This window comes from Pseudonaja textilis, chromosome 4 (assembly GCF_049901715.1).
Source record: "Pseudonaja textilis isolate UNSWEBS1 chromosome 4, rPseTex1.2, whole genome shotgun sequence".
In the NCBI taxonomy this organism is placed as follows: domain Eukaryota; kingdom Metazoa; phylum Chordata; class Lepidosauria; order Squamata; family Elapidae; genus Pseudonaja; species Pseudonaja textilis.
Window position 1 is genome coordinate 87,874,825 of NC_141993.1, and position 58,407 is coordinate 87,933,231.

At 41.9% G+C, this 58,407-nt stretch overlaps 2 protein-coding genes across 7 annotated transcripts in view; both read left to right on the forward strand.

Annotated features, from left to right (window-relative positions):
- LOC113452020 (cytochrome P450 2J5-like) overlaps positions 1–17,214 on the forward strand; it is a 47,458-nt gene extending 30,244 nt beyond the window's left edge. Inside the window, exons 5-9 of the mRNA XM_087933645.1 lie at positions 4,107–4,283; positions 14,856–14,997; positions 15,529–15,716; positions 16,582–16,723; positions 16,815–17,214. Of these exons, the coding sequence (XP_087789771.1) occupies positions 4,107–4,283; positions 14,856–14,997; positions 15,529–15,716; positions 16,582–16,723; positions 16,815–16,999 (834 nt within the window). The 3' untranslated portion in view covers positions 17,000–17,214. The remainder of the gene's footprint in view (positions 1–4,106; positions 4,284–14,855; positions 14,998–15,528; positions 15,717–16,581; positions 16,724–16,814) is intronic.
- Positions 17,215–33,057: 15,843 nt separating this feature from the next.
- LOC113453644 (cytochrome P450 2J5-like) lies at positions 33,058–52,863 on the forward strand. Of its 6 annotated transcripts, none has more exons than XM_087933639.1 (10): positions 33,058–33,767; positions 37,125–37,396; positions 38,050–38,212; positions 40,321–40,470; positions 42,838–42,998; positions 46,704–46,880; positions 49,051–49,192; positions 50,227–50,414; positions 51,258–51,399; positions 52,453–52,863. In XM_087933639.1, exons 2-10 carry the CDS (start codon positions 37,226–37,228, stop codon positions 52,629–52,631), a joined length of 1,473 nt encoding a protein of 490 aa, XP_087789765.1. In that variant the 5' UTR covers positions 33,058–33,767; positions 37,125–37,225; the 3' UTR covers positions 52,632–52,863. The 6 variants fall into 6 exon arrangements, with proteins under 6 accessions (XP_087789765.1, XP_087789767.1, XP_087789768.1 ...); XM_087933644.1 differs by having other exon boundaries at positions 33,067–33,139; XM_087933640.1 differs by having other exon boundaries at positions 33,721–33,860.
- Positions 52,864–58,407: the final 5,544 nt, after the last annotated feature.

Consider the following 58,407-nt stretch of genomic DNA (forward strand, 5'->3'; position numbering starts at 1 on the left):
GTGGGCAGATCATAATCCAATGACAATTAAATGGAAAGGACAAAGAAGAAGATCTAGATGGATGTTAAACAATACTATATTAAAAGAAAATGACTTCATACAGAGGATGGAGAAAGAACTGCTTTTTCTTTAAAGAAAATAAAAAAGAAGACACATCAATGCAGAATGTATGGGATACAACGAGGCATATGCCAGAGGCTTGATAACAGACTATACAAGGAAAAAAATATCACGAAAAGACTAGCCTCTAAGACATTAGGTGGATGAGTATAAAGAATTTGAAAAAGAGTTACAGAAAATGCCACAGAAAAAGGACATTAAGTTAAAAATGGATATAATTCAACATAAAATGGGATTAATGGAAAAAGAAGAATTAGCACAGAAAATCAGAGGCACGAAACAGAACTACTTTGAAGATGCAAATAAACCAGGTAGATGGTTAGCATATAAATTGAGAAAGGAGAAAGAATCAAGGAAAATATTGCAATTAATAGATGATTAAGGCCAAGTTTGCTATGGTAGTAAAGAGAAGAAGGAAATTATATGAGACTATTATGGGAAACTATATACACAAGAGAATATTGATGATGAAAAGGAGTTAAACAGTACTTACAGAATGCTAACCTACCCAGATACCTAAAGAGATTGAAATAATGTTAGAAAGTAATATAATGATGAGGGAGTTAACTGAAAGCACTTATGAAGCAAAACAATGGAAAGGCACCAGGCCCAGATGGACTGCCGGCAGAATTTTATAAAACACTACAAGAATCGCTGAATCTTCCATTGCTAGAAGTTATGAATGAAGATATGTCAAAGAAGAAGATACCTAAATCATGGTCAGAAGCTTATACTTATCCCAAAAGAGATAAACATACTTACCCCCAAAGAGGAGGCTGACCCATTACAAATCAACAATTACAGACCTATTTCCCTACTAAATGCAGATTATAAAATTTTGGCTTCAATATTGGCAGAAAGACTTAAAAAATACCTAAATAATTTTATTCACTCTGACCAAAGTGGATTTCTGCCAAAGAGACAAATTAATCTTGGACACTTTGGAATACTATGAGGCGCACCCTGAAAAATAAATGGCTTTGGTATTCTTAGATGCACAGAAGGCATTTGACAATGTGAATTGGCAATTCATGTTATTACAGCTGGAACAGATGGGTTTTGGTAAAAAATTCATCCAAGTAATAGAAGCTATATATCATAAGCAAACAGCAAAAGTAATAATAGAGGGAGAATTAACGGACTCTATTGATATAAGAAAAGGAACAAGACATGGGTGCCCACTGTCACCTTTGTTGTTTGTGTTAACTTTGGAAGTGCTAAACAGAAATATTAGAGAAGAAAAGGACACAAAAGGGATGGAAATTAAAAATGAAGAATTTAAACTGCAAGCCTTTGCAGATGATCTGGTTTTCATCTTAGAAGACCCACTAGAAACAGCATTAAAATTGATAGAAAAGATAGAGGTATATGGGAATGTGGCTGGTTTGAAAATAAACAAAGACAAAACAAAGATTTTGACAAGGAATATGTTTTCAAGACAAAAGGAAGAACTGGCGGATGTATTAAAAATCTAGGTCACGAATAAGATCAAGCATTTGGGTATACATTTGACAGCAAGATGTAGTACACTAAAAGAGAATAACTATATTAAACTTAAGCAGCAGATAGTGCTAGATTTGGCAAAATGGGAAAATTTACAACTGTCATTAATAAGGAGAATATCAACAATCAAGATGAATATATTACCCAGAATTTTATATTTGTTTCAAACAATTCCAGTTAGGCTTGGAAAAGATTATTTTGAAGATTTAAATAAAATTGTGTTGAAATATATACGGTAAGAAAAGAAAGCGAGAATAAAGTTAAAACTTTTGCAAGATGTGAGAATAAGAGGAGGAGGATTTGGTTTGCCTAATTGGAGTTGTATTATCAAGCTACAAATCTGATGTGGGTTAAGGAATGGATAACATTAAGAAATGCTAGATTTTTGACATTAGAAGGATATGATCTGTTGTTGGGGTGGCATGCTTTTTATGGTATAAAGGAACTAAAAGACAGGGGTACTTTGAAGACAATATAAACAGGAGTCTCTGTGGTTAAACTGGGAGAAGACTAAAAGGCAATGTTATTTGAAAATTCCAGTCTGGCTATCGATTATTGAAGCTTTTTCTTATCCTATAAATATACAGTGCCTGAAGAAATATGGACAGAGGTTCACAACATTGCACAAGTGGTAACAACTAAAACCATCCCAAAGAAAAGAAAATGCAAGAAAGCAAAATGGCTGTCTGAGGAAGCTTTGCAAATAGCTGAGGAAAGAAGGGAAGCGAAAGGCAAGGGAGAAAGATACACCCAATTGAATGCAGAATTTCAGAGAATAGCTAGAAGAGATAAGCATGCCTTCTTAAATGAACAGTGCAAAGAAATAGAAGAAAATAATAGTGTAGGGAGGACCAGAGATCTCTTCAAGAAAATTGGAGATATGAAGGGAACGTTTCATGCAAAGATGGGCACAATAAACGACCAAGATGGGAGGGACCTAACAGAGGCAGAAGAAATTAAGGTGGCAAAATCACACAGAAGAACCATACAAGAATGAGCTTAACGTCTCTGATAATCATGGTGGGGTGGTCACTGACCTCGAGCCAGACATCCTAGAATGTGAAATGAAATGGGCCTTAGGAAATCTGAGCAAAAACAAAGCTAGTGTGTCAACTCATAAAACAGCTCTATGGTCTTTTTAGAGTTTTATTTATTTTTTATTTGATTTATTTGATTTGTCAATTGCTTACAAGATAATAGGTATAAGTATATACATAGTTATGAATACATGAAATGGATGCTGTCTCTAAGGTTAAAGTTTTTGGGGTTTGCGGAAGAAACCACAGAGTCAGGTAGAGTATTCCAGACATTGACCACTCTGTTGCTGAAGTCGTATTTCCTGCAATCAAGTTTGGTGCGGTTAACCTTGAGTTTGTATCTATTGTGTGCTCTTGTGTTGTTATGGTTGAAGCTGAAGTATTCATTGACTGGTAAGTCATTGCAATGTATGGTTTTATATACCATACTTAGATCAGATCGAAGACAGCGTAATTCAAGGTTTTCTAGGTCTAGAATTTCAGGTCTGGTGGCCAACAGCGTTGCCAACAGAAAGAGAGGGGGGAGCAGTGGGCAGCTTGCATTCCATAAATGTTTTCAAAGGTAGATGGAATTCATGGAGAGAAAGACAGTCTGACATGGCAGAAGGGAGATTATCAGAGGAGAGCTTGCTGGAAGCAACCCAAATGCAAACAGAAGCTGACAATATAATTACAGCCAAAGTGGAGAAACCTGATCTAGTGAAGGGAAGAAAAACAGATGAGTACTTGTGGGAAACAAAACTCCCCATAACTTAGGAAGTTAAGCTACCCTTTTCCCCTGAGCAAGCTGAGAAGAGTGGAATGGATGTGGGACTGGGAACAAGCCAGAGCCCCAAAGCTCCTGATGGGATCCCTGGGGAGATCGATAGAGCAGCTGAGAAAGGAATTTGACCGGGCTACCATTAGAGATGATGGTGCATTATGCCACCCAAAGTGGAGAGGAATTTCCACAGAGCCTTCTGAAGTGAGGAGAGGCAGGTGAGATCACAGCTCCCCTCCTCTACCCAGCAGAAGAAGAAAGAGCCCACAGCGGCAACCAGTGCCTCCCCCACGCAGCAGTCAGCCCCATCCTCCTGTGCAACGTAGAGCCGGGGAAGAAGATCAGCCATTGTATTTTATATCCCTTTGATTTTTCCTACTCATATGTAAGATTTTCCATGTGTTCCTTTCAAGATTTTGTCCTGTTCTCTGAGGTGTTTTCTTATCCTTATGGCCACCCATAATTTTTTGTCATTTCAGAAAGAGTGAGAAAATAATGCAAGGCCCAGAATGTAGCCATGTGATATGCTTGTCAACATTTCATTATAACCTGAAGCAGAGCACATAATAATTTCTCATTGGATACTATTGTGGACAAACAGGGACTCATGACTTATGATGTATTTGACTCTTCCCTGCTTTACCTGGATGGGAAATAAATAACTTTTCCTCTTCTTTTTCTGTTAGGTGTATGATTTGTTCCCACAGTTAATGAGGTACCTCCCAGGCCCTCACAAGAAAGTCATGGCTTCTCTGGATATTATCCTAGCGTTTGCAAAGCAGGAAATCGAGAAACACAAGGAATCTCACTCTCTGCATGAGCCACAAGATTTTATTGATTACTATCTTCTTCAGATGGAGAAGGTTTGGATTTATTGTAGTTCTATACATGGGCAAGGAATTATTAGTTTTTTTAAAAGTAACTTATCAATTTGAAATGCCTAAGCACCGTGCTCACCATTTCACATGGTCTTAATTTCTCTGTCTACACTGCTGCATTCTCCTCCAGTTATCGCTTGGAAATACACTTCAAGGGTAGCCCCATGTAGAGCATGTTGCAATAATCCAACCAAGAGATAAACAGGACATGAGTGACTGCATGGGCCTCATGATCCAGGAAAAGGCACCATGAGAAATTGCTTAAAGATTATCTTAGTCATGGCTGCCACCTGCTTTTGAGCAGGAGTTGTGATTCTAGGAGAACCCCAGAAACTCAGAAACAAAAGCAACCATAAGAAAGCTATATAGAATTCATTGTAATTTTCATTTTCCTTTTTAAAAACAATTATTAAATTTTATTTAGTTTTCAAATTTTAAAAACATAAAATAAAACTTTATACATCATTGTATCAACATCATGACATCTTTTACATTTCCTTATCATCTTTCTATATACACATTTCTTTCATTATACAATTTCAACTTAATATATAAATAAATATAGATAGATATGAATATAGATGTAAGTATTTGCAGTTTCTTACTCTTTACCTAATTGCCATTTTGATTTCTTTTTATTCTTAAACCATTCATACCGGTGTTAGAAATGTAAGTCACCTAACAGTTATTTGGGTTAGAAATATATAAACTAGGATAGACATTTTAACAGTATGTGTTCCGGACTAGCAGGCTCGAAAGCCTGCAACTCGGATTGGCCCGCTGATAGCAGATCGTGATTGGTCACCTCAGACTGATCCGATTGGCTAGTAAACGGGCTGCCACGATTGGTCCAGCCAAGCACGGAAAACTCAAATCACCGTCATTGGCTGCCTAGCCACAGCCAGCCCTATATAAGGGGCTGCTGCGGCTGGGATATTTCGCTCAGATCTGAAGTCACTAATAAAGAGCTGTTGTTGTTATCTGAGTCTTGTCTCCGTCCTTGGACCCATCCTCCCAGATCTAACACTGGAGACGAGGATAGGATGCGGAGACAATGAAGCCTACTGAACACTCGCTGAAGCTGAAGGAGCATGTGACTGACAGAGCGCAACATCGGCGACATGGCCAGCAGCGCTATTCCACCCGCTCCATTCGATCCAGCCAGCGAGGACTGGGACTCATATATGGAACAGATTTCAAATGTTCCTGGAGTCCAACAACCTTAAAGATGCCATGCCCAGCAAGAAACGAGCAGTCTTTCTGACGCATTGCAGACCCCGTTTCTAAAATGGCTAAAGCACTTGCGGAACCAGCTGAAGTCAAAACAATGGACTGGGATACCCTTGCTCCCATCCTTTGCAACCATTACGCCCCAGCAGTACCAACTCTCATTCACAGGCACGAGTTTTACCAGAGGGATCAGCGTGAAGGTGAGAGCATCGGGATTTTGTGGCTGACCGGAGAAACCTGGGTGGATTATGTGGCTTCGTCAATCTAGAAGAAGCCATGAGAGACCAAATTGTCCTTGGCCTGAGAGATCCAACTGTCCAAAGCAAGATCATGGCCAAAGGAGACATTTCCCTTGCAGATTCCATAGCAGAAGCCACTGCCGCTGAAGCCACTCGTAAATCAGCAGCACGAATGCGCCAAACCAGTGGGGCCAACCGCCAACCCACCAACGATACTGGGAAGCCTTCAGACAAATACACATCAGCTACCTATCACGAAGATGTCGAATTCTCCTCAGACAGTGAGGAGGAAGAAGTCCACAGACTCCAGTCAGAACATGAGCAACGGGACCAGCGAGGTCCTAAATCAAACTACCAATGTGCTGGATGTGGTGGGAACCACCCACAATCCGAGTGCAGATTCCTAGATGCCATCTGTCATTTTGGTGAAAAACGAGGACATATTGCTATGACATATGCAGGAATAAAAGAGGCTCCATCCCCAGATGGAGAGGGAACAGCCCAAAAAGAACCGATGGCAACCCCACCACACAGAGGGACTGCCCAAGCAACCAGTGGAACCAGTACAACAGACCCCGAAGGTTTACTGGCGTACCCAGACGAGAAGAGGCACATCAGACCATCACCATCAGCCACGCTTCATCACTAGATACAAAAAAAATCCGTGTAGAAGTCACCATTGAAAATCAACCATGCATCATGGAAGTAGACTCCGGGTCTAGTCATAGTCTCCTGGAAAACCCTTAAACAACTGATTCCCAACATCTGCCGCCGAGATCTCAGCAGTCAGAGACTCATTTTAAAAGATTACCAAGGCAACCGGATTCCAGTTGTGGGTACCAGCCATTTCCAGGTCTCTTTCAAGGGACATACTGCAATACTACCACTCACCATTGTTGATAGAGACCGACCAAGCCTACTGGGCCTTCAGTGGTTTGCGCCATTAGGAATCGGAATGGCTGGCATCCACCATACTGAAGACGATGACTGGGAAGCGGCCCTCGTCCAGGATTTCCAGGAAGTTTTCAGCAAAAATTTAGACAAGTACAAAGGGTCCCCTATTTCATTTAATCTCTGCCCTGACATTGTGCCCATTCGCCTAAAACCACGCCGAGTTCCCTTTGCTCTCAAACCCAAAATTGATGAGCAACTGGACAAATTAATTGCACAAGGCATGTTAGAACCCATTGATCACACCCGATGGGAGACACCAATTGTCACCTCCATAAAACCTGACGGGTCTTTGAGAATCTGTGGAGACTACAAGGCCACCCTCAACCACGCACTGCAGCAGAGCGCCTATCCGGTACCAATCGTCCAACATCTCCTACATTCACTTGGGGGTAGCAGAATATTCGTAAAGCTTGATCTGGCCCAAGCTTATCAACAGCTGCCAGTCGATGCCGAAACCGCCGAAGCCCAAATTATAGTTACACATCGAGGCACGTTCAAATGTAACAGGCTCCAGTTTGGAGTCAGCGTAGCACCAGGCATTTTTCAAAGCCTGATGGAGAGACTATTGCAAGGCATAAAAGGGGTCGTGCCCTATTTTGATGACGTGTTAATAGCTGCCCCAACGAAGAGTCATTTAGAGAAACGCCGCAGAACAGTCCTACAAAGGTTCAAAGATGCTGGCCTCAAGGTTAAAAAGTTAAAGTGCCAGTTATGCACAGAAAGGGTTGAATTTCTTGGTTACCTCCTTGACAAACAAAGAATTCACCCTACAGAAAAGAAATTGGCAGCCATCAAAAATGCCCTAAGACCCAAAAACAAAACAGACCTTCAAGCCTTCCTGGGACTCATTAACTTTTATAACATTTTCCTACCCCAGAAGGCGACCGTTGCTGAACCCCTTCATAGACTCCTTGATAAAAGGGCCTCCTGGATTTGGGGACGACGGGAGGAACATACTTTCCAACAAGTAAAGGACCTTCTCACTTCAGATGCAGTGCTCATACAATATAACGAAACACTCCCATTGACTGTGACTTGGGATGCCTCACCTTTTGGGGTGGGGGCCATCCTGAGCCACGTCCTACCAAACGGTACTGAGGCACCTATTGCATTTTTTTGAGAACCTTGTCAAAAACAGAAAGAAACTATAGCCACCTAGACAAGGAAGCCCTTGCAATTGTATCTGCAATCAAAAGGTTCCATGAATATGTATATGGGAGATCATTTTCCATCATCACAGATCATAAACCATTACTTGGCATCCTGGCAGGTGACAAACCTACTCCACACATTCTATCCCCCAGAATGACACGATGGTCGGAGTTCCTAGCCACCTACGACTATCAACTGAGACATCGCCCTGGAAAAACTATTCCCCATGCAGACGCCTTAAGCCGCTCTCCACTACCCGAACTGCAAGATGACCCAGCTCCCATGCTACCAATACTACAAATTGAGACAATCCCTTCACCACCACTAACAGCTCAGGACATCGCCTTTGAAACCAAAAAAGACCCATGTTTGGCATGAGTTCTTGGCTGGGTGGAGAGGGGATGGCCAGAAAACAAGCCCAACAAAACCTTTAAACCCTTCAAGAACAGACAAACAGAACTTTTCTCACAAAGAGGGTGCGTATTATGGGGAGACCGAGTGGTCAAACCAGCAAGACTACAAAAAAAAGTCCTACAATTGCTACACAATGGACACCTGAGCATCGTGCGTATGAAAGCGCTGGCGCAGAGTTACTCCTGGTGACCAAGTATGGACAAACAAATTGAAACCTGGGTCGCCTCCTGTAACAGATGCCAAGAAACCCGCTCAGCCCCATCAAAAGCTCCACCAGCAGAATGGGAAACACCCAGAGGTCCCTGTTCGCATATTCATATCGACTTTGCGGGACTTACAAAAGGGCATACTTTTCTAATAACAGTAGACGCATATTCTAACTGGCTCGAGGTTAATAAAATGAAAACAACCACCACAGATGCAGTCATCAAGAAATTGAACAGACTTTTTGCAACACACGGCCTACCCGATGTTCTGGTATGCGACAATGGGCCCCAATTTACTGCCTTAGCCTTCGAACAATACCTAGCAGACCGTGGCATTCGACATGCACTGACATCGCCGGTGAATCCAGCGGCGAATGGTAGAGCTGAACAAATGGTTCAGTTCACAGAAAAAACTCTACAAAAAATGGAACAAGGAAACATCCACAACAAGGTCACTAGGATGCTCCTTCTCCAGCACATCACACCTAACAGCATGACTAACAAGAGCCCAGCTGAACTCCTGATGGCCAGGAAACTCAGATCGCCTCTAGACCGGTTACACCCTGCTTACACCCCGGAAAAACCCCGGGCTCCAGTAGCAAGCACTGTGCCTTTAAGGTAGGAGACCTTGTATTTGCAAAAAAATTTTCAGAGGATCCCCTGTGGATTACTGCTCAAATAAAAGTCACAGCCCCCCGCTCCTACCACCTACTAACCACTAATGGCAGAGCGTGGAAACGTTACATTGACCAGCTACGTTCCAGGCTGACCACCACTTCCATCAGTGACCCCAACTTCGACACCGGGGGGGAGGGGAAACCGTGAGTCCTGGAATAGAACCAACATCTGGCCCACCAGAACTAACCCCAAGATCACCACATCATAGCTTACAATACTTACCAACTGAAGTAGAGCCTGGGCAAATGAACACTTCACCTAGAAGCAGCAGCCAAGCAGGCTCAGCGAGCCTGGGTAGCCATAGCAGTAGCAACGAAGCTGGCGACTCAACCATCCCGAGGTCACCAGAAGAGAGTCGCAACTATGGCACTGCTTCATCGTTCCAGATGGATCCAGCAAGCAGCCCGTCAGAACCCGAAATTGAACACGGGCAATTGGAATTATGCAAGTCAGGTAGACAGGTGCAAAGACCCACCTACCTGCGAGACTACATAACCCCGCCCCTTAAACAGAACTGAGAGGGGAGGGGTGTTCTGGACTAGCAGGCTCAAAAGCCTGGAACTCGGATTGGCCCGCTGATAGCGGATCGTGATTGGTCACCTCAGACTGATCCAATTGGCTAGTAAACGGGCTGCTGTGATTGGTCCAGCCAAGTGCGGCAAACTCAAATCATAGTCATTGGCTGCCTAGCCGCAGCCAGCCCTATATAAGGGGCTGCTGCGGCTGGGATATTTCGCTCAGATCTGAAGTCACTAATAAAGAGCTGTTGTTGCTATCTGAGTCTTGTCTCTGTCCTTGGACCCATCCTCCCAGAGCTAACACTATGTCTTTAAGAAAATGCAAAAACTGTAATTGGGTATGGTTTCTCAAACGGCCATAAGATGGAGCTAGAAACTTGGATTGTTTAGTCTCAGTCTCTTTATTCCTTCTGTTGGAGAGTATTGCCATTCTTCCTAATGACTGTTACTGATCATTGATGTAAGTCTGTTACTGAACTGTTTTTGATACTGGACTTTGATATTTGGATTATCCCTGAACTGAACACTGACTGCCTTACCTGTGAATGACTTGGACTGCTTATCTTGGAATTTGCTTAAACATTTATCGGCAGTAAAACCTACATTTACTGTACAGTGTATCTGTGTGCTGTGTGTGTGTTATTCTTCCCTACTCTCACTACGTCTCCCTGTATGCGCTAATTCTCCTAACAGGGAATTAACCCAACACCCGGCATCCCAGACATTATAATATATCAATTCTTCTTTGTCTCTTAATTTCATTGTTAGCCTGTCCATCTCTGAACAGTCTAATTTTTTTTTATAACAACACCCTCTGAAGGTACATTTTCCTGCTTCCAAAATTGTGCGTAGGAAATCCTAGCAGCTGTTAAGATATGTAGCATAATGTATTTATCTTTTTTATTATATTTTTCTGTTATTATGCCTAATAGATATAGTTCTGGTTTGGGTTCAATTTTCTTTTTTTTATTTCTTCTAGCCACAATTAAATTATATTCTAACATTTCTTGACCTCTGGGCAGGTCCACCACATATCAAAATCTGTACCATTTTCTTTTTTACATTTCCAACAGTTTGGGCTTAGGTTGAACATTTTTGCTAGTCTAGCAGGAGGAAGATTGCACCTATAAAACATTTTATATAGATTTTCCCTGTGTGCTATGAACATAGCTAATTTGTAATTTAGTCCCCACATTTTTTTCCATTGCATTTGGGGTAGATTTGTGCTTCCATAGCTGACAGGCAGCATGGTACTTTATGATAATGATTCTTTTTAATTTTATTCCATATTTGAATTAATGAGTCTCTGATAAGGTGTCTCTGAATATATGAATGTTGCTTATTTTTCCCTTCCCATAGAAAGCTATGCCACCCTTTTTGCAAGTTGTGGCCTTCTATCAAGAGTATTCTTTTATTTTCCAGATTGATTCATTTCTTGAGCCATACCATGGCTGCTACCTGATAGTACATTTCCCAGTCAGGGAGTCCAAAGCCACCCCTTTCTCTTTTGTCCTGTAATAGTTTCATTTTTATCTTAGCTTTTTTTTCCCAAATAAACTTAATTACTATTTTGTTCAATTCTCCAAAAAAAAAATATTTTACTTTACATCTAAAAAACATCCAAGTTACCCAAGAACTTGCTCTTCCTGAGACCATAGTCTGTGAACTGTCCTTAAATATTACATTTCGATTCTTACTATGTTACAGAGCCCCTGATTATGACATTGAACATGTAAACAAGCTAAATTCACTACTAACATGGGCAACATCCTGTCCACACACTTTTATCTTTCTTGGTGACTTCAATCTACCTCATATTAACTGGACCCTAAATGAATGTAAAACTAAACCCATACATGCAACCTTCTACAATGCTGTAACAAACCTGGGACTGGAACAACTAGTAACCAACAATACTAGACTTAACAACTGCCTCGATCTCAACTTCTGCAGTAGTTTGAATTCAATTTATGGAATACAAATTAAAGAACCCTTTTCCAACAGTAACCACAGCATGATTGACTTTTGTCTCAACATACGTCCACACAAAAAAACACAACGATGTGATCCCCAATTATAACTTCAAAAAAGGCAACTATGATCTTATAAACAATGATCTCTCATACCTTGATTGGCAATTTCTATTCACTGGATGCAATACTGTTGAAGACCATGACAACCTATTTTTACTTGAAGTCAAAAGAGTTATCAAACTATATGTACCAATAACAACTCCCCAAACCAGAAAAAAACAAATTACCCATAAGAATAAGGAAGCTTCAACAGAAAAAGAAATCACTTTGGCGGAAAACCAAATCTGGTCATGTTGCCAACTTCAAAAGCCAATACAAAAATGTATGTCACCAGATAAAGACTGAATGCACCAATTATGACATTAAACAAGAGGAAAACCTTCTATGCACCAATTCCACCCATGCTTTCTCCAGTTTTGTAAACAACAAACCAAAAGACTCAAGGTCCATCCCACCCCTGAAAAGACCTAATGGAAAAGATTGCAACGATGACACTATTAAAACCAACTTCTTTAACACATTCTTTGGCTCAGTATTTGTAAACAGCAATGGATCATGTCTAGTATTTCTTAGTCGAACCACAGACAACTACGATTATCAAATACATATTGATTTTACAGTAGACAATGTTGAAAAAGCACTATGCAATCTAAAATCATCTCTATCTATTGGACTGGATGGAATATGTGCCTACTTTTTTAAAAAGCTATCTACTGCCATAGCTGAATCTCTAAGCATAATCTTTGAAAAATCTTTCAGGACCCGCTCCTTGCCAAAACTATGGTCACAAGCCACAGTCATCCCCATCTTCAAAAAGGAAGACCCCAGCCTAGTTGAAAATTACAGACCAATCTCATTATGCTGCATCACCTGTAAAGTCATGGAATCAATTATTAACCAATCCATTATCTTCCACTTAGAGACAAACAACTGACTCTCTAATAAACAATTTGGTTTCAGAAAAAAACTACCCTGCAATCAGCAACCCTTAAAGTGCAAAAAGATATGGACTACACAACTTGATCAGGGCAAAGCAATTTCCATAGACTTCTGTAAAGCCTTTGATTGAGTGGTACACGACAAACTACTCCTAAAACTAAAATCTTACAGTATCTCTGGCCACCTGCATAACTGTATAGAAGCATTCCTCTCAAACAGACAACAAATGGTCAAAATTGGGAGCGTCCTATCAAATTCTGTACCTGTCAACAGTGGTGTCCCCCAAGGCAGTGTTCTAGGACCAATTCTCTTCATACTTTACATAAATGACCTCTGTGATCATATTAAGAGCAACTGCGTTCTCTTTGCTGATGATGTAAAGCTATTCAACACCACAGACAATACTGTTACCCTTCAAAAAGACATCAACTATGTATCAGAATGGTCAAATGGCAACTTCAAATCTCAGCAAATAAATGCTCTGTCTTACATATTGTCAAAAAAAAATCAGAAAATAAAATACAGGCTGAATAATCAAAACCTTGTTGATGATCCAAACTCTGTCAAGGATCTTGGAGTACTCATCTCAAATGCTAAAGCCCACTGTAACTACATAGCCAAAAATGCATTAAGAGTTGTTAAGCTAATCTTACGTAGGTTTTTCTCTGGTAATATTACACTACTAACTAGAGCATACAAACATTTGCTAGACCAATACTCGAATACAGCTCATCAGTCTGGAACTCACATTACGTATCTGATATTTACACAGTTGAGAAAATCTAGAAATATTTCACAAGAAGAGTTCTCCACTCCTCTACTTGTTGCAGAATACCTTATGCCACCAGACTTGAAATTCTAGACCTAGAAAACCTAGAACTACGCCGCCTTCAGTCCAATCTAAGTATAGTATATAAAATCATACCTTGCAATGTCCTACCTGTCAAGGTAGGACATTGCAAGGTATGATTTTATATACTATACTGTATTGTCAACTATAACAATACAAGAGCAAACAATAGATACAAACTCAAGGTTAATCGCACCAAAGTTGATTGCACGAAAGGCGACTTCAGCAACAGAATGGTCAATGTCTGGAATATTCTACCTGACTCTGTGGTTTCTTCCCCAAACCCCAAAAACTTTAACCTTAGACTTTCTACTGTTGACCTCACCCTTTTCCTAAGAGGTCTTTAGGGGGTGTGCATAAGCGCACCAATGTGTCCACCGTCCCTGTCCTATTGTTTCTTTTATTTTTCTTACATGTATCCATGTATTCATAACCATGTTTTTACTTATTATCTTGTAAGCAATTGACAAACCAAATAAAATAAATAAATAATTTCATTGGTATAGTTTGAAAAAGATATAGTACTTTTGGTAATGTGGATATTTTAATTGCCGCGATTTTCTCCATTAATGGTAACTGTAATTTCTCCCATATTTCCAATTCTTTTTTAATTTGTGTCATTAATTTATCATGATTATCATTTTTTAATTGATGAGCATCTTGATGATAACCAGATGCCTAAATATTTTATCTTTTTGACAATTTGCATTCCCAATTTTTCTTTGAGTTATTTTTTTTTTCATCTTTTCGATTCTTAGTCAATATCTTTGTTTAATTTTTATTTATTCTGAGCCCCACAACACTGCCAAATTCTTCCATTTCTTTTATTAATTCTACTCTGGTATCCTCCGGATCTTCCAAGAAAAATACTATATCATCAGCAAAGGTATGTACTTCATAATAATCCCATCTCATTAAGGCCCCTTTAATTTCTTTATTTTTCCGAATATTCTCTAATAAGTTCTCTAGCATAAGTATAAAGAGTAGGGGTGACAATCGGCATCCCTGTCTTACTCGTTTGTTGATCTTAAATGTTTCTGTCCTACCACAATTTATACTGGCCATTTGCATTGAGTAAATTGCTGAAATTGTTTTAATAAACTTGTCACCAAAATCCATACTTTTTAGTTGTATGGTTGTGATTAGTTGTGATTGCATGGGCCTCATGATCCAGGAAAAGACACCACGAGAAGTTGCTCAAAGATTCTCTTAGCCATGGCTGCCACCTGCTTTTGAGCAGAGGTTGTGAGTCTAGGAGAACCTCCAGAAACTCAGAAACAAAAGCAACCATAGGAAAGCTATATAGAATTCATTGTACTTTTTATTTTCTACTTTAAACCTCAGAGCAAGAATGATCCCAACTCTACCTACAATGAAGAGAACCTGGCTCAGTGTATTTTTGATTTTTTTTCTGCTGGAACAGACACAACCCTTGCTACTCTGATGTGGGCACTGCTCCTCTTGACAAATCATCCCAACATCCAAGGTGAGCGAAACCTGGGCTGTGGGAACAAGGCCAGTGCCAGGTTCTGGAACACAGAAGAATTATTTAAAGGTATTTAAAATATTAAGGGTTGTTTAATGATGAACTGAATCTACATAGTAATTTTCCTACATGACCATGGAAATGTCTTCAGAGAACGTTGGGTCCCTTGACTAAGAAACGGAGAGGAGCAGAGCCCCCTAGAGTCAGACACCACTGGACAGGAGAAACCTTGGTCTTTACACTTTATGAGCCACCATTGTGCCCCAGTGCACAATGGGCCACTGAAACTACAGTTCAGGTCCTGTTATATTATTCTCTCTATAAAGATTCTGCCCTCATTTTATAACTCCTTATCAGGTAATATATTCTGGGAAATTCTCATCTCTGTTATGTACAGGTGTTACTATTGCATCAGTATGACACAAGTTTCTCTGAAAGTAGCTAAACTCTTCTATAAAAAGGTAAAATTAACCAGAATTGCCCACAATATTAAACATGAAGCTTCTGTTTTCATTATTATTATTTTTCCAGAGAAAGTCCAGAAAGAGATTGAAGATGTGTTTGGTTCCTCGGGGTCGATTTCCTACCAGGATCGGAAGAAGCTACCCTACACCAATGCTGTGATTCATGAAATGCAGCGTGTAAAATATGCCTTGCTCTATGGGATTCCCAGGCAAAGCACAAAGGATGTGACAATGAGGGGATATCACATTCCAAAGGTGAGAAATGTGTTCAGGATATATTGCAATAGCCCAACATGGAAGGAAGAAGAGAACAGGGCACTTGGAAGGTCTCTCATCAGGAAGTCGCAATTAGTCATGCCAAACGGAATAAGCAAGAGCGGCAAAACCTTTTGAGGGATTGTTGTGGTTAGCCGGAAGCAGGAGCTGACGGCTGAGGAGAGCAAGGACTCAGATGAAGGGCCAGGACCATTAGGGAGTGGACTGCTGCCTTCAGAAATTGTGGGGGCTGGCAGTAGTAATGAGGAGGTTCCTGAGGAGCCTGTGCCAAGTGCACATGTGTTCAGGGTTGCTCGTGGGAAAGAGCAGCTGCAGCAGCACGGGTGACTCGGGAGTAAGGCTGCAAGGTCATGGCCCCTCCTTCATGAAGATAAAAGCCAGCTGGGAATCAGACATGTAGGAAGCGAAGACGTTTTGAAACTTCAGCCTCGTGGACATTGCTGCCTTTGTCTTGTGTTTGCTCTCTTGGAACCAGGTTTGAGTCAGAACAGGGATGAATTATGGGTTTGAATGCAAACACCTCTCAGCTTTTAGAATTACAACCTTAAACATTTTATTTTTATCCTAGGAAGATGATAAGAGTTATGGGGCTGAACTTGAGATCAGAACTGCAGTCATGTATAGCTATGTTTCTTTGTCCACTTTGTCAAGAGACAAGGTGACTTTAGTTAAGAGAAAGGAAGCTAAGCCATTGAGCAATCACTGCTCTCAGAAACTGAGAAAGGAACAAGCATGGATCTGTAAAGTCAAGCTACGAGCAAGGGTTTCATCAATATTGTTTGAACTTCTTTGCTTCTCTGCTTTATGAAGCTGTTCTGTTTGATTCATCTTTTTTTTAAAACAGGGGACCTTTATTTTTCCAGACCTGCGTTCTGTTCTTTTTGATCCTGAACAATGGGAGACACCTGAAAAATTCAATCCAAATAATTTTTTAGATAAGGATGGAAAATTCATTGACCGAGAAGAGTTTCTGCCCTTCGGATTAGGTAAATCCTTAAGCCAAAAGCAGCTTATTCATTTCTTATTTCATTTATACTCTGTAGAATAGATTATGACCCCCTTTAGTCTTCTCCACAGGTAAACGTGCATGCGTGGGAGAGCAGCTGGCAAGAATTGAGATCTTCATCTTTCTGACCAGCCTGTTGAGGGCCTTCAACTTCCGGTTGCCTGAAGGAGTAAAAGAACTCAACGAAGCCCCTGTTGTAAAATTGATAATGCACCCACACCCTTACAAACTGTGTGCTATTCCCACACAGGCTTAAACTTTAAAAAAACAGCATGAAAAGCATAAAACTGTTTCCTATAGGCCTGTTCTCTTAATTGAACTTTTGCTTTCATTTATTGTACTTTAAAACTTTTTCAGCCTAGTTCACAAACATACTTCACCAGTTCAACCAGTGGTGTGTGAACAATATGCTAAGTAAATTTGCTTTGTTTTACCTTAGTTTTCTTTTGCCAATAAACCTATTACTCTCCATTTAGTCCCAGACATTTCTTTTCACACAGCCTTATTAAGGCTGTTATGGCATTTCAAAGCAGCAGTCTAAACCCAGGCCAGGTCTACTTATCAGGTAAATGAGGTAACCGAATGATGTGATAGCAGTGTTTCAATCGTGGTGGGATTCAAATAATTTAACAACCGGTTCTCTGCCCTAATGACCAGTTGGGTAGGCATGATCATATGACTGGGTGGATGTGGCCAACTCGATGTCACTTACGTCAAGGGGTGCTTTTCCTCGCCTTGCCTCTCATGATTGTAGGGATGCTGCAACAGTTGTAAGTGCCAAAAATTGCAGGGGTGGGATTCTACCAGTTCGCACTTATTTGCTAGAACCGGTTGTTACCATTCTAAGCAGTTCAGAGAACTGGTTATTAGAAGAAATTACTGGCCTATTCCTGTAAGGAAGGCAGGAAGGAAACATCCTGGTGTTGCTTACAGAAACTGCCTCTCCGTTAACCCTTATTACATTCTTGACAGGACTAGACTTCCTGTCTCAGGAACGTCTCTGGAGTTTTTTCCCCCTCCTTTGCTGGTACTTTGCTTGTGTGGAGTGACCATTCAAAGTTACAGTGGCACTGAAAAAAGTGACTTATGACTGTTTTTCACACAACTGTTGCATCATTCCCACAGTCATGACAGGCCAGGCAAGGAGATGCGTGCCTCGATGTGAGTGATATCGAGTTGGCCACACCCAGTCACATGACCACCAAGCCATGTCCACCACCTAAGCCATGCCCACATAACCTGTTGTTAAAAAATTTGAATCCCACCCCTGAAAAATTGTCATAAGTCAATTTTTTCAGTACCATTGTAACTTTGAATGGTCACTAAATGAACTGTTGTAAGTCAAGGATTACCTGCAGAAAAATACAAAAAGTTTCTTTGCTTGCAAAAAGCTGCCTTAATTACCAGTCATTAGATTAAAAATACCTGCAAGCCGGAGTTACAAATCAGGCAGGGTGCCAGAGCACCTTGAGGAATTAAAATATTAAAATGCAATGATAACTTTCAGCAGTCAACTCTTGCTCAAAAATTGAAATCCTTTAGTGGAAAAGTCATTTAAGCTCTCCAGAAAGAGTACACCCAGGAGAAGCAATCAATAAATCCATTTGCACTTTTTAAAGATACCAGCTGGTCTCACCTAACAAAATATCCTAAGGAAATCATCCAGATTTAAGCAAAGATTACATGCCCCCCAGTAAGGCAGTAATATAATCAGTGCCAAGCTTGCATCCTGCCTCTTGGAAGTACACCCCAAAAGGACACTGCCAGGAACAACTAAAGCAGTGAAGGGAGACCCCTGCCTCCTCAGATAGAAAAAGAAACCATGAGGCAGGAAAAAATTCAAACACAATACAAATAATTAAATCACAACAGTAGCTGTTGCTTGTTAAACCAATCAACAGACCAACAGACACAGGAACTAGACAGATTTTTCAACCCAGTTTCTTTTCAGGAACACAGATTAACCTTTTTCCTTCCAAACAAAGCTGAATACCAATAGATACAGGATTAAACCAAACCTCAGAAAGGGTATGTAAACTCACGTTTGAATGTCAATCTTTCTAGCCAGCCAAGAAACCTTGCTGAATTCACTCATCGTGCTTCCTTGCCATTAAAAGCTTCTTTCTGGCAGCTCTGCTTCATTACTCAATTATTTCTTCAAAGTGTTGATCATTGCATCCCGGCTGGATGAATTCCAACAGGGGAGTATTTCCTTCCAACAGCAGTATAGCTTTTATTTGTGCACTGCCCAGAGTCACTTAGATGAAATGGGCAATGTATACATTTGATAAACAATCAAAATAAAAATAATAAATTATAAGAATAGAAATGATGAGAATAGACCTAAGATTAGCATTACCAGGTAGACCAGACGGGGAAAGCTTTTGGGAGCCACTGAAGGAATTCTTTTCCGTTGCCTCTTTACCAATGCCTCCCCCTTTTCATCATAAAAATTACATGCACCCATCAAGTCTTCCTGATCTGATCACCGTTTAATCTTTTGTCAGGTTTTTTTAAAAAAACAAAAAGGATTCTAGGAAGTTAGCGCTCACCCCTCTCCTAGAAATATGAAACATCCTTCGAAATATTAAAAAGGCAGAATATTTCCCCTAAAAGGGAAGCAGAAACTCAGAGGGGCAGAAGCTCACCCCCACCTTGTTAAAGGGTGGGCCATTAAGTGCCTGGGGCAGAGTATTCTACATAACAAAGCCCTCTACCCGTCTCATCACATGGCCTGGGAAGATTGCATCAGCCAGCACTCAGGTGAAGCCATGTGATCCAGAAAAAGCCTACAAAGTTAGCTAAGACCCCCCTTCCCCCTGGAAGACTAACAGCCATTGGGATGCATTTCATACACTGGAACAGCAAACACTAAGGTGGGGCCCAACAGAGGGTATAAAACTAATGGTCTCTCAGCCTCTTGCTCCTTCTGTTCCTTCAGCCAACATCTTGAAGCATGTGATCATGCTTTGCCCTTTGGAGCTCCAAGCCATGTGGTCCTGTGCACCATTAAGCATCTTTCCAAGCAGTCACCACGTTTCCAGTGTCTATCTTCCCCACTTGGAACTGAACCCAGAAGGATAATTCTTCCAGCAATTGATTGGAAACTAATAGCAAAGTACCTTTTGATGGTCTGTGTAATTAGCGCCAGTATTTTGTCAGGAAGAGAGTGCCACGTTCATTCACATACTTCTGACCAAGGGCCACTTAAGTAGCAGAGGAAGAGATTTTTCTTAAAAAACCTGGGACATGGGGTAGGGTAGGGTGGGAGCAAAAGCAGTTAGGGAAAGAAAGCCATGTGTTGTGTACCACCTTTGGTGAATGAGACAATTTATACATAAAGTAAATAATTAAATGAATAACAAGCAAGAATAACAAGCAAGAATTAGGTGATTCAAGGGGAGAATTGGGGCAATTCTTGTCTTTCAGGCATGGGCCTGGCACTCAATTACCATAAAGAAGTCCTATAAATGGATAATTGTGGAATGACCCTGGGAACCAAGTGAAACCCGAGTCATCCTTAGAGTTCTGATGTGCATCTAAGGAGAAAATGAAAACATCTGGAGCCTAGGAACAAGAACAGATGTGAGCTTAAAAATGTAGTTAAAGATACAGCTTTCAGGCTATGCTCAGAATGTGACACAGCAAGGCAATCTGTAAGTTTGGTGGCAAGGAATAAAAAGAATAATAAAAGTATGGGGTCATAAGGCAAAGCACAATATCACAAAGGGTGGCTAGGTGTGACTCAAGCCACCCGACCTCTGTTGGGTTTAATGTTGCTTCTGAATTGGGCAATTGTTCCTGGTAGAGCTTTAGCAAGGATCATTTCTGTTCTGTTGCAGGGAAAAATCTGACTCGAGACCAGTGTGAATTCAACTCTTTATTAGCTCTCAGTAACTTCAACTAAACCAGAGCCGCGGCAGCCTCTTTTATAGTGGCGGCTCGCAGCTCGCAGCCAATGACAGCTTCTTAAACTTCCTGCCATCAGGCAGACCAATTATAAACAGTATCCAAGTATTCAATCTGGACCAATCAATAGGTGGCATTTGCGGACCAATTAGAATGTAGTATTACGAGTATGCAAATATATACAACACCCCTCCCCACTTGGTTTGGTCCAATCTAATTACGTAGTCATGTAAGTAGGTGGGGCTTTTATGGTTCCTACTTGACCTGCGCAATTCAGTTGCGATGTTGTCTTCAGCTGGTTCGGATGGGATCTCTGTCTCTCCTGTCCTTCTCCGTGGAACCTCCTGGAAGGGTGAGACAGCTATGCTGCTCCCACCCAGTCTACCTGGGCTGGTTGAGTTGGCTCTGCTGCTCCTGCCTGGTCTCCCCAGGCTGGTTGAGTCGGCTTGGCTGCTTCTTCCAGGAGTGGCTTCATGTTGGTTTTCCGCTGTCAGCTCCCTTCTTCCGAAGTCGCCTGCAAGTAAGTGGTTTAGGTTTCTTGATGGGCCTACTGGTGGTGTTGGTTGGTGATTTGTTTTTTGTTATGTTAGAGGAGGGTCTCCCCCTCCCCTTTTATTATGGTTTGAGAGATCTCCCCCCTCTCTGGTTTTATTATAGTCTGTTTGGTGTGGTACTTGTGTGTGTGGATGTTCTAAGTTCCTAGTGTTGTCGGTGTTTCTCTCTATTGTCCGAGACCTTAGTTGGTCTATGTGTCTCTTCAAGTTTCTTCCATCCTCCATTTGTAGTCAGTATGTCCGGGGTCCCGTTATTTGGGTTATTCTAGCCAGTATCCAAAGTAGGTCCCCCATAAGGTTTTTGGCGTATACCAGATCCCCTGTTGTAAATGTGCGGTACTTAATGGAGGAGTCTGGTGGCTTTTCGGGGTTGGATGTGGGGTGTAATCTATCCAGGTGCGACCGTAGTTTCCTGCGCAGGAAGTTCTGCTGGGCTCTTGTTAGTCGAGGTGTTTGGTGTTATGTGTTGGATGGTTAGCATTTTATCGATTTTTTTCTTGGATGTCACCTGTGTCTAGTTTATCTAATGCCTCTTTGGTATACTGAATCATGCGTTCTGCCCGTCTGTTTGTAGCCAGGTGAGCGGGCACTGTTAGGACATGCCGTATGCCCAGTTCGGCGAGGAATTTTTCAAATGACTTTTGGCATTTAGTGCATGTTCCCACCCATGTCTCAATGTCCTTGTCCATCCCTGGCCACCAGATGTCACTCCTGGCCAGGGATTTCATTTTTACGATACCCGGGTGTCCTTTGTGTAACATACACAGTACTTTTTCCTGTAGTCTTTCCGGAATGATAACCCTATCCCCCCACAGTATACATCCCTTCAAAATCGAGAGTTCAGTTTGTCGGTAATGGGTCTAAAAGTTTCATCATTATCGGTTTCTGGCCAACCCTTACCTACCCAGTTTAATATCCGCACCATCTGTGCGTCTTTTGCAGTTTCTTTCGTGGTGTGTGATGCGGTGATAGGAAGGTTCGGTAATGTCTCAATTTGTAGAGTGGACATGGTAGGTGCCGGGTCGTCTTCCAGTTCTGGTAGGGGTGAATGGCTCAGGGCGTCTGCATGGGGTATGTCCTTTCCTGGCCTGTGGATTAACTTGTAACTATATGCGGCAAGGAACTCTGACCACCGTGTCATCCGTGGTGACAGGATGTTGGGAGTGGCCCTGTCCCTCACGAATATTCCCAATAGTGGCTTGTGGTCTGTAATTAGAGAGAATGTCCTACCGTAAAGATATTCGTGGAATTGTTTGACCCCTGTAATGGCAGCTAGGGCTTCTCTGTCCAGTTGGCTGTAGTTTCTTTCAGCTTTTGACAGTGTTTTTGAGTAGAAGGCGATCGGTGCTTCTCTGCCATTGGGTAAAGTGTGGCTGAATATGGTGCCGACACCGAAAGGCGATGCATCGCAGGTAACAGTTAGTGGCAGGGTGTTGCTGTATTGAATTAACACAGATTCGGATGTCAATAAGTCTTTAACTGCCTGGAATGAGGCTTCTTCTCATCGGCCCCAAGTCCAGGTAGCTTTGTTATCCAGTAATCTGTGCAATGGTTCCGCTATCGTTGCCTTCTGCGGGCAAAAAGACATTGTAAAAGTTAATGAGTCCCAAAAATGCCTGTAAGTCTGCTTTATTTTTGGGTCTGGGCACTTCTTTGATAGCTCTTATGTTTTTTTCAGTGGGGTGGATTTCTTCTTCATCTATGAGGTATCCCAGGAACTCAACCTGATTGGTGGCTAGCTGGCATTTTTCTCTTTTGACTTTGAGTCCCGCTTTTCTAAATCTTCGCAAGACTTCCCTCAGCCAGTCTTTCAGTTGCTTTTTGTCCCTGGCAGATACCAATACATCATCAAAATAAGGGATCACCCCGTTAAGTCCTTTCAAAAGGTGCTCCATCAGGCTTTGGAAAACACCTGGGGCCATGCTGATGCCGAATTGTAGTCTGTTGCATTTGAATGCCCCCCTATGCATCACAATTGTCTGTGCCTCTGCTGTCTTGGGTTTGACTGGCAATTGTTGATACTCTTGCGCAAGGTCGAGCTTCGCGAAAACTTTTCCTGTCCCTAATGAATGTAAAAGGTGCTGGACTACCGGAATGGGGTATGCGCTTTGTTGTAGCGCGTGGTTGAGGGTGGCCTTATAGTCTTCGCAGATGCGCACGGACCCATCTGCCTTAACGGGAGTCAAAATTGGAGTTTCCCATCTTGTGTGATCGATGGGTTCCAACACCCCCTGTGCGATGAGTTTACTCAATTGCTCATCGGTTTTAATGCGAAGAGGACTCGTCTGGCCTTTAGCCTGATTGGTGCTATGTTAGGATTTAAATTAAATGATATAGGGGTCCCTCGGTACTTGCCTAGCTTCCTGTTGAATACGTCCTGGAACTCCTTCATCAGGCTCTCCTCCCAGTCCATCTCGGTGACGCTGTTAATTCCGGTCACTCCAATTCCTAGGGGTGCGAACCATTCGAGTCCAAGCAGGCTAGGGTGATCCTGGTCGATGATCATTAATGGGAGGATTTTAGTATGTCTCTTGAACTTGACTTTGAAATTTCTGAGTCCAACTACAGGGATCCTGTTTCCCTGGTAATCTTTCAGGGTCAGGTTTTGCTTTTCTAGTTCTTTTCTTTGTATGTCTGGTATCAAGTTCTTTATGGTGTTCCATGATACCATGGATAAATATGATCTTGGATGGGTGTTCTTCTATGTTAACGTTGATGCATACCTTTCTTGCATTGGTTGCACTTGAATGGCCAATGATGATTGTTTGGTGTGTTTCCTCCTTCTCATTGAGCCACTCACTTCTGTTTTCTCAGCTCCAATGACTCCCGGTCTGTCTCTCTCTGGTTCTAGGGGGGGTGTTGCCTCGTCTTTTAGGGCTGTAGTTCTTTCTGTTCCGGCAGACTCTAGCAATGTGCCCCCGTCTCTCGCAGTGTCTGCAAATGGCATCGAGGAAACAGCACTTGGAACGTGGGTGGTCCTCTCTGCATCTGGCACAATGGAAGTCCGATTTCCTCTCCTTCTTTCCTTGCTGATTCCGTTCCAACTGGAGCTTTTGTATTTCTTCTTCCTCGTCGTCCGTGTCAGGTGAGGAATCGATGTCCTCATGGTGGGTGGATGTGGTGGTGGTGGGCTTCTGAGTGCCCTCTGGTTTCTTGTCTTGGGCTTGGTTCGGGCCGCCCTGAGTTTCTTGGGTAGCTGTATTCATTTGTCGCATAGTGGCTGCTGACTTTTTCGCTGCTTCAGCGGCGGTAGCTTCAGCGATGGCCTCGATCACGGTGATATTGGGTCGGGTCAGCAGTCGGCTTTGTAGGGTAAGGTCTCTCAGTCCAAGGACCACGCGATCTCTCATGGCTTCGTCCATGTTGAGAAAGTCGCACGCCCCTCCAATGTCTCTTAGGGCTGCCACGAAATCCCTGATGCTCTCACCTTCTCTTTGATCTCACTTATAGAATTCATGTCTCCGGATAAGGTTGGAGACAGTCGGCGCATAATGGGCTCTCAGTAGCCGGTTCAAATCTGGCCACGCCATCTGTTTAATATCCTGGGGTTTGGCCAGTGCCTTGGCCATTTTGAAGACTGTGGGCCCACAGTGCGTCAGGAACACAGCCCTCTTCCTTTGATCAGTTATCCCCTGTAGCTCGTTGCTCTCGAGGAACATGAGGAACATGAGGAATCTGTCAATGTACGATTCCCAGTCCTCTTCTGTTGGGTTGAACGGTGCGGGTGGCGAGTTGTTACCGGCTATCTCGTTGGTTGTTGGTTCTCATTGCCACATGCTCAACTGGTCTCCTTGTCTCAGCATCCCATCCTCGTCGCCAGTGTTCCGTCACGGGAAAAGATCTGACTCGAGACCAGTGTGAATTCAACTCTTTATTAGCTCTCAGTAACTTCAACTAAACCGGAGCCGCGGCAGCCTCTTTTATAGTGGTGGCTCGCGGCCAATGACAGCTTCTTAAACTTCCCACCATCAGGTGGACCAATTATAAACAGTATTTAAGTATTCAGTCTGGACCAATCAATAGGCAGCATTTGCGGACCAATCAGAATGTAGCATTACGAGTATGCAAATATATACAACACCTACAACCAAAAATATATACATATGGACAATTGATTTAGATATATATAAATCACTGTCCATTTTGAATACATAGGTGGAAAGAGAAAAGATTTCACAAGGTGTTGATACTATTTGGTATAAAACTGTGACTGAATCAAAATGTTCTGCTTTAGATATTACAAGGCCTCCTTTCTCCTAGAAGGTAACAAGGAAAAAAGAGGTTGTGAAGAGGATGTGTAGCATCCCAGACAATCTTGTGCACCTTGCTCAAGCATCGATTATGTACTATGTCCTGGATAGAAGGAAGTGAATCACCAATAATCTTTTTCTGCTCATCCTCACCATTTTCTGCACTGCCTTCCTGTCCAAAGCAGTAATGCTTTCAAACTAGACGATGCTAGTCTAGATGATGCTCTCGATTGTTCCTCTATAGAAAGTGGTAAGGACAGGAGAAGGAACATGTACTTTTCTCATACAAGACAGAAAATGCAGCTGCATCTGTACCTGCTTCATCAGTGTCTCACTGTTGAGCGACCAAGCTAGACTCCCTTGTTAGTTGCACAACCAGAAACCTGATGCAGCTAACCATCTCCACAGGTGAATTATTAATACACAGTAACAAGTACCTTATTTTTCGGACTATAAGACACTCCACAGTATAAGATGCACCGAGGTTTTGGGGAGGAAAACAAGAAAAAAAATCTGCCTCTGCCTCCCAACAATTTGCCTCCTTGCAGCAAACAGCAAACAGCCTGTTTCAGCTTCAGCACAGTCTGATTTAGCACAAGCAGCTGATTGTTGGCTAGATCGGCCTCCTGACAATCAGCTGTTTCAGGCTGCAGGGATCACCATCACCTATTGCCACCTCTGTGCATCCCATTTTTGGCCTTCACATCCTGTTTTTGGCCCCATTTTCAGCCTCCGCGCACCCCATTTTTGGCCTCCACGTGTCCCATTTTTGGCCCGTTCCAGGCAGTGGGGATTTCCACCCACTTTTTTGAGGTGGGGGGGAAAGGTGTGTCTTATACACCGAAAAATATGGTAATTCCCTTGTTTCCTTGCCCATGTATTGAATTACAATAAACTCATACCTTCTCCATCTCAAGAAGATAGTAATCAATGAAATCTTGTGGCTCATGAAGAGAGCTGGATTCTTTGTGTTTCTGTATTTCTTGCTTTTCAAAGGAGAGGATCCAGGCTGTAGAAGCCAAGGCTTTCTTGTGGGGGCCTGGGAGGTAGTTCATTATTGTGGGGAAAAAATCATATACCTACAGAAAAGGAAGAGGAAAAGTTACTTATTTCCCACCACAATTAGGGAAAACTCTCAGCAGTTGACAGTAACAGACAGCAATATATATATATATATATATATATATATATATATATATATATATGTATGTATGTATGTATGTATGTATGTATGTATGTATGTATGTTATGTTATGTTATGTTATGTTATGTTATGTTATGTTATGTTATGTTATGCACAGCGTTCGTGACTTCTTCAACCATCACAAACATCTTGTCCTCGTCTGGGTCGTCACAGGTTGGCTCCCCTATCTCATCTTCGGATGGCAGTGGTTCATATGTGTTAGTTATTTGTTGATTCCAGAGAGCCATTACCTGCACAGTGGCTTTTTTCTCAGCCAAGAGGGATAAACTGTTAGAAATAGTGCGTACAAAGATGGGTAATACACAAGGCAATACAACACATCCTGCAGCAATCATACCAATGAGCGCTACAATAGCTTGCAAACCAGGCAATTTTGGGAACCAGGATCCAAACATGTCTCTAAAATCAAGACCTAAAAAATGATATTGTACACCCTTAGATTCAGGTAAGTGAGTGTACAAGCAAATGGGATTACATTTGTCAGTGGTACATGAAGTAGAGCTTGATTTAACAGTGATATTAATATTTTGAGGGCCTCTTACTTGAGCAGAGTCAATAGGTGGGGTGTACCAGTAGTTGTAAACAGCGGTGGCCCCCATGTTAGTCCCGGACACCTTTTGAAAGAGATATTTCTTTTCCTGTAGATAAGATCTCTGCCAGCTGTGTGAGCCTCAGGTAACTCCTGCAGCGTCGTTAGGACCTTGACCTTTGCTGATGGCAAGGCAAGCATCAAAGCATACTGAGGTGTTGGTACCCCCCCGAGTGACATTACGGGTTATGTACCCATTTTTTGTTTGACTGGTAGAGAACATTCCTGCAAGATCAGAACTGGAGCCACCTTTGTATGCATAGACATATAGGGATGCTGTAATGGGTCCCACTGCCTTGGGCTCATAGCACTGAATACCTTCGGCAGTGTAACATCACGCATATTGAGTGTTGTTATGCAGACAAGGGGAGACCGTCGTGGAGTTGCACTCAGGCTTCAAGGTAGGATAGATCAGGGTGGATTGGGTTTTCGTTCCGCTGCGAGTAGTTTTGATGCAGGCATCGCAGGAGGGTGGGGTGGCTGTCGTATCGGCAGGAACGATGTGGAAACCCAGGAGGCAAATGATGAATGCAGAGGGCAGCTTCATGATGCTGATGTAGGCAAGGCTGGTTTGGGTAGAAAAGGCCTCACTTGTCGTCCGGGGACCCAGGTGTTGGCGTTGTTGTAGGAAACAGCCGCGTACCCTCATCCCCAGGTTATAAGTTCAGCTGGCCCGTGCCATGTGGGATCTGGCAACTGTCGAAAGTAGACTGGAGGTCTAGGAGCATCCTTGGATGGAGAGCAAAAGTGTTGAGAGGCAGCAGAAGAAGCAGGTGTGCCAGACTCATTCAGGAAATTCAGTGTAAATAAGCACAAGTTAAGCTTGTTTTGCAGCATGGGTAGCCCTGGGGTGAGTTTCCCCATCGAGTTTTGAACTTTGTCAAGAGCATTCTTTAGGGTCAGATTGGCTCTTTCTACTATGGCCTGCCCTTGAGAATTGTATGGAATGCCAAATTTGTGCAAAATGCCCCATTGTTTGCAAAAGGTAGCAAAGTTGATACTAGTATAGGCGGGGCCATTATCAGTTTTTAATTCCGAGGGCTTTCCCAGGCACGCAAATGACCGGATGCAGTGGTTAATGACATGTTTTGTGGTCTCTCCTCTTTGCGGGGAGGCCATGATGAACCCTGAGTATGTGTCCACTGAAACATGGATATATTTCCATGGTGCAAAGGGCGCATACTGGGTTACATCCATTTGCCAAATTTGGCAGGCTTTTAAGCCTCTGGGATTTACTCCCATTGGCAGGGCTGGGGCTTGCTTGCTGCAAGTAGGGCATTGTTGAATAATTGCAGCAGCCTCTTGGGCGGTGATTTGGAATTCCTTCATAAGAGCCCTTTTATTTTGATGAAAATAGTTATGACTGTCCCAAGGGGTTAGGGGAGAAAGAGAGAAAGCGGATGCGGCAGCGGATGTGGCTGAGTAACTTCGGTGCGCCATTGCCCTTCTGAAAACCAGGCACAGGCACCATATTGCTTCCCTCCATCAGTATATATAGTGATCGCAGAGGGAATGGGGGCTGTGGATTCTATTAATTGCCAATCAAAAGGAACCAGCTTAAGTAAATTAAGCCGGTCATCTGCAGGGAGATGGCAGGAAATAGTCCCCGGCCATTCTCCCATTACAATTTGTAATGACTCTGAATTCAATAGCATTACCTCCCAATCGGACAATGACATGGGGACATATAGTACAGAGGGTTCAATAGCCATTAGGGCTTTACAACATTGACGCCCTTTGTGAATAAGTATAGAGAAGAGCAAAGGTTTGGGGTTAATGGATTTATGAGGGGTATGAGGCAGATGTATCCATTCTAGGATGAGAAGTTTAGAGAGACTTCGAGCAAGAATTGCAGTAGGTAAGCACAGAAGGGAGAGCAAGAGAAGAAGAAGAGGGATTGGGTGAGGGGGGGTCAGGAGAAGGGGGGGAGGTTTACCGACCTCATTTGCCTCCAGGGGGCAGTCGGTTTAAGAGACACAGGCGCCACAGCGGGGGGCAAGAGTTGTACAGCAGGATTCACATAGGGAGGAGGTCCAGAAAGGGGGCCAAGTAGGGGTTGCTCTAGTGAGGAGAGAGACTCAAAAACCACCCTCCAAGCAATGAATATAGACGAAGGGGCCCTAGGACTTGCATGAAGGTATTTTCCAATCTCCTTCCATACTGTAGTTTTGATACTGCCTTTAGCCGGATAAGAAGGGCAGTGTTGCCAAATGTATTCTAGGAGTTCCTCAATAGAGGTTTTTGGGAGGGGGGCATGAAGGGAGCCCCCCTTTTTAAAGGTAAAAAAATTTCGTTTGGTCAGTTCTCTGATTTCCTGAATGTGAGCTGCCTGCTCCTTAGAGAATCTACCACCCATACTCACGAGGGATCCGTTGTCGCCAGCGATTCAAGCGGATGGGGTGCACCAAGTCTATTCCAGATGATGAGAATGGGTGTGCCAAAGACGTATCTCTTTTGAGTGGATCACGTCAGGGTCACCAGTTGTGGTGGTCTCTCATGAAAAGAAGACACTATGCAAAGTTATCTTGGGATGAGAGCGCAGAGAGAACTCCGAAACCCTCTTTTATTAGAAGCAATCTTTGTTAACATAGCAATTTTGTTAACGTCCTATCACAAACACATTACATCACACAACATGCACTGATCATTCGCATACAGCATACAAGGCTGCAGAGTTTAAGTTTGCTACAGTTTTGGTTAAGAAATGGCAACAATTTGTCTTTGCTCCTTGCTCCATGTTCCAGCCAACCACCAGAAGGCTCTGTTGTCCTAGCACGTACACAAAGAACAAAGAATCATTGTTCCCACATTTATCGACATCCACGTGTGTGTTATAGTGTTCCACTGCAGTCGAAAATTTAATTTGCAGTTAGTGCCTTTAATTTCGAGGACCTCTCAACATGGCCAAGAAGAGGTAGTATCACCAATATTCAATGGAATACCTAAAATTGGGATTCATTCCATGTCCTTCCAACGTACAGCTTCCATTTTGTCTTCTTTGTGAGAAGAAGACTTTGTGATCAAAGTCTAAGCAGTTCTTTTAAACTTCGACATCTGGATGTAGCTTATCTCGCTGATCTTTTTGACAAACTGATCTTTTGACAAACTTTGACTAAAGCTGCAAGGAGATAAAATCAATTTTCTTAAGGCCAAAGGAGTAATCTGCTCATTTATTTCCAAATTGGACCTCCTTGCAAGAAATATGAGTCGCCAAGAACTGTATCGGTTCGCAAGCCTTGGAAATGAACGTCAACTCCAAGCAGAAGATTTGGACGTTTTTTTCTGCCACTTGAAACAACTAAAATAAGATATGGAAACCAGATTCTCTGATCTGATAAATCTGGAAGTGCCCACTTGGGTGCTAAATCCTTTCACAACAGACTTTGCACAACCTCATCCCAAACTGCAAGAGCCACTGACAGATCTGAAATGTGACTGTGAAGCCCAATCACATTTTCAGAGTTACAGCTACGAAGCTTTTTGGGTGAAAATCAGGAACACTTACCCAATATTGTGGGATGAAGTAAAGTTGCTTCTAATAGCCTTTCCTTCCACTTAGTGGGGAGGGGCTTCAGCGTCGTCCAACAGATCCTTTCTAAGTCAAGGAACATGTTGAAGATCACTGAGCACGACAATTTAAGAATAAGATTAACAAAAATGGTTCCAGACATCAAGAAATTGGCATCAGCTCACCAAGCACAAGGACAAGCATCCATTGATATTCTTTTTTTGATTTTTGTGTACATACATTTTCTTCATTAATGATTGTCTCAGCTCTTATCATTGTATTTGTTTGCATTGGATTTCACGTTCCAGTTTGAGTTTTTGGCTTCATTTTCAAATTTTTCTTGTGCTCTGTAAAACATTTTGTGTGTCTCTTTGTAGTGTACTTTTTTAGCGTGCTCCAGTTCAATATTACATTTTGGTTTCTCAGTTTTATGGTTTCAATCTTCTTGTAAACTTTTTGTGTAGATATATATTTTTTTCTTCAGTTTAGGCATTAAATTTGTCACTCTGATTTTTGTTGCTTTCCTTCTGTAAAAAGTTTCTTTGTGTCTTTCTAACCCTTTTTACAGTGTGCATGAATATATATTTTCCCTGAATCTTAATTTAGTTTCAGAGTTTTCATCTTGAAATTGTTAGTTCCTGCATTGCGGTTTGTTCTTATGCCCTTTTTATATTTCTTTTTGCGTCTTAAAATTCACTTGTAATTAAATCATTAAATGTTACTGGTTTTTTTCGGGCATTTCATTTTCTTGCAATTGAAATTTGTTTTCAGTGGTCATTGCATTTCATTGTCTTGAATAAATAAGATAATAATGAAATACATGAATTATGAAGTTTGGGAGTAAACTGATGGGTAGTGTTGGTTACAGAAACTGCCTCTCTGTTAACCCCTATTACATTCTTAGCAGGACTAGACTTCCTGTCTCAGGAACATCTCTGGAGGTTTTTTTCCCCTCCTTTGCTGCTATTTTGCTTGTGTGGAGTGACCATTCAAAGTTACAATAGCACTGAAAAAAAGTGACTTATGACCATTTTTCACACTTATGACTGTTGCAGCATCCCCACAGTCATGAGAGGCCAGGTGAGAAGATGCGTGCCTCGATGTGAGTGATATTGAGTTGGCCACACCCAGCCAATAATATGACCACCAAGCCATGTCCACCCAGTCACGTGACCAGCAAGCCACACCCGCCACCTAAGCCATACCCACAGAACCGATTGTTAAAAAATTTGAATCCCACCCCTGGGCGCCTCCCTGCACCAAATTTGATACTTCCACCTGAAATCTAGAGAGATGTACCCGCGAAAACTTAAGAAATACATATATATATTCTGAGGTTCTCGCGGGTATTTGTATGTGGATCTTTGGTTATTTGGGTTTTCTCCCACGTATGATTGGAAGTATCTAGGCAACGTTTCGATGAAGTCTCATTCATCATCTTCAGGCTTGTGTCTTCAACTCTATGCTTCTCAGAGTGATGTGAGCTTGCAGCTGCTTCTTCCTTTTAACTGCTAGTGGGGGTGTGACTTGATTGGGTGGGGGCTTGGCTGTGTTCTGATTGGGTGGGGGGGTGTTCTCATTGGTTGGGGGGTTGGCCATGTTCTGATTGGCTGGAGGTGTGTTCTGTTCAAGTGGGGGATTTTGGTTGGGGTTTCTTTTTGGATTAGGTGGGTAATCTTCTTTCTTTGGAATCCATTGGCTGTTAGTATGTTGGTGAGAGTGTGTAGTTTGGTTTTTAGGTGTTGTTCGTTGGCCACACAAGATGCCACCACCACACTTGAAAGCAGACTCATACCCATACAGAAGATGAGACACGACCACGGACCAGAAGCCGCACTGCAGCTGCATCACTACCAATGAGAACACACCCCCACCCAATCAGAACATAGCCAAGCCCCCACCCAATCAAGTCACAAACATAACTAGGCAATCAGTAGTTTCATGATAAGGAATAAAAAGAGTAATAAAAGTATTGGGCCATAAGGCAAGGCACCATGTCACAAAGAATGGCTAGGTGCTACTCAAGACACCAGACCTTTGTTGGGTTTAATGATGCTTCGGAGTTGGGCAATTGTTCTTGGCAAAGCTATAGTATGGATCATTTCCACATGTAGTAATCGGTTAGGGACCTAGATTGTTGACATAATTTTTAAATAGGTATTTCTAAACACCCACACCAGGAACAATTGCCCAACTCCGAAGCATCATAATTTGCTGCTTGGATTTAGAACACCTTTCAATCATTAACAGCTGCTGCAGAATCTATTGCAACAGCCCTTCCTTATTAGCATAGTGGTTACACTTGTTTTAGTTGCAAAAGGCTGCGCAGCAACCAGAGATGGTTCTCAGCTTCCTGAAGACGTTCCCATATTTATAAGCAAAGTTGAGTGAGTTTTTCTTTTTCATGATAATGTCCTGATGCTGGGCTTACAAGGATAAATATGAGACATTATCTATCTCTGTGGCCCAACAAGATTTCATGGAGGTATGAAACACGGTGCTTTTCATCGTGATTTTGTCATGATTTTCAAATAATGCTGGCATAGTATCATTTTAAGAACCTACTGGATTATACAGTCCTTTTTTTAAAAAAAAAAAAGAAATCTATTATTTGAGTGACACAGGGTCAGAGGGAACTTCATTCATGTGGATTAATATAATAACTTGTTGACAAAATTCCAGTGGTAATCAAACAGATAATCAAAAGATGTCTTGCTATTCATTCCCAACAACGAATATGTAAAACCAGAGGCAGAGGAAAAAGCATGAGAAAAAAGGATATGACCGTCTCCAGATTTACGGTAGCACTGAGCATCAAAGGAAAAGAACTAGCAGAACAATGATAGGGATAGGGACAATTTTGGTTTTTTTGCTGCTTGTTCTGTTGATTCTCTTCTTCCTGAGACAATTTTGGATCAGAAGACATTTGCCTCCCGGGCCTTTGGCTCTGCCACTCCTTGGGACCTTCTTGGCAGATGGGTTTTGGCTCCGTGAAGATTACTTCCTTAAGGTATTTAATTCTAACTAGTAGTATGCAAGATAATTCTCAATTGTTTTCTTTATACCAAAATTATGGTATAATTCATCATGCCACAATATTTAGGTAAGACCTGCTTATAACTACTTCACTGAAAACACTGTGAAATAATTTATTGTATGTATTATTTAGGTAGTATTGTATGTAGTCTAGTATGACCAGGCAGCTGTTATGTATAAGTTGGGTTGACCAAATCAGAAATGAAGAGGTGATAAGCCACCTGGGAAAGCCAAGGGAAATCATCAAAACCATAAAAAAGTGAAAGAAATAAAAAAAAGGCATCCTTCGCTTAATCCTCCAAGGAAAGATTGAAGGCAAACAAGGTCCAGGCAGAAGAAAAACATCATGGCTGCTGCGGAGGAAAGTAAAGTCCTGGCCATGGGATGATGAAAGAGGCGGTCGTGGGGGAGGCCAGGGCTTCTGAAAGGGGAAATGGGGTGATACAAGATGAGCCCAGGTCTTTGAAAGAGTAGGCCACACCTCCCTGGGCAGAAAAGATAGGTTAAGGAAGGGATAGAGAGACGGGAAAAGAGAGAGGGAAAGAGAGAGAAAAGAAAGAGGCAGAGAAAGAGAGAGAGGGAAAGAGAAAGAGAGAGAAAGGGAGAGAGAAAAAAGAAAGAGAGGGGGGAAAGAGAGAGAGAAGGAAGAGACAAGAAAGAAAAGAAAGAGAAAAGGGAAAGAAAAGGGGAGAGAAGAAGAAAAAGCTTAGAGAAAGGTAGATGGAAGGAAGGGACAGAAAGAAAAGAGAAAAGAAGGAAGGAAGGAACAAAGGAAGGAACGAAGGAAGGAAGGAAGGAAGGAAAGAGAGAGAGAGGGAGGGAGGGAGGGAGGAAGGGAGGAGACAGTGAATGAGATATCTATTTTAGCCTCCAGTCTCCTAATCATCCTGGTTGCTCTTTTTCTAGAGTCTCAATATCTTTTTTATAGTGTTGTGACCAAAATTGGATGCAGTACTCTAGGTGTGGTCTTAGTAAGGCTTTATAGAGAGGTATTAGTACCTCACATGATCTTGATTGTATCCAGGGGTGGGATTCTACTGATTCAGCCTGGTTCGGGTGAACTGGTATTTATGACAATGATTTGGCTCCGCCCACCCATCCCTGCCCTATTCTGTCCTTTATTTTGGGGATTTTCAGCTTAGCTATTTGGCACAGCATAGTGCATTTCCTGACCTCAGCTGATTTACTCACTGGGACTGCAATAGAAATTAAGTTTCAGACCTGAAAAATGGCACAAATGGAAACATGCGCAAAGCGCACGCTCACCAAACCGGTAGATACACCAGTTGATTCACACCCCTGATTGTATCCCTCTGTTAATGCAACTTACGATTGCGTTCATTTTTTTTGGCTGCCACCGCACACTACTGGCTCATATTTAATTGGTTGTTTACTAAGACTCCAAGATCTCTCCCACAGTTACTGCTATTAAACCTAGTTTGACCCAGTCTATATGTATACTTTTGGTTTTTCTTGCCTAAGTGCAGGACTTTACTTTTCTCTACACTAAATTTCATTTTGTTAAATAGGACCCAGTCTTCTAGTCTGTCAAGATCCAGATAGATCTTGAGCCTGTCTTCTTGGGTGTTAGCTATTCCTGCCAGCTTAGTATCATCCACAATTTTGGTAAGTTCCCTGTCTATTCCCTCATCTAAGTCATTTATGAAGATATTGAAGAGTACTGGGCTAAAGTGGGACCCAACAGCTGAACCTTGCGGTACCCCACTGCTTACTTCCCTCCATGTAGATGTAGTACCCTTAAGAACTACTTGTTGAGTACGGTTTGTTAGCCAGTTGCAAATCCATCTGATGGTGATGCTATCTATCCCATTTTTAAAAAATCTTACCAGGAAGTAAATTGTGGTCTACTTTGTCGAATGTCTTGCTGAAGTCTAAGTATATTATGTCAACAGTGTTTCACTGGTCTACTAATTAAGCTGCTATGTTGAAAAATGAAATAAGATTGGTTTGGCCTGATCTATTTTTAACAAATCCATGGTGACTTTTAGTTATTACTCTACTCGTTTCTAGTTGTTGGCAGATCTGGTTTTTTATTATCTTTCCTGGTATCTTCCCAGGTATTGATGTTAAGTTGATTGGCCTGTAATTTCCTGGGTCTGTTTTTTTTCCTTTTTGAAGATGGGAACCACATCAGGTCCTTTCTAGTTGTCTGGTAGTTCCCTGGTGCTCTAGGATTTTTGAAAGATGTGGTACAGTGGTTCTGTGATGACATCTGTCAGCTCCTTTAGAACTTGGGAATATAATCCATCAGGTCCCAGTGATTTGCATTCATCAAGATCAGATAGGTGTTCTCTTACCATTTTTTGGCTTATTTTAACTTTTATTTCTAGTCTCTCTTTTACAGTTATGTTTTTGGTAGGTTGGACTATTGTTTAGTAGGCAAGTTGAGCCAGTCATTTTCCAGAACAGCAGTCGCCAACCGGTGGGCCACTGGTGGACTGTGAGAAAATTTTGGTGGGCTGAAGAGAACTCTCACCCCCAGAGCACCCCACTAAAGCAATTAATCCAGGCTGCGCAGAAACCAAGGCTGCGCCGTCCATGCGCAGAAACCAACAGGCTGCGCTGTTGTCATCATTTTTAAGTAGGCATTTCTAAACACACACAACTCTCTACCTATAAGTACTGCTTGGATTTGGGACAGCTGTATGGCGGTTACACTTGTTTTAGTTGCCAAAGGTTGCACAGCAACCAAAGATGGTGCTCAACAGTATGAATCCTTCATGAAGACGTTCCTTTACTTGTAAGCAAAGTTGAACAAGGTTCTTCATGATAAAGTCCTGATGCTGGGATTGCAAGGGTAAGTATGAGACATAATCCTGGACCAGATAATATCTCTGCGTGCCAACAAGATTAAGTTTGTTTAGTTTACTTTATTGTCACTGCACCTCGTACAATGAAATTAAACATAATCTTCAGTATACATTATGACTCTGAAAATAAATGCACACACACCTCCTTCAAATTCTATACATTGAATTGAAAACCACTGATATTCCATTAATATTGCACTGTATAGTAGAATTCAATAGAGTTACTGCCCTGGGATATTTTTCTGTATATTTGGGCAGATTTCATGGTCATATGGGACACCATGATTTTCATCATGATTTCATCATGATTTTCAAATAATGCTGGCATACTATCCTGTTAATGAGGACAAACAGCCTTAGATTTGTTTAAAATCTCTTTATTATTTGAGTGATGCATGGTCAGAAAACCTCCTTCATGTGGATTAATATAACTTGTTAGTAAAATGCCAGTGGTGTTCAAACTAATCATCAAAACATGTCTTGCTATTCATTCCCATCAGTGAATACATAAACAGGAGGAAGAAGAAAAAGCATCAGACAAAAGGATATAACTATCTCCAAATCTATTAGTGAACATCAAGGAAAAAGAACTAGCAGAATAATGATGGTAATAGGGACAATTTTAGTTTTTTTGCTGCTTGTTCTGTTGATTCTCTTCTTCCTGAGACAATTTTGGATCAGAAGACATTTGCCTCCCGGTCCTTTGGCTCTGCCATTCCTTGGGACCTTCTTGGCAGCTGGGCTTTGGCTCACTGAAGATTACTTCGTTAAGGTATTTAATTCTAAGCAGTAGTAATCATGATAATTCTCAAACTTATGGTACAATTCATCATGCCAAGTAATGCTGAAGGTTCTTTTTCAAGAGGCAACAGGACTTTCTGGTTTTTCTTTGAAGATGTTTTGTTTCTCATCCAAGAAATTTCTTCAGCTCAGCTTCTTGGATGAGAACAAAACATCTTCAAAGAAAAACCAGAGTCTTGTTGCTTCTTGAAAAAGAATCTGTGGGATCACCATGGCCTGGATGACTGAGATTGACTTGCTTATAGCTGTTTCACAGAGCACTATGTGAAATAATAGGGCTGAATTTTTAGAAGGCATATTCTAGTTCAATCTTATCAATAAATGTTTGATGATGGAACCAATTCTTCAGAGAAAGGGTGGTGGTATAGAAATTCAAAAAGTGAATAAGATAGGCAAAAAGAAAAATTAATAAAAAGATGTCCTTTTTAAGGAAAATAATCCTTAAATTCAGAAAGACAATGGCAAGAATCTTAGAGAGAGAGAAAAATTATAGAGATAGAATTGCATGTGGTGAAAAGTCTTAGATTTCAGGATTTTGGAACACCTATAGATGGCAAACAATATTAAATGAAAATCATCTCTGTATTGGATTGTAATTTTTCTCATTTTTGATTCACTTGACAGCCTGCAAAACGATATGGAAATATATACAGCTTGTGGTATGGGCAACAACTTATGATAGTGCTGTCCCGATTCAAATCTGTGAAAGAAGGAATGACCAACTTCCCAGAAGAATTCTCGTATCGAGCAGAGGATGCTTTCTTGAATGATTTTGGGAAAGGAAGGGGTAAGTGCAAATTGTAATAACCATCAAACTCTTCCAATATGTGGTAATATTGTGCATAGCACAGGGAAAAAAAGAGTAAGAGATAGTAAAGAAAATGATTTACAGGAATTAGCAAGCAAAAGAAATATTGCTTAATTCACTTTACACCAAAATATTATACGTGTCCATAACTTTCCATCTGGACTATGACATTCATATATTGGTTTAGATACTGCCTTTTTAACTAAACTTCTATCTCTTTTTTTGAGGCTCTCATCAACTTCATTCAACTACATGTTTCTCCATCTTCTCCTTCATCTGGATCTCTTTCCTCTTCTTTCATATTTCTGTTTTTGCAAATTTGATTTTTACTCATTCTCTCTCACATCTAAATGCCCAGTTTCATATCGTCTAGCCACACAAACATGTATATTCAATATATATTCATTAAGCCCTAATGTCCTGGTTACTCTCCGACCTGGAGAAAAGTTCTCCCATGAGCAATCAATCACTCCAGCAGGACAAGATAATGAATCCAATAATTTCAGCAAAGCACACAGAAGCACGGCAATAATTCACACAGACACGAAGAAGGCCAGGAATGCAGGCTAACACTCACAACCCTTGATGAATTCAACATTTGTTCCTGACAAATGCCCCTCCCAACTGCCTCTCCTTTAAACTCCATCCCCGGGCGTGCCTGGTGAAGGGAATCGGGGCCCTGGTAAGCTATGCAACCCACGTTGCTCTCTTCTGCATTCTTCCCTGCATGCCCTAGGACAGGGGTCTTCAAACTTGACAGCTTTAAGACTTGTGGACTTCAGCTCCCAGAATTCCTCTTCCAGTCATGTTAGCTCAGGAATTCTTGGAATTGAAGTCCACAAGTCTTAAACTTGCCAACTTTGAAGACTTTGCCCTAGGATGAGGAGGGGGTGGGCCTTGATCTTCATCTGAACCCCCTTTCCCTTGCTCTACCTCTCCCCTGCTCTGCCCAGCCTGACTTTGCCCTTCCCCAGTTTCCTCCACAGCCAATGGAGCCACTCTCCCACTCTCTGTCAGCTGTTCATCTTCCCCCTCAGATTCAGACTCCGATGGGGGCATGACATATTTATTTTTATTGTATAGGACAGTGATGGCTAACTTTTTCGTCCTCACGTGTTGAGAGTGACCGTACTCATAATGCAACACGTGCACAACTCCACCCGTTGAACTGCTGACCTGATCGACAAGCTCAGGCGTCTTAGCCACTGAGCCACCTCAATTCATAGTGGCACTTAATTAAAGAGTTAATGTTCACCTCAAAAGAAATGGTGCATGATCTGGAAATGAAGGATATTGCCATCAGGGTTTGTTTGTTTGTTTGTTTTTTGCTGGTGTTAACTGAATACTGAAAAACAGTCCCATAAAAGCAATTTAAAATATTTTGGTCAATCTCTGGCACATAAATGCAATAGGAACTTGATTAAACTTGGTGAATAAAAAAGCCATTTCCCTATTTTGCTGATTGGTTTCAGTATTGTGGAAGGAAGGTGCAGATAGAATCCTCCATCACTGAGAAGATCCTGTCTCTGATGCCTATAACATAAGTTCTGGTACAGTGGGATCTTACCTGTTCTACTACTGGCTCGGTGATTGCAGCTGTGCACACCTAATGTGCGTGCACAGCTTTCCACACACCATCTGAGGCCTGCAGCACCAATCAGTTGAGAGGATAAAGAAAAGTGCAGGAGCAGGTGGGAGGCCCAATCCTGTGCTTTTCTCTTCTTTCTCCTCTCAGCTGATGGTCAGAAGTTTTTTTACTACCGGTTCAGCCAAACCGGTCTGAACTGGTAGCATACCACCACTGAATTACACCATCTTAGAAGGTTTCAATGTCCTTCATATATGATAGAGGTGGTCACCACAGCATGTATGGCTCCCAATGTTCATGTGTATCCCAAAATAAATAAATATTTTGTAAAAAAAAAAAAAAACATGTCTAGAATTTTACAAAAACGGCAACATGTCACAAGGGGTTGGTATTCCCACCTGAAATTTAGAGAGAACTAAATTTGGCAAGAACTCGACCTTTTTTTTTTTAACACAAAAGTAATCAGAAATCATTTATCATTGTCTGCTGATGCCCTCAGGAATTGTTTTCTCCAATGGCCACAGCTGGAAACAGCAGCGACGCATTGGCGTCACTTCTCTGCGGAAACTCGGCCTGGGGAAGAAAAGCATTGAGCATCAGATAGAAGACGCAGCTCAGACGATGGTGGAGATCTTTAGACAAACAAAAGGTATGTCATTTGGGATAAGGATTCAAATCCCCATCTGCCAATCCCCCCCATTTTGAGTATTTTAAATAAAAATTGTTAGAAATTCTGTTTGTATAAAGTACCACATAGAGCAAACCAAGAGTCACCATGTACTTTACTGCTCAATTATATTACTGTAACAGGAAACTCTCCTCAGAACATATAAGAAACCATAAATTATAAGCATAGATGCACACTAAGCACTGCCATCTAGTGCCTGAATAATTCTGTACTTGTTGCAACACAAAATACATTCTAACATGTATTCCAACAAAAATACATCTGTTTTCCAAGGTCATTCTTACATTCCAATACATCACCTTAGAAGTCCTGAGCGTATCTAGGTGTAGTGGTCCTAAAATCTTACATATGAGCCAGCAGTGTGCTGCATCCACATCCCATTTTTGGCCTCCACACCCCCTGCTTTGGACCTCTGCACGCCCCATTTTCCAACCATTCTGATCCCCGCCTCCCAGAAAGGGCTGAAAATGGGGCACAGGAGGCCAAAAATGGGGCGTACAGAGACTGAAAATGGGACACAAAGGCTGAAAATGGGGCATGTGGAGGCAGCAATAGGCAATGGCAATCACTGCAGCCTGAAACAGCTGATCATTGGGAGGCCGATCTTACCAACAATCAGCTGCTGGTGCTTATCAGGCTATGCTGAAGATGACCAGGCTTTTTGCGGCTTGCTGCAAGGAGGCAAATTGCTGGGAGGCAGAGGCAGACTTTTTTCTTGTTTTCCTCCCCAAAAGCTAGGTACATCTTATACTTCAGAACGCCTTAAACTCCAAAAAATACAGTAATGTGTAGAAGCCTGTTGAAGAGAGAACCAATATAGAAGTATAGAGTACTGTAATTTTCTGACAGTGAGAACAATTAATAAACAGTCATTGTGGGGCTGTCACAAAGAAGAGGCATTTGATTTATTCTTTTTTAAAAAATAAAGTTTAAGTTTCATATATTTAAAACATTTATAAAGAAACAAACAAACATATAAACAAATATATATACATATATACATTTTGCAGCAGGTATGGAGCGTTGGTTACATTTTTCTTTTTCTTTTCTTTTACCCCATAACATTGACGTGATCTACCTTGTAACAATACCTTCCTTGTTCTTTTAATGTTTTATTTTCACAGAATACTTTATGATTAAATGCATGTCCTTCATAGTGACCATCTCATCTGAAGGGACAATAGACAGTTTCCAATTTGAGCGTAGCTTATTCTGGCTGCCGTTATAATGTGCAAGATTAAATATTGATATTTTTTTCTATTTTTGAGTCTATCATACCCAGCAAAAAGTTTTCGGGTTCAAGTTTTACATCTTGTTTAGTTATATTTAGAATCCAATTTTTGATATTTTTCCAAAACTCCTGGGCATATGGACATGTTCACCACATAGGAAAGTATGTTCTCTGAACGCAGTTACACTTCCAGCAGTTTGGGGGGAGGTTCGGGAACATCTTAGCCAGTCTCACTGGTGGCAAGTGCCAACAATACACCATTTTATAGAGATTTTCTTTGTACGAGGCTGACCTAGTTAGTTTGTAATTTATTTCCCAACTATGTTCCCACTTGTCTAATTCTATACTGTGGCCCACATTTTTTGCCCAAATTATCATACACTCCTTGACTGTTTCTTCTTTTAATTTATAATCCAATAGATATTTATATATTTTACTAATCAATTTCCTTTCCTCTCCATGCCAAATCTTATCTAATTCTTGGTAGGTCATATTAAAACCAAATTGTTCTTTTTCTTTTTTGTAATGCATTTGTATCTGTGCATATGGCCACCATGCTAACTCTTTCCCTTGAATTTATATTTGATTCCTATCCTTTAATTTTCCGGTTTCATGTAATAGATCTTTATATCTTGCAATAGTATCAAAATCTAAAACGTTTGGATGTGTAACTGCCTCCATTGTAGATAACCACAGTTGGACCTTACAGTAATGTACTTTTTTAAAATCTTTTCCCAAATAGTTAATAACACACTCCTTATATAGTGCCTTTGAAAGTACAAGTGGTGTTTACTCTTTCCAACCCACATAAATGCATGCATTTGACTTATTGTTTAGGGCACCAGAGGGCAGAACAAAAAGTAATGGGGAGAAACTTGTCAACGAGAGAACCAGCCTAGAAGTAAGGAGAAATTAATCCACAGAAGAGCTCACCTCCATGGTTGTGGGTTCACTATCACTGGAAGTTTTCAAAATAGACTGAATATCCATGGTATAAAACTCCTGCCTTGAGAAAACTCCAGCCGTATGATTCTGATTCTAGCACAAACAGGTTAACGAAAGAGACTGGATTCATTATGAAATATCTTCCTTTGCAGGGCAACCATTTGACCCTTCATTTTCAGTACTAAATGCGGTTTCTAACGTCATATGTGCTTTGAGTTTCGGACGTCAGTTTTCTGCAGAAGATGAAGAGTTCCAGAAGCTGGTTCAAGCTCTTAAAATTATTTTCAAATTCTTTGGTGACTCTTTTCAAGCGGTGAGTCCAGTGGTGGGATTCAAATTTTTTTACTACCAGTTCTGCGAGTGTGGCTTGGTGGGCATGGCATGGGAAGGATACTGTAAAATCTCCATTCTCACCTCACTCCAGGGGAAGGATACTGCAAAATCTTCCTTGCCTTCCCACTCCTGGGAAGTTACTGCAAAATTTTGATCGTAAGACATTGTAGTTGGAAGTTGTGCCATCATGTGACTGGACTTAATATTAGAACCCATTTTACAAAGGCTGTAAAGCAAGTCAGCATAGATATTAAGCAAATCACATGTTTGTAAGTCTGAATCCAGCTTATCTGATGGACGTTTTTTTTTTTTTTTTGCTGAAAAACTGCAAGGTTGTAAAGTTTGTTTGTTTGTTTAGCATATGGCAAGTTGTTAAGTTAAATCATGTGACTGCAGAAAGCTGCACCAGTCATAAATGGAAGCTGGTTACCAAGCATCCAAAAATGTAATTATGTTAGGTTATGGCGGGGGGGCGGGAGGGAGAGAAAGAAAGATGTTTAACCTTTTTCTGCAGTCCTAGTTACTCTCTGAAGTCTATATCTGTTTTGTTGGGTTACAGAACCAAATCAGACAGTTATAAAGGTGCAGATGACAGACTCAATAATTCCTCTGTACAACTGGATGAGCAACTCCTTGGGCAGTTTGAGCTTTCTGAGTTGGCGCGGAAAGAACATTTTTTGTTGTGCTTTTTTGATGACATTTTTGATGTTAGGTATCCATTTTAGGACTTTTTTTTAATTTTTTTAAGAACAAGTTTTGTTGATTTTTGAAGATAAACAAAACATAACACATAGAAGTATAAAACCTCCTTTCTAAGAATTACTTATAAATTTCAACAAGGCAAATAAAGCATTATTTTTTAAAACATAGTTCCACATTATCACACTTCCATTTACACATATATATCTTTTCCAAATTTCTCATTATTTCTCTCTTCACTTTCATTCAATCATATTTCCTTCTATCAAAGTTTCAGTAATTCTCAATCAGTCATAAGCACACAAAATGCATAACCTAAAGCAAAACATTGGAGAAAAAAAAACACCCTCCTTAGTTATCATTTGTACATATCTTTTCCCAATTTCTCTCCCTTTAATTTCATTTCTCCTAGATTTTATTAATTTACAATCAAACGTAAATAATCCACACACTAAACAAAACATAAAACTTCTTTTGAAAAGTGACTTGGCCCCAGGTTACATCTTTTTTGACAGACCTAAATCAAATTCATGCCCACCTTATATACCCTTCATATCTTATTAACCATTTTGTATTTTCTATATAACTTCTCCCATCTTTTCACTCTCTTAATTATATTTTATTTATTTCATCTTATTTCAAAGTCATTATACTTATATCTTTTGTCCGTTCTTTACCAAACATCTATTTATCTCTTCCCTTTAACAAAAAATTTCCCCTGTAATCACTTTTGAAGTATGACGCCTTCTCCTAAAATAAAGCTTAAAATAATACATAATTTCCATCCTGATTCTGCTTAGTACATTTCTACATATTAAATCTTAAAATAAAAGAATAGTAAACTTATAGTATAATTAAATGTATAATTTCTATTCTAATTCTAATTCTGATAAGTACATTGTTTTAAAATAAAAATAAAACAAAATACTAAAGTTATAATAACATTAAAACAGTAACAAATTAAACTTTAACTAAGCATTAATCATTTAACACAGTCTCCTAATATTTTATTAAACATCAACATCTATCATTATTAAACATTAATATTTTATTAAATATTCCAATAAACTGTTTCAAATGCAAATACTACAATACTATCTTATGCACTCTTGCAGAATCTTCTTTAATTATAAACTATCATCCTTCATCTCTAAAAAAAAAAAACTTTCTTGTTAAAATCTTGTTCTAACCCGTGGCTTTTTTTTTTCTTTTTCCCTCCCTTTCTTCTCCAATCTGGTCTTTTTGTGCCCCCCTCTCCTCTCCCCCCTTTTAAGTTTCCCTCTCTGTTGTAATTCTCTTTTCAATTGCTTTCTAACATTGTACCTTCTTTTCACCCTATTTTTCTTTTTCTTGGTTGTTTTATTAAATCTTAAATTCTCCTTTTCCCTTCCTCCCTTCCCATTTTCTTTCTTAATCAAACTTTTTAGTCCATTAAAAATGGCTTCTTCCTTTTCTTCTTCTTCTTCTCCTTCTCCTTCCTCCAGTGTTTGCTGGTACATAGAAACCGCCATTTCTAAAAAATGGAAGGCAGCTCCCAAAGAATCCTTGCCACTTTGTTGTCTTTCTTTTAATTTTTCATATTCCATTTTCAGTTCATCAACCGGTGGTACCATTATAGGTTTTTTTTAAAAAACCCAGATGCTTTCAATCTTGAAGTAATTTCCCAATGTCAGAGTTATCAAACAATCCAAACAAACAAAACTTTTTTCCTCTTCTTCTCTTTACAGTTTTTTCTCCAGAGGCAAAATCCCAGATGTATTTTAAAAGTTGTATTACCATTAATTAATGGTCTTGTAATCTTCAAGGCGTCTCCTCCAGCAAAGTTTAAAAAAAAAAATTTTTTTTTTAGTCCTCCCCTTCCCACTTATAACAAAGAGCTTATTTTTACCTTTAAAAAGCAGGTTTTTCTGTGCTCCTTTGCTTTCTCCGTAAGGAGGGGGAGTGAGCTTTCCTTCAGCACTTTCGCCGATGTAACAAATTCTTTTGGAAACAAATGTATCAATCCAAAGTCAGGTTTCCAGGGTGTTTTAAAAGTAACATAATGTCATGGTTCAGCCAAGAAAACTTCTCCTTCTAAGTCTTCCTCCTGCACAATCTTATCCAGTTGAAGATTCCTTTGTGGCTGCCATACAGACAGCCGCTCCACCGTCTCAGGAAAAAGGAGTCTAGCCGGCTGGGGAAGGGGGGTGCGATATCCCCAGATCCCTGCCCGGATCTCCTCTCTCTTCCGCTACCCCCAAATCCAGTTGGATCGGGGGTACCTTGACGGCGAGCGCAGCAGGGACCCGCAGAGAAACGGATTCCTGCCGCCGCCGAAGCCTTGCAACCGGACCATTTTAGGACTTGAGATATGATAGAACCTAGAAATTTGAAGGTTTCTACTGTTGATACTGTGTTGTCTAGTATTGTAAGAGGTGGTAGTATTGGAGGGTTTCTCCTAAAGTCTACCACCATTTCTACAGTTTTGAGTGAGTTCAGTTCTAGATTGTTGTGGTCGTGCCATGAGATAAGTTGTACAACCTCCCATCTATATGCGGATTCGTCATTGTCTTGAATGAGACCAATCAGAGTTGTATCATCTACAAACTTCTAAATTCTAAAAGCAACTCTATTTAGGGACTCTCCTCCAATACAGTATCTTGGAATAGCATTAAACAATCTACAGCTTGACTATTTCAGTCCATCTAATAGCTTGGAATGTCCCTCAACAGTTTAAGCTCATAAATCATCTCTACCCTCCTGTCAAGCACCCGGGAAATCAGGACATTCAGGCAGTTCAAATGAGTGTAAAGATTTATTGCAAGCTTAAGCTCTCAACAAGAATCTGAGCTACTAACAACCTAGGGAAATTTGTGGGAGTAAAGAAAGGCATTCAAGGCATTTTTTTTGTGGGCACGCGGGGACTCATGACTTATGATGTGTTTGACTCTTCCCTGCTTTACTTATAGTGGGGAATAAATAACTTTTCCTCTTCTTTTTCTGTTAGGTGTATAATTTGTTCCCACAGTTAATGAAGTACCTCCCAGGCCCTCACAAGAAAGTCCTGGCTTCTCTGGATATTATCCTTGCATTTGCAAGGCAGGAAATAGAGAAACACAAGGAATCTCACTCTCTGCACGAGCCACAAGATTTCATTGATTACTATCTTCTTCAGATAGAGAAGGTATCGATTTATTGTGGTTCAATAAACGGGCAAGAAATTATTATATTCCTTGCTATAAATAAACAGGCAGAGCTACTGATAACGTATTCCTTCATCTTTGATTTTTCTTCTTGATTATTCAGCCTCCTTTATGAATAAGCCCATGTTTTAAAATAAGTATATTATACATCTGCTCAGTGGGTTCTGTTTGTCAGCCTCTCATGTTCTCCTGCCACTCCTTTTTCTAAGAAGTTCCATTATGAAAGAAAAAGAGTTAACAGGGTAGGAATTTTGATTAATTCATCCCTGAAATGATTGGAAAAGGATTTAATCCCTGAAGTGATTGGGAAAGGACATATACTTTCATAGTCTTGACTATAAGTAAAAATGTAAAGTATTTTGAAAGAAGAAGTCATGCTTTCCAATGTTTTGGGGAAAAGACCTAGAATGATTATTTTAGAAGTAACATATCAATTTGAAGTGCTTTAGCAATACCTATTGCATTTAGACTTACTGTGTTACCCCCAAAATAAGGCCGTGTCTTAAATTTTTTTTGCCACCAAAAAAGGCACCAGGTCTTATTTTGGGGGGATGTCATCCACTGACTAACCTCACTTATGCACGTCGCTCCCTGGCCTCCTTTTCACTGTCAAAGGCCTTCCGGAATTTCTTCTTCTGTAGCCGGCAAGGCTTTCCTGAAGGCCTCTGCAGCTGATAACAGAGCTCCAGATTGATCCGGATCTTAATTGGGGCTTATTTTGGGGGAATAGGGTTTATATTTGGTACATGTGTAAAAATTCAAGCTAGGACTTACTTTCAGGGCAGGTCGTATTTTTGGAGAAACAGGCTAAATACCACTTCACAGAGCTTTACAGCCCTGTTTAAGCAGTTTACAGAGTCAGCCTATTGCCCCCAACAATTTGGGTCCTCATTTTACCTACCTCGGAAGGATAGAAAGCTGGGTCAACCTTGAGATCAGTGAGATTCCAGGCAAATTCCAGGCGGCTGACAGTCAGCCGAATTAGCATGCAGTACTGCATTCTAACCACTGCACCACCATGGCCTTAGCATCATGCTCATCATTTCACATGGTCTTAGTGTCTCTAGGGTCACAAAGCATAGTAATCCAGTAGTGCCTCACAATCAGAAGCAAAGTAAGAGCTCAGGATCTGAATTGGGTCACTTTATTTAATTTGATACCATCAAGCTTGAGTGTGCCATTGGTCTAATAATCACATTCAAGATAATGGCCCTCATTCCTAACTACACTAACATGTATTTACCATTAATGGTTCTATGCTGCTTCATATTTTACTTTCTATCATGCTCTCATCAGTATAACTTCTGTTTATTGATTAAATTTATATGCCTTCCTTCTCATGACTTACAAAGATTCTGGAAACCTTATGAAATAATAAAAAGTAAAAAAAAGATAGTTAAATATCACTTAAAATTAGAAAGATTAAGTAAGAAAGTAAAAACCAAGGGGACAGGTGACACAGAGCGATGGGAATCTTTTTTTCTACATCATCAATCACTCCCCAAAGTAGTGCACCTCAATCACGGCCCCAAGCCAACCAGCAGAGCCAAGTTTTAGCTTTCTCAAGATATCAGGAGAGGGCCAGGGGACCAGAGGAGGAAAAGCTCTTGCCCTGGAACTTGTCAGCTGAAATTCTTTGGCAGATGAGATCTGAAGTGGGCTTCTTCTGCTGGATTGAGTGGTATAAGGGCACTCCCATTGGAGTGAGATGGGTCCTTCGACCCATGCCACAAAGAGCTTTATAGGAAATATCCAACACTTGGAATTAGACCTAGGAGTCACCTAACAATCAGTGCAGCTCATACAACAATGGTGTTACATGGGCCGCCTGAGTGGCCTTAGGAATTGTCCACACCACTGCATTCTACACCAGTGATCACTTCCGAATACTCTTCAAGGGTAGCCCCATGTAGAGCATGTTGCAATAATCCAATCAAGAGATAAACAGTATATGAGTGATTGCATGGGCCTCATGATCCAGGAAAAGGCACCATGAGAAATAGCTCAAAGATTAGCTTAGCCATGGCTGCCACCTGCTTTTGAGCAGGAGTTGTGACTCTAGGAGAACCCCCAGAAACTCAGAAACAAAAGCAACCATAGGAAAGCTATGTAGAATTCATTGTACTTTTTATTTTCTCTTTTAAACCTCAGAGCAAGAATGATCCCAATTCTACCTACAATGAAGAGAACCTGGCTCAGTGTATTTTTGAATTTTTTTCTGCTGGAACAGACACAACCCTTGCTACTCTGATGTGGGCACTGCTCCTCTTGACAAATCATCCCGACATCCAAGGTGAGAGAAATCTGGGCTGTGGGAACAAGGCCCAGTCTCAGGCTCTAGAACACAGAAGAATTATTTGAAGGTATTTGAAATATTAAGGGCTGTTTAATGATGAACTGAATCTACATATTAATTTTCCTACATGACCATGGAAATGTCTTCAGAGAACGTTGGGTCCCTTGACTAAGAAACGGAGAGGAGCAGTGCCCCCTAGAGTCAGACATGACGGAGAGGGGCAGAGCCCCCTAGAGTCAGACACCACTGGACAGGAGAAACCTTGGTCTTTACACTTTATGAGCCACCATTGTGCCCCAGTGCACAAGGGGCCACTGAAACTACAGTTCAGGTCCTGTTATATTATTCTCTCTATAAAGATTCTGCACTCATTTTATAATTCCTTACCTGGTGATCAGTGGTGGGATTCAAATAATTTTACTACTGGTTTTGTGGGCATGGTAGGGGGAAAGATACTGTAAAATCCCTATTCCCTCCCCACTCCTGGGGGAAGGTTACTGCAAAGTCCCATTCCCTCCCCACCCCACTTACCTGCTTTCCAGCTCCGTTGTGCTGTTCAGGGCAACCAAAGAAGACCCAGCCAATCAGCTGGGACTTGGGAAGCAAAGAATAGATGGGGACGGGGCCAGTCAAAGGTGGTATTTGCTGGTTCGCTGAACTACTCAACATTTCCTCTACCGGTTCTCCAGAACTGGTCAGAACCTGCTGAATACCATCTCTGCTGGTGATATATTCTGGGAAATTCTCATCTCTGTTATTATTGGATCAGTATGACACAATCTCTTTGAATGTACCTAAACTCTTTTGTAAAAAGGTAAAATTAGGCCACCTCTTGATGACCTCACTATATGTGGTAATGTAATATTATGTCTTGTTCTGTTTAATTTCATTTTTAACTCTGGTCTATGACCCTAATGAAGGATTAATTGATATTTCTGAGGATTAAAACTGGGAAATAAATAAATAAATGAACAAAGGAATAAAAACACAATATTGAACATGAAGCTTCTGCTTTATTATTATTTTTTCAGAGAAAGTCCAGAAAGAGATTGAAGATGTGTTTGGTTCCTCGGGGTCGATTTCCTACCAGGATCGCAAGAAGCTACCCTACACCAATGCTGTGATTCATGAAATGCAGCGTGTAAAATATGCCTTGCTCTATGGGATTCCCAGGCAAAGCACAAAGGATGTGACAATGAGGGGATATCACATTCCAAAGGTGAGAAACGTGTTCAGGATGCATTGTGGTAGCCCATCATGGAAGGAAGAAGAGAATGGGGCACTTGGAAGGTCTCTTCAGGAAGTGGTAATTAGTCATGCAAAATTCAATAAGCAAGAACAGCAAAACCTTTTGAGGGATGAATTATGGATTTAAATGCAAACACCTCTCAGCTTGTAAAATTACAACCTTAAACATTTTTTTTTATTGTAGGAAGGTGATAATAGTTTAGGGGCTGAACTTGAGATCAGAACTGTAGTCATGTATAGCCATATTAAGTTGGTATTTGAAGACTCTTCTGTTGTAAAATATTTCTTATCTGTTGTTCTTGGCAGCCTTACAAAAATTTAGCAAAGCTCTTTCTTGTCGGAGCTAATTAGTTGGAAGCAGCCTTTTATCTGTGAAGAAACAGGATTCATAGATGAAACATTAAAAGGTTGTGCTGCTGCGTTTGTCTTGTGTTTGCTCTCTTGGAACCAGGTTTGGGTCAGAACAGGGATGAATTATGGGTTTAAATGCAAACACCTCTTAGCTTTTAAAATTACAACCTTAAACATTTTATTTTTATCCTAGGAAGATGGTAAGAGTTATGAGGCTGAACTTGAGATCAGAACTGCAGTCATGTATAGCTGTTTCTTTGTCCCCTTCGTCAAGAGACAAGGTGACTTTAGTTAAGAGAAAGGAAGCTAAGCCGTTGAGCAATCACTGCTCTCAGAAACAGAGAAAGGAACAAGCATGGATCTGTAAAGTCAAGCTACGAGCAAGGGTTTCATCAATATTGTTTGAACTTCTTTGCCTCTTTCCTTTATAAAACTGTTCTGATTCATCTTTTTTTTAAAACAGGGGACCTTTATCATCCCAGACCTGCGTTCTGTTCTTCTTGATCCTGAACAATGGGAGACACCTGAAAAATTCCATCCATATAATTTTTTAGATAAGGATGGAAAATTCATTGATCGAGAAGAGTTTCTGCCCTTCGGATTAGGTAAAAATTTTTAATTTTAATTTTATTTTATTTGGTTTGTCAATTGCTTACAAGATAACAGGTATAAGTAAAAACATAGTTATGAATACATTTATTTATTTATTTATTTGTCAATTGTTTACAAGATAATAAGTATAAGTGTATACATAGTTATGAATACATGAAATGGGTACATATAAGAAAAATAAAAGAAAAATAAAAGAAACAATAGGACAGGGATGGTAGGCATGTTGGTGCACTTATGCACGCCCAATACAGACCTCTGAGGAAAGGGGTGAGGTCAATAGTAGACAGTCTAAGGTTAACGTTTTGGGGGTTTGGGAAAGAAACCACAGAGTCAGGTAGAGTATTCCAGACATTGACCACTCTGTTGCTGAAGTTGTATTTCCTGCAATCAAGTTTGGTGCAATTAACCTTGAGTTTGTATCTATTGTTTGCTCTTGTATTGCTATGGTTGAAGCTGAAGTATTCATTGCACATTGCAATGTATGATTTTATATACTATACTTAGATCGGACCAAAGGTGGCATAGTTCTAGTTTTCTAAGTCTAGAATTTCAAGTCTGGTGGCATAAGGTATTCTGCAACGAGTAGAGAACTCTTCTTGTGAAATATTTCTGGACTTTCTCAACTGTGTTAATATCAGATATGTAGGTTCCAGACTGATGAGCTGTATTCGAGTATTGGTCTAGCAAATGTTTTGTATGCTCTAGTTAGTTGTGTAATATTATCAGAGAAAAAGCTACGTAAGATTAAGTTAGCAACTCTTAATGCCTTTTTGGCTATGTAGTTACAGTGGACTCTAGCACTTAGATCATTAAAGATGAGTACTCCAAGATCCCTGACAGAGTTTGGATCATCAACAAGGTCTTGACTATTCAGCCTGTATTTTATTTTCTGATTTTTTTGCCAATATGTAGGACGGAGCAGTTGTTTGTTGAGATTTGGAGTTGCTATTTGTTTGAGCCAAAAGCGGCTTACTCATTTCTTATTTCATTTATACTCTGTAGAACAAATTATGACCCCCTTTAGTCATGCTTTGTCTCCTCCACAGGTAAACGTGCATGCGTGGGAGAGCAGCTGGCAAGAATTGAGATCTTCATCTTTCTGACCAGCCTGTTGAGGGCCTTCAACTTCCGGTTGCCTGAAGGAGTGAAAGAACTCAACGAAGCCCCTGTCGCAAAGATGATAATGCACCCACACCCTTACAAACTGTGTGCAATTCCCACATAGGTTTAATCTTTAAAAAACAGCACAAAAAGCATAAAACTGTTTCCTATAGGACTGTTCTCTTAATTTGAACTTTTGCCTACATTTATTGTACTTTAAAACTTTTTCAGCCTAGTGCTGGATTCACAAACATACTTCACCAGTTCAACCAGTGGTGTGTGAACAATATGCTAAGTAAATTTGCTTTGTTTTACCTTAGTTTTCTTTTGGGTGCCAATAAATCTATTCCTCTCCATTTAGTCCCAGAATCTTTCTTTTGGCACAGCCTTATTAAGGCTGTTACTATTATGGATTAAGGAATGAGAGACCAAACCAGAGCATTCACAAGTAAAGGCTTTATTCAACGGAATAAAGGGCTGTCGCGTCTGCATACTAACAAGCAGACATGCTCAGCGAACAGCGGCTGGCTCGACCTAGCAGCCGGCTTTTATAGCCGGCTGTCGAAGGGAGCCAGCCAATGGGAGCTGTAAACGCCCCCGCAGTATAGACGGACTTGGTTGGGAACTTTGGTCAGTTCCAAGGACATAACACCCCTTCCCCCCAGATGCGAACATGAATAGTCTTTTAAATATGCAGGTGGTCTGTGTGAGCGCCCGGACCGGCGCAGTTCAGGTGAGTCACTGAGCGGATCAGAGTTCACGGGATCAGGATTGGTGGGTGCTGGAGAGTGGGGTTGCTCTGGGACCTGATCAGGTGTCTGTGAATAGTCTCTACCACCGGGTTGGCTTGTAGTATAGTCATTGTCCAACAACCCGGTGGCATCGCTGGTCGGCAAGGCTGGCGTCTCTGGCGGACGGTCCCGGTCTACCGTCCGTTCCCCTCGCTCGGCCGGTGGTGACAGGCCCCTCAGATGGTCCCCGATCGGATTCTGGTGTGGCGACTGGAGATCAACAGGAGTCCATGGTTCAGCATTGGCATGACCACTCTGGCGCTTCCTTATCTGATCCAGATGTCTCCGCCAAACTCGCCCGTCCTCCAGTTGCACTTGGTACGATCTCGGACCGGTGATGGCCACGACTCTCCCGGGTACCCATAGCGGATCGCCGGCGTAGTTCCTGACAAACACTGGGTCCTGCAACACAAAATCTCTGACCCTGCTGTCAGACCCGATAGGAGTGTCAGGGCAATAATGGGGATGCAGCCTGTCTAACACCGTTCTCAGACGTCTGCCCATTAGGAGCTCGGCAGGAGACTTGTTTGTAACCGTACAGGGGGTCGTGTGTTGGCTCAAGAGAAAACGGGAGAGCTTAGAGTGCCAGTCCTCTTGATTGAATCTGGCCAACGCCTCCTTTGTTGACCTAACGGCTCTCTCTGCCAACCCGTTGCTGGCAGGATGAAAGGGGGCCGTTAAGATGTGCCAGATGCCCAGGTTGGTGACATACCGGCTGAATTCTGTAGATGTAAATTGTGGGCCATTGTCCGAGACTAGAGTGTCAGGCAGCCCGTGTGTTACAAATAGACGGGTCAGGGCTTGGGCAACTGCCCAGGTGGTGGTCGTGGGTAGTAGGGCCACATCGATCCACTTGGAATACGAATCCACGACCACCAAGAAGGTCTTGCCATGCATTGGCCCGGCCAAGTCAATGTGCAGCCGTGACCACGGTGCATTGGCACTCTCCCACTTGGTTGGGGTGGTGATTGGTGGTGCTGGCCTGGATTCCTGACAGGGTTGGCAAGAGCTTACCCATTTGGCGATCTCGTCGTCCATGCCCGGCCACCAGACGTAACTTCGAGCCAACGCCTTCATCCGGACGATGCCTGGGTGACCCTCGTGCAGCGCCTTCAGGACAGGTGTGCGCAGGGAGCTTGGAATGACGACTCTGGTTCCCCACAACAGGCAGACCTGTAAACTGGAAAGCTCTTGCTGGCGGGTTTTAAATGGTGTGAATTCAGTTGTGAAATTAGTGACCGGCCACCCCCTCCGTACCCAGTCCAGAACCTGGGCGATTGTTTTGTCTTTTTTGGAGTGAAAGGCGATGTCGCCTGAGGTGACAGGTAGGTTGAGCTCGCTGACATCGAAGATGGCATGGACCGGAGCAGGGTCCTCTACAGGGGTTGGCAGCGGGCAGCGGCTGAGGGCGTCGGCGTGGCTTAGGGTTTTTTCCCGGCCGGTGAACGAGTTTGTACGAGTAGGCCGCCAGGAATAAGGTCCACCTTGTCATCCTGGGTGACAAGACTTGGGGTGTTTGTTTGTCCCCTGACAATAGCCCCAGAAGCGGCTTGTGGTCTGTGATGAGTTCGAATTTGTGACCAAAAAGAAATTCATGGAATTTTTTTACCGCAGCCACTGCGGCTAGGACCTCTTTATCAATTTGGCTATAATTATGCTCGGTTGGTGAAAAGGTTCTGGAAAAGAAAGCGATTGGTGCCTCGGAGCCGTTGGGGAGTCTGTGGCTTAAGACAGCCCCGATCCCGAAGGGGGATGCGTCTGCTGCTAAGACTAAAGGGAGGCGCTGGTCGAATTGGATTAGGACAGCGTCTGAGGTGAGCAGCGATTTGACTGCTTTAAAAGCATACTCCTCTTTGGGTCCCCAATGCCACGGTGCGTTTTTGTCTAGAAGTCTGTGTAACGGTTCGGCTACTGACGCTTTGTGGGGTAGGAACGAAGCGTAGAAATTTAATAAGCCTAGGAAAGCATGTAATTCAGACTTTGTGGAAGGCGTGGGTGCCTCGTGAATTGCTTTAACTTTAGATTCTACCGGGTGGATGCCAGAGGCGTCTATTCTATACCCAAGAAAGTCCACCTGTTTAGTGGCGATGGCACACTTCTCCCTTTTTAGCTTGAGGCCATGCTGTCTGAACTTGTCTAAAACCGCTCTGACTCTTTGGAAGAGTTGGGGCCTGTCCCTGGCTGAGACCAATATGTCATCAAAATAAGGAACCACGCCAGGGAGGCCTTGGAGTATTCATTCCATTAATGACTGAAAAATGCCTGGGGCAACACTAACACCAAACTGGAGACGCCTGCACCTGAACGCCCCTCTGTGAGTGACAATAGTTTGTAAATCGGCGGTTTGACTGTCAACAGGAAACTGCTGATAAGCCTGTGACATATCCAATTTGGCGAAAATGGTGCCAGGCTCAAATGTGTGGAGTAAGTGCTGGATTACCGGGACTGGGTAAGCGCTAACCTGTAGGTAGCGGTTAATTGTGGTCTTATAATCAGAACAAATTCTTAAACTGCCATCCTTCTTAAGGGGTGTGACAATTGGGGTTTCCCATTTAGCAAAATCCGTGGGCTCAATCACCCCGTTTGAGTAATTTGTCCAGTTCCGCGTCCAGTTTAGGGCGTAGCGCAAATGGTACTCTACGCGGTTTTAAACGGACGGGAACTGCTTGGGGTCCACTGAAAAAGAAATGGGTGTGCCATTGTAACACCCTAATTCGTTGCTGAACACATCAGCGTAGTCTGCAAATAGGGAGTCAATGTCTGAAGTTGAGACAGCATGGACTCCCGTTAAGCTAAGACCGAGATAGGTGAACCAATCCAACCCCAACAAGCTAGGGAGGGCACCGTCAACAACCACTAAAGGCAGATGGCCTTTAAAGGATTTGAATTTAACGAGGAACTTGCCTTTTCCGAGTACTGGAATATTCTTCCCTTGATAGTCCCTCAAGGTGAGGCGGCTCTTCTGGAGTTGGCTCCTAGACAGGCTGGGCCGGATTTTCTTAAGAGTGTTCCACGAGATGATCGAGAGCGCTGACCCGGTATCGACCTCCATGAGACAAGGTTTACCTTCTAAATGAATAGAAAGTGTGATTTTATTAAGAGTCAGAAAAGTGTGATTAGCTTGGTAGCAAGTATAACAGTTCTCTACTTGCCTTGGTGGCTCCGGAGGAGAGTAAGAGGACGCTGACCTTTGCGATGCCACGTGTGCTGCCTGGCAGGCTTGGGCGATGTGACCTTTTTTGTTGCAGTTGTTGCAGGTAGCGTTTCTGAACCTGCACGCCGTCCGGGCATGGGGACCCCCGCAGGACAGGCATAACAGGATGTGCTTTGGTGCATTGCTGTTCCCGTGCCTTGCCCCTACCTGTGATCGCCTCAAGGGTTTGAGACGATGAACTTTCGACTGTTCAATGGGGTCTTCTTCACTCACCGCTTCCTCAGAGTGAACAGTGGCAGAGCTGGGCTTGGGGGTGGTCCCTTGGATTTCAGCGGCTGACTGGGTCACTAGTTCTGCGGCTAAGGCTTCTTCAACCGCTTGGGAGAGGTTGAGGTCTTTTCTGGCCAGCAAACGCCTCTGTAGTTTTAAGTCTTTGACTCCACATACGAGTTGATCGAGTAACATGTCGCCCAGGTAATTTTTGAACTCGCAGTGGAGAGCTGCTGTCCTCAGGGCGGCCACGTATTGATTTATGGATTCCCCATCTGCTTGCTTCCTCATCCGGAAGGCAAAATGCCTCGCGATCTGCGAAGGTTTAGGGGAGTAATGATTTGAAAGTGTTTCCAGCAGCTCTGGCCATGGAACGCTCTTGGTTTCTCGTGGAGCAAGGAGGGCTGTTGCGGTATCGAAGACTGCAGCTCCGCAGTAGCTGAGGAAATATGACTTTATTCGGTGTTCCGCTGCGTCAGCCAGACCGATGGCATCAATATAGTGATTGAACCGGTTTCTATAAGAGTCCCACTTCTCTTCATCCGGTTTAAAAGGCGGAAATTCTGGGTTAGCGTTCATATTGGCGCCTAGTCAAGGGTAGACTGCCCTCTCTCTCTGGGTATACGAAGGCCCAATACGTGCTCACGTGAGCGCAGGCGGCTGTGGCTGCAGCGGTTCACCTGGCTCAATGACTTCAGCTCTGTGCTAGTGAGCGTTAGAGGCTCTTGCTGTAACGCTGTGACTATCAGCAATCATTTGAATCTCGCGCTCCCAGAAAGCGTTGGCGGATGTGTTGACAGAGATTCAAATTTCGCGCTCTCTGGGCGCGTAGGCGGCTGCGGACACAGCGCCGGGCTTCACTTGCGTTTCAAATTCAAACGACAGCAGTTTGAATTCCGCGCTCTTTTTCCTGAGCGGGGCGGCTGTAGCTTCAGCGCCTGACTTCACTCTCTCTCGCTGTAGCTTTCTATGCGAGCGGCTACAGACGCTTCACTTTCACTTAGCTAACTAGCGAACTGACCGAGCTCTCTGCTTCGCGGCTGCGGTTCAGTTGCCTATCGTGATTTCAGCTCAATGGAATGCTTCTGGTTAGTGATCCCATCCTCGTCGCCAGTATTATGGATTAAGGAATGAGAGACCAAACCAGAGCATTCACAAGTAAAGGCTTTATTCAACGGAATAAAGGGCTGTCGCGTCTGCATACTAACAAGCAGACATGCTCAGCGAACAGCAGCTGGCTCGACCTAGCAGCCGGCTTTTATAGCCGGCTGTCGAAGGGAGCCAGCCAATGGGAGCTGTAAACGCCCCTGCAGTATAGACGGACTTGGTTGGGAACTTTGGTCAGTTCCAAGGACATAACAGTTACGGCATTTAAAAGCATCTGAAACCAGGTCAGCCTAGTTATCAGGTAAATGAGGTGACCAAATGATGTGATAGCAGTGTTCCAATACATCGGGGTTTGCCACAAGGAAGAGGGAGACAAGCTATTCTCCAAAATACCCGAGGGCAGAACAAGAAGCTATGGATGGAAACTAATGAAGGAGAGATCCAATCTAGAATAAGGCGCTATTTCTCTACAGAATAATTAATCAGTGTAACAGCTGGCCTCCAGAAGTTGTGAATGCTCCAATAATAGAAGTTTTAAAGAAGGGACTGGAATGTCTGAAATGGTATAGGGTTTCCTG

Coding starts and splice junctions, on each gene's coding strand:
- LOC113453644 (XM_087933639.1), top strand. CDS start 37,226: ATGATGGTAATAGGGACAATTTTAGTTTTTTTGCTGCTTGTTCTGTTG. Junction 42,999..46,703: donor TTGGTGACTCTTTTCAAGCG/GTGAGTCCAGTG, acceptor TTTTTCTGTTAG/GTGTATAATTTGTTCCCACA. Junction 50,415..51,257: donor GGGGATATCACATTCCAAAG/GTGAGAAACGTG, acceptor TTTTTAAAACAG/GGGACCTTTATCATCCCAGA.